Source organism: Marmota marmota, unplaced genomic scaffold (genome assembly GCF_001458135.2).
Source record: "Marmota marmota marmota unplaced genomic scaffold, marMar, whole genome shotgun sequence".
Taxonomy (NCBI): Eukaryota; Metazoa; Chordata; class Mammalia; order Rodentia; family Sciuridae; genus Marmota; species Marmota marmota.
This window is the reverse complement of record NW_026000174.1, coordinates 58,124,712-58,187,671: the sequence shown is the minus strand read 5'-3', so window position 1 is coordinate 58,187,671 and position 62,960 is coordinate 58,124,712. Positions and strand designations below refer to the sequence as shown.

The window sequence follows — 62,960 nt, the reverse complement described above, 5'->3', positions numbered from 1 at the left end:
TTCACGTTACTTTCCAGCTCTATTTGATTGCTGTGTTTCTGCTCTCTTCTATAGATTTGTTTTGGTTTTGTATATCTCTGTTGTCTCTCCTTTGTGTTGGTAGACTATGCCTGCTAAAGTGGATTCCACTGGGAAGGAATTCCGACGGCCGAGCTCCAGTGATGTCACCTCTCTGCTATGGCAGGCCCCAGGCTCCTTGCCAGGGTGTCTGAATGTGGGGGTGGGACTGGACTGTCTCTGGTTGGTTTCAGCTCCTGGTCGCCAGTGGGCAGGCGGTCTCCAGCCGCCCAGTCATGAAGGCAGCGGGCGGGTGATTGGTCGCCGGCAGGCATGCGGTCTTCAGCCACCCAGTCGCACAGGCAATGGGCTGGCTGTCGTCGGCGGGCGGACTCCAGCTGCCCAGTTGCTGGCGGGCGGGCAGCGGCTGGGCTGTCGCTGGCGGGAGTGGGGTCTTCAGCTGCCCAGTCGTGAGGGCCTGACCTCTAGTCCCCTGGTTTCTCCTGCTAGTCCTGATTTCTCCTGCTAGACCAGATTTCCCCTGAGTGATGCCTCTCAGCAGTTCAAACTGTACTCTGGGCCTGCCATTTGTTGGGTGTGGAGGGTGGCTATTGGAAACCTTGGTTCTCTATTGTTTTGATTTTTTTCGTTTGCCCCTCCCCGAGCGCTGGCGAGACAGGTTTCCTTTTTGCCGCTGATGGGAGGGGGAGTTGGAGGTCAGGTGTCTCTAGTTTTCCCCGCCTCTTTATGCAGGCTTGCTCTGATAATCCCTCACCCGGAGAGCCTAGGAGAGATTTTATGCGAATTCCCTGCTGTATGGGAGATGAGCTGAGTAACACACACCTGTTTTATTGTTGCAATCTGTTGGAGAGTGGCAGTGGTTACTTCAGCTCTCCAAGATGGTGGCCGCTGGTTTCCTCAGTGGAGTTTCTGTTGTTGGGGATAGAACTGTACCGCCTCCTTCCCTGTCTGAAATCCCGAACTCAGCCTGGGGCTCAGTGAGGGTTCAGCCGGCAGGATTCCACAGAATCCGCAGCCACGCTTCTCCCTGCTTGCTAATCGCTTCTGGGCGGCGCCCCGCTGTGTGCAGCCATGGGCTGGGCCACGTGGATCAGTCAGCCTGGATCTCCAATCGCACAGTTGGCTCGTGTTTGAGACTCAATTACTGGACCTCGGTGCTGGAAACCCTTCCTCTAGGTTTCGGTGCACCCCCATTTTGCTGTAAGTTGCTAACAAGGTAGTTTTTTGTTGTTCTAACTCGTTATTCACCTGCTCAGGGGCGCGGTACACGGGGTGTGATGCACTCTATCCGCGGCATCTTGCTTCTCAACATAATGCTTTTTTAAAGTTATGCCCAACAGCTTCTGTTTCACAGCATGTCAAAATTGTAGTTCAGCTTCTCCTCTGTTCAATCTTCCTCCTTTACTTTGTATCAAGTGTTGATCTTGAAGGTACTCTCCAACAATTTTTGAGCATACACATCTATATATCAGAGTCTGTCTCATGGTATGTGACCCTGATAGTACCAGGAACCTAGTTGGCCTACAGCTGAATTTAGGCCAGATCTCTGAGTGGCTCCTGACTCAAAAATGCAGTAACCTTGTGTGAGAGGGGTTAAGGCCAAAGTGGAGAAATAGAGTTCAAGCTCGGCTGCATTCCAGGATGAGGAGCTTGAAGAGACCAGCATTTTATTTTCATCTTTACAAGTGTCAGCTGTTTTTAATTGGGGGTAGCTAGCAAGTATAATTATAAATAAAATAAATATAAATTCAAGTATAAATATTTGCTTGGAAGCACTTTGACTGCATGACCCACATCAACACATTTGGTCTGGTATATGAGTGCAAATCACACCAGAGGTTAGTCACTAAAAATAATTCTAAATCAAAACAAATAATCACTTTAAAACAAAATACTGAGAATCAAATCCTTTCATTTTCCTTTTTCTATTATTCTTATATCTTACTATGGCTAACAAACTAAACTAAAAAAAATGATGGAAGCCCAAAGCCATGTGTGCCTAGGAGCAATTGTGCAATTAGTTCTACCTTTTAAAAACTATTCATTCTTAATATTATTAAGTCGGCAAAAGGTACATATTCTTTTCAAAATAGCATTCAGGTTTTGTTTAAGGAATCTGTGTACCAGATACTAACAGTTTTATCATCTCATACATAGTCTCATTAGATTTTTAAGGCATTATTTTCAATTGTGTTCCTATACTCCATGACAAATCAGCTAAAAGAGAAATCAGGAAGGCATCCTGTTTACCATAGCCTTAAAAAAAGAAAGAAAGAAAAGAAGAGAAAAGAGGGAATGAATCTAACAAATGAGGTGAAAGGCTTGTACAGTGAAAATTACAGAACACAAAAGAAAGAAATTGAGGAGACCTAAGAAGATAGAAAGACCTCCCATATTCTTGGATAGGCAGAACAAATATTGTCTATATGGACATATAACCAAAACCATGTTACATAATTAATGCAATTCCCATCAAAATTTCAATTATGTTCTTTATGGAAGTGGAAAAATCACCCATTAAATTTATCTGGAAAAACAAGAGGTGCAGAATAGCCAAAGCAATCTTTAGTAAAAATAAATAAATAAATAAATAAATGAAACAAAGCAGAAGGCATTGCAAACAGACCTAATATTATAATATAGAGCTATGGGAATAAAATCAGCAGCATGTATTGGAACCAAAACAGGGAAGAAAACAAATGGAACAGAATAGAAGACAAAGAGTTTAAAACACAAAAACTGCTGACTCATACTAGATAGAAGCCAATAACATACTATAGAAAAAAGATAACCTCTTTAACAAATGGTACAAGGAAAACTATAAATCCATATGTAGTGGAATGAAATTATACCCCTATCCCTCACCTTGCACAAATCTCAGCTCAGAGTTGATCAAATATTTAGGTATTAGAGCAGAAATACCCAATACTTCAGTATATTGAAACAGAAACTGACTTCCTTAATAACAGCGCCAAAACTAAAAAAAAAAAAATTCAATAAACAATAAATGGGATAGCATCAAACTCAGAATTTTCTTCACATCAAAGCAAACACTCAAGAATATGAAGAGAGAGCATAACAGAAGGGGAGACAATCTTTGTTACATACCCCTCAAATAGAGCATTAATTTTCAGGATATATAATTAATTCAAAAAACCTAACTCTAGACCAATACCAAACAATGTCATTAATAAATGGGCAAAGAAACTGAAGAGGCACTTCACAGAAGAAGAAATGCAAATGGTCAACAAATATGTGAAAAAGTGTTCAACATCTCTAGGAATTAGAGAAATGCAAATTAAAACTATGCTGAGATTTCATTCCACTGCAGGCAAAATTGCATTATCAAGAATACAAGTGGCAATGAATATTGGTGAGGATGTGAGGATAAGGCTACACTCATACATTGCTGGGATGAGTGCAAATTGGTGCAATCACTCTGGAAAGCAGTATGGAGGTGCCTCAAAAAACTAGGAATGAAATCACCACTTGACCCAGTTATCCCCCTCCTTGATAGGCACCCAAAGGATTTAAAAACATCATGTCACATTTATGTTTATAGCAGTCATTTTATAGTAGCTAACTTATGAAGCAAACCTATGTGTCCTTCAAGAGATGAACAGATAAAGAAAATTGGTAGATATACACAAATCTTACTCAGTGATAAACAAGAATCACTTTATGATATTTGCCATCAAATTGATAGATGTGGAGACTATTATGCTAAGTGAAGTAAGCCAGTCCCAAAAAACTAAAAATCAATTGTTTCCTCTGATAGGTGGAAGGTAACCCACAATAATGGGCATGGAAGTAAATGAGGGGAAGAACAGGAGTGCAATAGATTAGATAAAGGGGAATGGAGGGACTAGAGGGGGAATAAGAAAAGGAAAATAGTGAAAGGAATCTAAAATAGTTTTCCCAGGTACATATATGAAAACAATACAGTGAATCCCAGCAGCACGTATATCCATAAGAATGGAACTCTAACTAGAATAAGATATATTCCATGATTTTACAATTATAACAAAATGGATTCTGGGGCCATATATAACCAAAAATAACCAATAAAAAACATGATTTTTTTACAATAACAAGATAGTATTCTTAGTTTTAATTTTGTCAGTCATTGAAGTAAAAACAGTATAGTTCTGAATACTTGTAGAAATATATGTATAAATGTTAAGATGAGAGAGAAGAGTAAAATAATATTTGTTTTTTCCTCAAGGTATATGATATTTTACAGATAAAAATACAAATAATTTTGAAATAAAATGAAAAAGAGGAAAAATAGATAAAATTTTGCAATGTTCTTAAATTCAAAATAAAACAAAATTGCACTTTTTCATAATAACAAGATAAATGACATACTTAAGAAAATACTCTTTATAATAATATTGAATATACCCAATATCCAAAAAGGGCCAAGTACTCTAAACATAATTTTCAAAAATGTTTTAAGAGGATTTAACATAGACCTTACAAACTTGTACTATATTTATATATTGGACCTTACAAACTTGTACTATATTTATATATTGGAAAAAAATAATTATGTTTATTCTTATAAAATAAATCATATTCTGTTCAATTTGAATACAATGTAAACATCTCATCGTCATTATTATTATCATTATCCTCATCATGCTTTCCATTTTCATTTCTTTTGTACTTTGTGGTAACAGTTCAGTAATTTTTCTTCTATTCCTGATTAAGTTAAAGTATGTTTTATTTTGTTTTCCCATGAACAAGTGTAGGTTAATTTTGCTTATCGACTGACTATGCCATTGCTATGCCCAACATTATTATTGGTATTTCCTGTGAGGATATTTTTAAATGAGATTAACACTTTAATAAGTAATCTGAATGAAGCAGATCCTCAGTTAAATGCCTAGGTTTTACTAAAATAGCTACTCCTCTTCTGAGTAATCAGTTCTCTTCTGACTTGATGTCTTAGGACAAGGACACTGGATTTTTCTGTTCTACAGACTCAAACTTAGAAACTGGCTTCTCCTGGATCTCAGACCTTCTGAAACATGAGTTGGATCTGTGTCCTGGGCCTTTCAACACCCACTGGTGCTTGAGCATTAGCTTTCACGGCTTCCTTCGGCTGTAGATCTTGTTATCTGTCAAGTTTAATGAGGACATGAACTGATCTTTTAAGTTCCTCATATACACAGATTCTGATAGTACAAAAGATATAGGTTTACATGTAAACATTGCTGGTTCTGTTTATCTGTAAAAATTGATCAAACATATTTATTATGCAGATTGAAATAAATCTGTGAGGTCCCCTTATTATGCCAATGTAATAGGTCATTAATGAATTTAAATGTAATGGCAACCTTATATTCCTAGAATAAATACATGTTGGATTATATATATTTTTGAAATTTAATTGTGCACTCTATTATTAGTGTTTCCACAAATATATTTAGGTTATTGGCTATAAAACTAAACATTACCTCCAAATTAATACACCATTTGGCTTTGCTTAAATCACTGGTCATGGCTTCTTTATTTGTTACCCTTATAATTTTTTTTCTTGTATTTCAGGTATGTGATCTCAAGTTTCATGGAAACTGCAAGATACACTTAAGATTGCATATTCTATACACTAAGGGTACAAAGACCAGGAAATCCTGACCGTTGAATCAAATGTTCCTTAATACATTTCTAAGTGAACTGTGCACTGTGCGTATGCTTTTTTAGTGACTTTCATCCTATGGTTTTTGGAAAAAAGAGGGAACCCAAGTAATATTGACTCCTTTGTTTAAGCAACTGAGTGGGTACATAAGGCAATTTAATGATAAAATACATACAGAAGAGATGAGTTTATTGTTAGAATGTATGAACAAAGGTACAATTTCAAAACAATCATGTCATTTCCCACAAAACAGGGTACAAGTATTGTTAGAGGTAAGTATAAATTTTTATTGCACTCAGCATTATCTCAATGCATTTCATTGAACTCCAATATATTACACTGGAACTCAGACAACAAGGGATGCATAAAAGTAGTAGCTCTTATTTTTAATACCTATTTGCAGAAGTCAGTCAATAGTTCTCATAATAAAACCAAGGGTTATCATTGTACTTAATCTATTAAGGTGAAACAAAAAGTGATGCTTTATAAAACTGGTGGGTCAACACAGTGAGTTCTAAACATTTGAGTATGAATCTGGTAAAGGCACCTTTCATTTGTATTTGAACCACTCAAATATTAACCACAAGGTAAATTCAGGTTGTAGCACAAGAAATGAATTCTAAATATGGACTACTAGCTCCTCATTCTGACTTCTGTGGTGTTCAGTGGGGAAGTTTAGAAGCATATTACCTTCTGAAATTCTTCAGGAGAAATCTACAAAAGCAGCATATATGCAATGAAACAGAAATTTATAAAGTGCCCTAAACATTTAAGAGCATATTGTATTCAATATTGGATGGATGCAAGAGTATTTCATATTCAATAATGGTTGGAAGGTCATAGGTCATCACTAAAAACATGAGTATTTGCATAATCACACATAATCAAATATATGGTTCAAACAAGTTCCATCAAGAATATTTTTTTAAATTAAGTATGGTTAAGATATACAAAACATATTTATCTGAATTTTATTTGGAGAGAATGCAGTTTGGAATTGATCAGCCTCCTGACTGTCTCTTTCACATCTTTGTTCCTGAGGCTGTAGATGAGGGGATTCAGCATGGGGATCATGACTGAGTAAAGTGCAGTCTCCACTTTGACCAAGAGCCAGGAGTTTTTGTCATGGGGCACACAGTAGAGAAGGAGGATGACCCCATGGAAGATGGTGAGGGCCATCAGGTGAGAGGCACAGGTGAAGAAGGCTTTGCGGAGGCCACCCTTAGAAGGCATCCTGCTGACAGTGGCGATGATGAAGACATAGGAGGCAAGGGTGATCAGGATGCTACACATTTCACTGAATACAGAAATGATGAAACAGGCCATCTGACTGAAAGTAGCGTCAGAGCAGGACAAAGAGACGATGACAGAGTACTCACAGGCAAAATGATTCATGACGTTAGACCCACAAGTAGGACATTACTGCCAGAGAATATGTGAGTATCAATGAGCAGAGGACACCCCACATGTAAGATCCACCCACCAGGAGGGCACAGAGGTTGTGAGACATAGCAACTGTGTAGAGAAGGGGGTTACACACAGTCACAACCCTGTCGTAGGCCATCACTGCCAACATGAACATTTCTGTAAGCACACAAGAACAGCCAAAGAAAAGCTGTGTCAAACATCCACTGAAGGAGATACTTCTATCTTCCACAACCAAGATTTCTAACAACTTGGGTGTAATCATACTGGAGTAGCAAACATCTAGAAATGATAGGTGGCTGAGGAAAAAAGTACATGGGTGTATGAAGCTTGGGATTGATCCTTGTCACTATGATTATGCCCACGTTCCCCACCACAGTGACTGTGTAGATGGTGAGGAATAGCAGGAAGATAGGAGCCTGGAGCTGTGGGAATTCTGAGAACCCCCCCAGGATGAATTTAATTACAGTGCTCTGGTTTCTGACTTCATGTACCACGATTCTTCTTTAAAGAAAAAACATGAGGAAAGAAATAAAATTGGAGCAGCAGAACTTGACATGGTGTAATGGCAGAGACTTAGGTGATGTTCAGTGTGGCTCAGTGAGGAAGAGAGCTGTCAGTTTTTCTGTGGTGAGTCCTCTGCTTACCTTTGCATTCTTACTTGACCCATTACCTGGTCCTTGATAAAGAGGAAGTTACTGTTTTCTTCAGGACTGTACTTTTTTTATCTGAATAAAAAAGTTGTAGTGATCATCATTATTTTATGTATATAAATGTGTATAAGTGTATCTGAGGCATGGAAGGCTTCATGTGAAACTATATTATGACAAGCACGGATATATGTAGAAATGTCAGAAAATCATTGAGCTAATCATATATTTTACATGATCACATCACAGAATCCTTGGGAATAGAAAATATTTCTAAATGCAAATACAAAGAAAAGAATAAAAATTTGAGGGACAGATTATGCCTTATCAAACTTTTATAGGTCTTTATCAACATAATTAATTATTCCATGTTCAAGACATATTCTATTATCTTTTTCTTTTTTTTGTCCTTCCTTTTTTCTATTTCTTTTCATGTTTCTTTTTTTTTTGTTTTTTTAGTTGTTTGTTTACAGAGTCCTTGCATGTAATACCACTGAACTGCATCTCCAGTTGTTTTGGGGGATGGGGTCTCACTAATTTCCTTAGATTTTGGCCTAGCTCCTCTAGCTGTCCTAGAAGTGCAATTATCCTTCCTCCGCTTCCCAAGTATCTGGGATTGCAGGTGTGCCTTGACCTAACAAACCCTATTTTCAATTTATCATGAAGCATCTACTGAAGAGAACTTTTAAGTATATCATCAACCCTTCTACTGATAAATAGAGTCTTGCAGTTATATACAAAACTGTATAGTCATTTAGAAGGTTGACAATGCTAAATATTTACACTGATGTGCTGAGTGTGTATTTTGGAAATTTTCTTAAAAGTTTCACATGGATTATCTTCCATCTGTGCATTGTCTAGAACATATTATATGAATTACAAAGAAACAACCCATTATCAGCAGTTAAATAGAGTAATAAAAATAGTAATTTTTCATTCCAAGTATCCAAAATCCTTGCTTTATGAGGTCATTTTAGGAGTGCTGACCAAAGAGAACTAAAAGCATATGTAACACCAAATAATAAAAACATCCAATTTTTTAATCCACACAATGTCCAATTGAATAGAGAGATCAAAAAACTGTGATGTTAACACATCTGAGAACCGGGACAAAATTTTTTGCTAATGTGCTTCAAGTGACAGGATCTGTGAAACCTACCACTATAGTCAAATCCCAGAGCACTGCTGTACCTTGCAAACTTGACATGGTGCAATGGCAGACTTAGGTGAGCTGATGACCTCTGCAAACAGTCACACATAGGGTTACTGGTGAACCACAAACCCCATATTTATGCCCTTAGGATCTTGAAAAACTAGCCCTAGACATTTACTTTCTAAATTCTTTTTGTTTTCATATTCACATTGTTTTTTGAATTCCAGTGCCCATGTACTTCCACCATGCGACCAGCGCACTGGTTTCATTAAAGAGGTTCTTGGCATAAAAGTTAGCTAGTGAGATAGAAATAAACACACAGACTCAGTTACCTTTTTCTATGACCAGGTCCGAGATGGCTCTCCCTCTGACTCACACCTCGAACCACCTGGTAGGGCAGCAGGGGTTACTCAGGGCTAGCAGGAGAGAGAGCATGCCAGGGAGTGGCCTTTTATTGGGGAACAAGAAATTCAGGGGAGAATTCCATCCAATGAAGTTTGAGGAGGGCAGCACTCCAAGATCAGTGATTGGCCCCAGGGTCAGTGGTCAAATCACAACCCCACGCGGACAGGCTCTCGCACCAGGAGAGGGTCGGGAAAGCTCCGACACAGTTTAGCCAGAGTGCCTCACACCCAAACCCGGAGTTGCCCAATCACATGTGAGAATGGCTCCCCACATATTCACCCTTTCTTTTCTTAAAAATGAGGCAGCGGTTCACTCTTTGGAGTTTCTGTATTCTTGTTCCGAAGACTCGCCATCCTATAATTACAACACAAAAGAGAATTAACAGCAAAGAGAATAATCCAATAATGTACCAGGCCGAGTGTTTAAGAATATTTCAAGGGTTGAATCCATTCAACTCCTTCAATATTTGGTTAGCCAAAGAAGAAGGATCCGAAAAATCAGCTCTATTATTTTGAATGTCTTGGATATGGTGATGAAGTTCCAGAATATCCAAGCTATTATTACTATTTTGCCAAATATCTAACAAATGGTTTTTAACCTTCTCCCAATCCCAGAGAGAAGCATTGTACTTGGCAGCTGTAACACACACATATTTATAATTTGCATGGCATTTAAGCCTTTCTTTAAATTTTAAAGCTGAAAGTTCATTACCTATGTCTATAACAGTTGCCTCTAAGGCGTTTAATTTAGTTTCAATCCTCTCGTCAATATTTACTTGATTACACAGAGCCTTGGAAGTATTTTGAGCTAAATTATCAAGAAATTTTGCATGCTGAGTATTTTGAGACAATGTTAGAGACACAGAGACAGTGGAGGCAATAAAAGAGACTAGCGCCAAAACACCAACAATTATAATTCCAATAGCACATTTGGGTCTTGCTAGCTAGGCATGAATTTGCTGCAAGACTTGTAAACCAGTATCAGCATACCATGGCTCTGAAATTTTAGCAGGTAATAAAATAACAGAGGGCTGATGAAGTATCAGCACTCCTTTTCCTCCATTATACCTAATAATACAATTGGTTAGGTTACATTTGTTACAAGTAACAATATATCTGTCATCTATCCATTTAACTTTTACATTTCCAATAATTAAAACATAGGAGATTGGACACAGGCTCATAAGCCATAGCAAGATCCCTCCTTACAGTTCTTGCCAACACATTTTTGTAAAGGCTTGTCTGTAAAATGTAAGAATTCTGAGGCAGCAATTAAGCGCCAAACATCCTTTTGAATACCACCTTCACTATAAGTCAAAATATTACTAACAAATCCTGCAGGTGTCATAGCAGAATTGTTTCGTAATCGTCTCTTATCAATTTTTGGAGATGAGTCTAAAACATACCCACTATCTTTAGACACCTTGTGTTGTACAGGAAAAGTATTTATACAATCCATCCATCTAGGAAAGGTGCCAATCTCAATTGTAGAACTATTTGGACAGTGGGGTATCCGTGGAGGTTTTGTAGAAATGACAGGCTTGTTATGGGAAAGTCCCATCTTAATTATTGATCTAGTATAAGGTTTAAAGTCTCCATAAATAGAATTATTTGTCAGTCTAGGTCTACCAATCGCTGTCTTTTCCTCGAATGATACTTTCAGACAGCCAGAATGTTTATCGTGGGACCAACACAAAGGTAATTGGGCACTGTAGCCAGAATAATTAAATCTAGTCACATGATTGGGAGTAATATGAGTATCTGTAAATCCTCCCATCATGAATGAGTCATTAGTAAATACTGGAATAGATTCTTCAGTCCACACAGCTGGGTGTACCAGGGGTGGATCTGGGAAATATGTACAGTAAGTGTCTATCTGATTCCCCTTTACCTGACAGCCCAGCAGGGCAATTACTGTTGCTACCATCATCACTGGGGTCCTGTTCTTTCCTAGGAGTCGAAGTATTCGGGAAGCCTGTGTTGTTAGCTTCTTCACATCTTCCAATGAAATCAGCTTTTTGGCTGGGTCAATCTGGTTTTTCTTCATCTTTTTCTGATATCTCTTCCTTTTGGATAGGGGCTCCTCTGGATCGATCTTTAGTCACTTGAATCTGGGTTCTATTTCTTCCATGTCTGATAGCGTGTTCAGGAACCCAAATAGGATGAAAAGAACCTTCTGGAAACATACAAGCATGACCTCTGCCACACATAAGCACTGGGTCTGGGCCTTTCCATTGACTAGTCTGTAAATCTTTCCACAAAACTCTGCCTAAAGGGCCTGTTACTGAGGGAGACATTTGCCTCTCAGCAGCAGTGTGACCTTCTGTGTCACAGTTTAAAAAATTTAAAACAAACAAAGCATAATTGAGGCTATTTTGGGGAGTCATAACCCTATTCCCCCCCTTTAATTTTTGTAATTGAAGCTTAATAGATAAATGAGCTCGTTCCACAGTGGATTGACCTTGGGGGTTATAAGGAATTCCTGTTTTATGATTAATTTGAAACTCTTGGCAAAATTGTTGAAAAGAAGAGCTTATGTAAGCTGGAGCATTATCTGTTTTAATCTGAATAGGGAACCCTAACACAGAAAAATCTGCTAGGCAATGAGAAATTACATGTTTAGTATTTTCCTTAGTATGTGCTGTGGCAAAAATAAATCTGAAATAAGTGTTCACTATGACATGCACATAACATTGCTTACCAAATTGAGGAATATGAGTTACATCCATTTGCCATATTTGATTTGGTTTTAATCCACAGGGATTTACCCCTGATGGCAGAGATGGAGTGTGAATAACACACTTAGGGCATTAGCTTACAATTTGACGAGCTTGTTCTCTGGTAATATTAAATTTTTTACATAAGCTAGAAGCATTTTGATGATGTAAGGAATGGGAAGCTTGTGCACAGTCATATGAAGACATCTGTTGACAAAAAGTTACTAATTTATCAATTCTGTCATTACCTGAAACTAAGGGTCCTGGAAGATTAGTATGAGCTCCTGTGTGTTCTATGAAACGTGGGTACTTTCACATTAGCACTGCCTTCTGTAAATTATGAAATAATTCAAATAACTCTTGTGATGAAGTATACCCAATAACTGAAGTTTCAATATTTTTGGTAACTCTGACTGCATATAAGCTGTCAGAATAAATATTAATAGGCTCATTTGAAAAGTAATTTAAGGCACAAATCAGATCTTGAACTCTGCTCTTTGGGAAGAAGTATAAGAACTTTACATTACCTCTGTGTGAACATGACTATAAAAACCTGCTTTACCTGAGCTTGAACCATCAGTGAACACCGATAAAGCTTCATCTACAGGACGTGCAAGTACAATATTTGGAAAAATAAGTGAAATTAATGATGCAAATTGTATAATCTTATCATGAGGGTAATGGCTATCTATATGGCCAGGAAAATAAGCAAAGGCTATCTGCCATAAGCTAGAAGTTTGAAAAAGCCAATTAGTCTGTTGAACAGAAAATGGAATAATTATGATATTAGGCTCAGATCCAATTAATTGTAAAATCCTAGTTCTGCCATTAATTACTAATTGAGCTATGGAATCATGAAAAGGAATTAATGTTTTTTGAGGGGAGTGGGATAAATCCACTCAACAACTCCTAATCTTTGCCATATGGCTCCTGTTGGGGTACACTCAGTTGGAAATATTAATAAATACACTATTTCTTTAGGATCAACTCTAGTAAGCTGTGCATTTTTAATTGCATTTTCAACCTTTTTTAAAGCTATTTTAGCTTCTAAGGTTAGCTGACGTGGAGAGGTTGGAGAAGGATTCCCTTGTAATATCTTAAATAAAGGACTTAACTCAGAAGTAGTTAGTTTTAAGGATGGCCTCAACCAATTAATATCTCCTAATAGCTTTTGAAAATCATTAAGGGTATGTAACTCCTTAACTCTTATCTGAAGATTTTGAGGACGGATTGTACGTCCTTGAATTATCTGATCTAAATATTGAAAAGGAGGCACCTTTTGAATTTTTTGAGGAGCAATGCATAAACCCATTGCTGTAAGGAAGCCTTTAACTGAGTAAAAATTTCTGAAAGTACCTCTGGATTAGCATGAGCCAATAATATATCATCCATAAAATGAATAATACACACATCAGGAAAGCTATTTCTTATGGGATCTATCACCTGGTCGACATATTTTTGGCACAGGGTAGGACTATTATGCATTCCCTGGGGGAGTACTTTCCAGCAATATCTTTTGACAGGTTCCTTAAAATTAATTGCTGGGACAGTGAAAGCAAATCTTTCACAATCTCCAGGATGTAACCTTATAGAGAAAAAACAGTCTTTTAAATCTATTACCATCAAGCTATAGTCTAAAGGGTTGGCAGTGGGGGAGAGAAGTCCTGGCTGTAATGATCCCATAGGCCAAATTGCATGATTTATCGTCCTTAAATCCTGTAGCAATCTCCAATTTCCTGACTTTTTCTTAATAACAAAAAAATAGGTGTGTTCCAAGGACTAAGTGTTAGTTCTATATGACCAGCCTGAAGTTGTTCCTCAACTAACCTATGAATTATTTTAAGTTTTTCCCCTGAGATGGGCCACTGAGAAATCCATATAGGCTCCTCTGTGAACCAGGTGATTTTTTCAGCTGTCTTAGGGATCAGGGAAGTACTCAGGGCCCCTAGTAAAAATTTTGGCTTGGAGCATTTACTAATCTTTGTCGTGGAGACTGGTTTGTAAACAGATACTCTTCCTGAAGGGTCTCCTTATCATCTCCAGGAAAATACCTCTGATTAACTTCCTCAACTGACCTTATAGAATTTGGAGTAACTAATAACAATCCCATTTGGGCTAAAATATCCCTTCCCCATAGGTTAGCTGGGGGACATAAGGCTTAAAGACTTAACACATAAGGCTTAAAGACTCCACTGTTCCCATCAGAATCTTCCCAACGGAGAGAGTTGGCACTTTGAGCGGGCTGTGAAATCTGTCCTATTCCCTCTAGGTTAGCTGGTGCTACATGTAAGGGCCAATTCCTAGGCCAGATTGTACTAGAAAAGACCGAGATGTCAGCTCCTGTGTCTAGGATCCCTAGGAACCTTTTATTATTAATTTTAAGTTCTAATAAAGGGCACTCTTGTCGCACTAACTGCGACCAGTACACTCTGTCCGGCGGTTTAAAAACTGAATTTACTGGTAGGTGTCTCTCCGAATCACAGGGCAATAAAATTAATTGGGCAAATGTATCCTTTGGAGTGAGCCTTAGGGCATAATTGGACCTTAGAGTAACATTTAATTGTCCTTTAAAATTTGAATCTATCACACCAGGTATCACCTCAATGGCTCCCTTTAAATTATTACATCCCAAAATTAAACCTATAGTATTATCAGGAAGCGTCCCGAAAATCCTAGTAGGGATTTGTTTTGGCCCTGATTCAGGATTCAATTCAACTGTTGTTGAGGGTCCTAAGAAAACTGTCTGCGACTATGTTCCGGTAAAAATCGCAGGCCGTCCTGGTCGGTGCCAGTGACATCACACTATGCGACCTCTCCTCAAATTCCCTGTATTGTTGCTCGGCCCAGGGAGGGGCCGACCGAAAGTTTTTTGTCCTCCCTCTAGGAGGAAATGACGGCGAGAAGGCCGGCTGATCCGCGCCATCCTGATCCGCCACGTGGGATTGAGTCCTACAATATCTATTATCACCAGTAAATGGAGCCCTGAACTTAAAATTGCACATGCGACATTCGCGCGCAAAATGGTTATTTTTCCCGAAAACATAGTATCTCCCGCGGGGCTTTCGTACTAATTCTTGCGGCTTTAATGTTTCCTTTAGTGCCGCAGCTAGGGCTACTGTCTGCAAATGGGTAGAGTCTATCTCAGAACACAAACGGATAAACTCAGAAACTGTCCCTTTTTTACAGTGCGGCCTAAGAACGTCCTGACAATATTTATTTGCATTTTCAAATGCCAATTGCTTAACAATAAACTCGCATGCCCCCGGGTCCCTGATCAACCTGTTTGCAGTCTGGTACAATCGGGCTATGAAATCTGAGTACGGCTCACTCACACCCTGCCTGATTTTGGTAAGAACTAAATTGGATTGGTCTTTAGAGATTATCTGCTTCCAGGCACGTTTTGCACAATCAGTTATTTGATCATATACTACAAATTCATAATTTAACTGTCTTTCTAAATCAGCAAATTCACCTGTTCCTAAAAACGTTTCTACTGGAGTCTGTAAATTCTGTCTTCTATTTCCTTCTGCCTGTTCAGTACACAAATCAGTCCAATAAGAACGCCAAAGTAAGAAATCTCCACTCAAACAAGATCTAGCTAATGAAATCCAATCACTAGGAGGGAGGGGCTGCGAGCAGATATTATCTATTAGGCTCTGTACAAAAGGCGTATTCGGACCATACGTCTTGCATGCACTTTTTAGTTCCTTAATGGTTTTAAATGGGATTACAGCATAAACTCTAACTTTCTGATCTTGCTCATTAATCTGTTCAAAAACTGGAAAAAGTTGAAAACCGCTAGTATCTTCTCCAGCTTCCTGTGCTTTCTTAATACCTTGCTGGAACGGGGTAAGAAAAGTCATTGTTAATTCAGAGTACCTATTAAATTTTGTCCTTTTAGCAGGTAATGGCCGAATTCGAATAGCCTGGGCAGGCGGTGTTAAACGCAGCCTGTTAAAATTTCTCTGTAAGTCCTGAATTTCAACGTCTGATTCTTCTCTCTCAGACTGCGAGTCGTGGATAAAATCTGCACTGTTGCCATTTTGAAATTGGGTTTCTAAGCCATGTGGTGGAGAAGGACTCTGTGCCTCTCTAAGAATCTCTTCCGGATTTTCTTCCCCAGGAAGATCTTCTACCTCTTCTGGAGGACTTTCTAGGACTGCAGAGGTTTCTTCTCTATGATCTTCCTCTCTATAATCTCCCTGCAGGCTAGTCTGATCATGCAACTTTAAAGTCACATTCCTAACTTTCGGTTTAGACCCTAGAGCCTTTGTTTTTAAAAGGCTCAAGGGAAAGGGAATTAACTTAGCCTCAGGCGGATTTTCCATTTGAATAGACCTAATAGCTCTCTGAATGCCTTTTAATAGATCTTCATGGGGCCACAAACTCTGTCCCATATATTCAAAAAGACAAATTTCCAGAGCCGTCCAAGTTTTCTGAATGTTTTCTATACCTCCAGGTAATTCATTAGAAAGACAAACTTTTTGTTACTTCCTTCCTAGTTTCTCCCAAGTAAGTAAATTTGGGGACTCTTGTTCACAAAACCAAGGGCAATATTTGCCTACAATCTTTCAGAATTGTAATAACTGAGCTTTCTTTATCTGTTTTCCTTTCTGATTAATTATAGTGTCTAAAATAGTCAGATAGATTTCCTTATCCTTAGAAATTAAATTTCCCATTTTAATTAATTTAATGTCTCTTTCCTTCAATATCTCCAGTTACTTTTGTGACCCTAAATTGTCACCAATTTCTTTATCTTTATCTTTATAGCGCTCTCCCACTCAATCTAGCTAATCTAGAATGCCCCCCTTGTGGGCGCCAAATTCTACCATGCGACCAGCGCACTGGTTTCATTAAAGAGGTTCTTGGCATAAAAGTTAGCTAGTGAGATCAAAATAAACACACAGACTCAGTTACATTTTTCTATGACCAGGTCCGAGATGGCTCTCCCTCTGACTCACACCTCGAACCACCGGGTAGGGAAACAGGGATTACTCAGGGCTAGCAGGAGAGAGAGAGAGAGCATGCCAAGGAGTGGCCTTTTATTGGGGAACAAGAAATTCAGGGGAGAATTCCATCCACTGAAGGTTGAGGGGGGCAGCACTCCAAGGTCAGGGTCAGTGATTGGCCCCAGGGTCAGTGGTCAAGTCACACCCCCATGCGGACAGGCTCTCGCACCAGGAGAGGGTCAGGAAAGCTCAGAGCACCTCACACCCAAACCGGGAGTTGCCCAATCATGTGTGAGAATGGCTCCCAACAATGGACTCCTCCCCCAGTGCTTAGATAATGCTTACTTTGCATTGCTCCCCAACCACTGCCTGGTGATTTTTGCCTTTGCTTATCCTTTCAGATGCTCAGGTTGGGGCTATTGTAAAATCAGGCACGGTTAATGAAAAATGAGGAAACATCAAGCTGTCTCTCATTCTTCACTCCTACTCTTGCCAGCAGGCATTTCAACAGAACATTGCTTGCTATCTAATAAAAACTACTCTCCAACTAACTCTTGAATACAATCATTGAAGTTTTTGACTCCACTGTCTTTCAAAGTGCATAAATGGAAGCTATGAATTTTGATGACATTTCCTTAATACCTCAACAAGCAATTCTGTCCATCCATACAGGTATCTTAAAATTGCATAGTCTGAAAATGTTTATTTCTTCTAATCCATTGCATTGACTCCATTCCTCCACTTGTGTTTTAACCTTGTTTTATCACAATTTCCCTGTATATCTCTTTCACGAATATGTCTATGGTTATCCAAATGTGAGTTTTTCTCATGCTATATATTCTTTGCACTTAAATTACCAGAAAATTTATGAAAGCATAAGAGATTTGCTATTTTATGTTTGCATTCAGGTGTGCTCTCTATTTTACTAAATTCAATAAATTTAATGAAAACAAAAACTTACTTTTGACAGTTCACTTAAATCCTCTAGTGTGACATAGAATTCAGAACAAAGTTTCAAACTCAGTCAAATTATCCTAGGAGTCATGAAAACAGAATTTAGTATATTGAATATGCACCATTCACTGAACTAAGGAGACATTCCTCTATCTCAGACCCCACAGATTTTTTTTTCTCAATTTCTGGATTTCAAAACACCTCTTGGAAGAATGCAAAGATTCCCAACATTGAAACAACTCACCAAAGGACATATTCTCCTGATATGCATTTTTAATTGTGTACTTCCTTGCCATTATGCACACACTTCATGCACATTCTCCCTCATGATTAAAATGTTCTTATACATTTCACATCCCTTTCAAGGCAGTGACTCTTCCAAAACAGAATTCAATAAAGGAGGGAGTTAATATTGTTTCAACTGTCAACAGCATAATGATGCTCTGAGGAAGTTATAGCTCATGAACATATATCCCATGATAATGCTCTTTGTTTTACATATAGCTGTTTAACACTAGAGACACAGACCCTGCAGAATCCTGATTATTTTGAAGAAGTATAAACAACAGAGAAAATCACTCTTCTGTTACTTGGAGTAGAGTTTCTTCTAAATTGGCAATATATTGATAGACATGTCTTAAAAATACCTGACTTCTATATGGAGGTTCACTCTGAAAATCACAAAAACATCAATGAAAGAACAAGACCATATTTATTTCAATCACGCCAATGTTATTATATGCTGTAAGCATTTTTTGTCTTGTTTGATTTGTTTGCATAACATTCTGCAAAATCATAGATAAAGTTTGTTCAAAATAAAGATGTCAAATAGTCTGAGTGATGAAATAATGAAAAGATTGATATGATTTTATATTTTTTTTCATGTACCAACCTAGGTACATGTATTTAGACAGAACTCTACTCTACACTATACTATATATTCTGAATATGCCTTCAGCTAGGGAGTTCAGAAAACTGGCATATTTTAAGTATATGGCTTTCAATATAGACCTAGCTATATTCTTCAGAACAGTCCTATAGATTATAGCACTGGTATTTTTCATTCATCTATTATACCTGCTATATTTACACTTGTGGGTTGTAGGTCAGGGTTAAAAAAATAGTGGTGTCAAACACTTACAATAAAAATAATACCCAGATTCTTGACTAACTATGAAGTCTTGAGAAATGCACAGAGGCACTGACATTTAAAAATGGTAACTACTAAGGTTTTGTTTGTTTGTTTGTTTCAACAAAGGATTGAACATTCTGGTGCAGTTACACTGGAGAAGTTGGGGAAATAGGTTGGGAAAAATGAAGCAGCATTTTATGTTCATCTTTACAAGTATCAACTGTTTTAAATTGGGGATAGCTTGCAGAATAAATATTTTTGCTTGGAAGAACTTTGGGTGGCTGACCCATATCAGTGTATTTGGTCTAGTATATTAGTTGAAGTTACAGCAGAGATTAATCACTAAAAATACTTTAAAATCAAAGCAAATGATCACTTTAAAACAGAACACTGAGAACCAAAATCATTTCATTTTCCCACTCTATTCTACTTTCATTTCACTATGGCATGTAAAAAAAAATAAAAGCAAAGAATAAAAGACTCTCAAAGCAATGTGTGCACTATACCAATTGTGCAATAAGTTCTATATTTTAAAAAGTATTAATTCTTTATCACATTAAGTGACAAAAGGTACATATGCGTTCCAAAACAACATGCAGATTTTGGTTTCGGAATCTGTGTCTCTGATATTGATTGTTTTATCATCTGATTTGTAGTATCATTAGATTTTTAAAGAATTATTTTCATGAGCTCTAGACATGCTTTTTTGATCTAGAAACTAAACCGTTGTTGTATCAACCAAGAAGAGATATTTGCAATATAGAAATAGATAAGAATTGTATATCTTTATTGTGATGATGTGTAACCTTGAATTAAAATACAGAAGTATCCCAATAACATTCTGCAAAATTACAAATAATGTTTGTTCAAAAAAGATGTCAAATATTCTTTCATGAAATAATGAATGAAAAAATGGATATGGTTTTATAATTTTTTCACTTTTTCTAATACAGCTCAAAGAGGATCGAGAATCTAGGTATTAGACCAAAAATCTTGCATATACTAGAAGAAAACATAGGCCCAACACTTCAATATATTGGAACAGGACCTGACTTCCTTAATAAGAGACCCAAATATCAAAAATTAAAATCAATAAACAATAAATGGAATGGCATCAAACTAAAAAGCTTCTTCACATCAAAGAAAACACTCAATAATGTAAAGAGAGAATGTACTGAATGGGAGAAAATCTTTGCCACTTGCCCCCAAGATAGAGCATTAATTTCCAGGATGAATATCAAAGAACCCCAAAAACTTAACACCAAAAGAAAACCAAATAGCCCAATCAATAAATGGGCAAAGGAACATAAAAGGCAAGTCATAGAAGAAGAAATACAAATGGTCAATATGAAAAACTCTTCTCTAGGAAGTAGAGAAATGTAAATTTTTTTTTTAATTTTTTATTGTTGGCTGTTCAAAACATTACATAGTTCTTGATATATCATATTTCACACTTTGATTCAAGTGGGTTATGAGCTCCCATTTTTACCCCATATACAGATTGCAGAATCACATCAGTTACACNTACATGAAAAAATGCTCACCATCTCTAGCAGTCAGAGAAATGCAAATCAAAACCACCCTAAGATACCATCTCACTCCAGTTAGATTGGCAGCCATTATGAAGTCAAACAACAACAAGTGCTGGCGAGGATGTGGGGAAAAGGGTACACTTGTACATTGCTGGTGGGACTGCAAATTGGTGCAGCCAATTTGGAAAGCAGTATGGAGATTTCTTGAGAAATGTAAATTAAAACTACACAGAGGTTTCATCTCATTGACACTGGAATGGCATTATCAAGAGTACAAGTAGCAATAAATTTTGGGTGATAATGTGGGGATAAATCTACATTGATACGTTGATGGGATGAGTGCAAATTGGTCCAATCACTCTGGAAAGCAGTATAGAGATGACTCAAAAAACCAGGAGTGGAACCACCACTTGACCCAGATATCCCACTCCTGGGTAAGTACCCATAGGTACTCACTGGAACTCAGACAACAAGGGATACATAAAAGTAGTAGCTCTTATTTTTAATACCTACTTGCTGAAGTATGTCAATAGTTGTCATAATATAACCAAGGGTTCTCATTGTACTTACTCTATTAAGGTGAAACAAAAAGTGATGCTTTGTAGAACTGCTGGGTCAACACAGTGAGTTCTAAAGACTCACATATGAATCTGCTGCAGTCACTTTTCATTTTTGTTTCTGGCACCTCTAGTAAGCACAAGGAAAAGCTAGGCTGTAGCACAAGGAGTGAGTTCTAGATATGGACTTCTAACTCCTTAATCTGACTTCTGTAGTGTTCACTGGGGACGTATAGAGAATACTACCTTCTGAAATTCTTCACAAGAAATATACAAAAGCAGCATTTTTTAAATCAAACTGAAAATCATAAAGTACTCTGAACATTTAAGATCATTTCATATTCAATATTTCATGAATGTAAACATATTAAAATATTCAGTTGAAACAAGTTTCATATAAATATTTTTTTTAAGAATTGTGCATGGTTCAGTTATACAAAAACATATTTATCTGAATTTTACATAGAGAGAATGCAGTTTGGTATAGAAGAGCCCCCTGACTGTCTCTTTCACATCTTTGTTCCTGAGGCTGTAGATGAGGGGATTCAGCATGGGGATCATGACTGAGTAAAGTGCAGTCTCCACTTTGACCAAGAGCCAGGAGCTTTTGTCATGGGGCACACAGTAGAGAAGGAGGATGACCCCATGGAAGATGCTGATGGCAGTCAGGTGAGAGGCACAGGTGGAGAAGGCTTTGTGGAGGCCACCCTTAGAAGGCATCCTGCTGACAGTAGCAATGATGAAGACATAGGAGGCAAGGATGATCAGGAGGCTACACACTTCATTGAATATAGAAATGATGAAACATGCCATCTGACTGAAAGTACTGTCATAGCAGGACAAAGAAAGGATGGCAGAGTACTCACAGACAAAATGATTCATGATATTAGACCCACAGTAGGACAGTCTTACCAGAGAATATGTGATTATTAAGGAGCAGAGGCCACCCCACATGTAAGTTCCAGCCACCAGGAGGGCACAGAGCTTGTAAGACATGGCAACTGTGTAGAGAAGTGGGTTACACACAGCCACAAACCGGTCATAGGCCATCACTGCCAACCTGAACATTTCTGTAATCACACATGCACAGCCAAAGAAAAACTGTGTCATGCATCCATTGAAGGAGATACTTCTATCTTCCACAACCAAGATCTCTAACAGCTTGGGTGTAATCATACTGGAGTAGCAAATATCCAGAAATGAAAGGTGGCTGAGGAAAAAATACATGGGTGTATGAAGCTTGGGATTGATCCTTCTCACTATGATTATGCCCACGTTCCCCACCACAGTGACTGTGTAGATGGTGAGGAACAGCAGGAAGATAGGTGCCTGGAGCTGTGGTAATTCTGAGAACCCCACCAGGATGAATTTAGTTACGGTGCTCTGGTTTCTGGCTTCATGTACCATGATTCTTCTTTAAAGAAAAAACATGAGGAAATAAATAAAATTGGAACATCAGAACATGACATGATGTAATGGCAGAGACTTAGGTGATGTTCAGTGTGGCCCAGTGAGGAAGAGAGCTGTCAGTTTTTCTGTGCTGAGTCCTCTGCTTACCTTTGCATTCTTACTTGACCCATTACCTGTTCCTTGATAAAGAGGAAGTTACTGTTTTCTTCAGGACTGTACTTTTTTTTTTATCTGAATAAAAAAGTTGTAGTGATCATCATTATTTTATGTATATAAATGTGTATAAATGTATCTGATGCATGGAAGGCTTCATGTGAAACTATTTTATGACATGCACGGAGACATGTAGAAATGTCGGAAAATCATTGAGCTAATTATATATTTTATATGACACATCAAGAGAATCCTTGGGAATAGGAAATAGTTCTAAATGCAAATACAAAGAAATGAATAAAAATTTGAGGAACAGAATATACTTCCTCAAACTTTTACAGTTCTTTATCAATATAATTAATTTTTCCATGTTCAAGACATATTCTAGTATCTTTTTTCTTTTTTCTTTCCTTCCTTTTTTCTATTTCTTTTCATGTTTTTTTTTTTATTTGTTTGATTGGTTGTTTGGTTACAGAGTCCTATTATGTAATACCACTGAACTGCATCTCCGGTTGTTTTTTGGGACAGGGTCTCACTAATTTCCTTAGATTTTTGGGATAGCTACTCAGGCTGTCCTAGAAGTACAATTATTCTTCCTCAGGTTCCCAAGTATCTGGGATTGCAGGTGTGCCTTGACCTACCAAACCTTATTTTCAGTTAATCATGAAGCATCTACTGAAGAGGACTTTTAAGTATATCATCAACCCTTGCACTGATAAATACATTCTTGCAGTTATATAAAAAACTGCATGGTCATTTAGAAGGTTGACAATGCTAAATATTTACAGCGATGTGCTGAGTGTGTATTTTGCAAATTTTTGTAACAGTTTCACATGGATTACCTTCCATCTGTGCATTTTGTAGCACATATTTTATTAAACACAAAGAAACAACCCATTATCAGCACTTAAACAGACTACTAAACATAGTAATTTTTCATTCAAAATATCTATCACCCTTGCTTCATGAGGTCATTTTAGGAGTGCTGACCAAAGAGAACTAAAAGCATATGTAAGACTGAATAATAAAAACATCTTATTTTTGTAATCCACACAATGTCCCAGTGAATAGAGAGATAAAAAAAAAAAATTAAAAAAAAAAATAAAACAACTCTGATGTTAACACATCTGAGAACTGGGACAAATTTTTTGCTAATGTATTTCAAGTGACAGGCTGTGTGAAACCTACCACTATAGTCCCAGCACAGAGCACTGCTGTACCTTGCAAACTTGACATGGTGCAATGGCAGAGACTTAGGTGAGCTGGTGACCTTTGCAAACAGTCACACATAAGGTTACTGGTAAACCACAAACCCCATATTTATACCCTTAGAAATCTTGAACAACTCGACCTAGACATTTATGTTCTAACATTTTTTTGTTTTCAAATTCACATTCCTTTTTGAATTCCAGTGCCCATGGACTCCTTCCCCAGTGCTTAGATAATGCTCACTTTGCATTGCTCCCCAACCACTGCCTGGTGATTTTTGCCTTTGCTTATTCTTTCAGATGCTCAGGTTGGGGCTATTGTAAAATCAGGCACAGTTAATGAAAAATGAGGAAATATCAAGCTGTCTCTCATTCTTCACTCCTACTCTTGCCAGCAGGCATTTCAACAGAACATTGCTTGCTATCTAATAAAATCTATTCTCCAACTAACCCTTGATTACAATCAGTGATGTTTTGACTCCACTGTCTTTCAAAGTGCATAAATGGAAGCTATGAATTTTGATGACATTTCCTTAATACCTCAACAAGCAATTCTGTCCATCCATACAGGTATCTTAAAATTGCATAGTCTGAAAATGTTTATTTCTTCTAATCTATTGTATTGACTCCATTCCTCCACTTGTGTTTTAATCTTGTTTAATCACAATTTCCCTGTATATCTCTTCCAAAAAATGTATATGGTTATCCAAATCTGAGTTTTTCTCATGCTATACATTCTTTGCACTTATATTATCAGAAAATTTATGAAAGCATAAGAGATTTGCTATTTTATGTTTGCATTCAGGTGTGTTCTCTATTTTACTAAATTCAATAATTAATGAAAACAAAAACTTACCATTGACAGTTCACTTAAATCCTCTAGTGTGATATAGAATTCAGAACAAAGTTTTAAACTCAGTCAAATTATCCTTGGAGTCATGAAAACTGAATTTAGTGTATTGAATATGCACCATTCACTGAACTAAGGAGACATTCCTCTATCTCAGACTCCACAGTTTTTTTTTGTTTTTGTTTCTCTCCAAGCCATTTCTGGATTTCAACACACCTCTTGGAAGTGAAAAGATGCCCAGCATTGAAGCAACTCACCAAAGGACATATTCTCCTGAAATACATTTTTAATTGTGTACTTCCTTGCCATTATTGTACACACTTCATGCACATTCTCCCTCATGATTAAAATGTTCTTATACATTTCACATCCCTTTCAAGGCAGTGACTCTTCCAAAATAGAATTCAATAAAGGAGGGAGTTAACATTGTTCCAACTTTCAAAAGCATAGTGAAGCTGTGATAAAATACAGCTCGTGAACATGTATCCCATGATAATGCTCTTGGTTTTACATCTAGGTATTTAACACTAGGGACATAGACCCTGGAGAATCCTGGTTATTTTGAAGAAGTATAAACAACAGAATTAGAGAAATTCACTCATCTGTTGCTTGGAGAATAGTTTCTTCTAAATTGGCAATATATTGATAGACTTGTCTTAAAAATGCCTGACTTCTATATGGAGGTTACACTCTGAAAAATCACAAAAACGTCAAAGTAAGAACAGGACCATATTTATTTCAATCATGCCAATATAATTATATGTTATAAGCATTTTAGTCTTGTTTGATTTGTTTGCATAACATTCTGCCTAATCATAGATAATGTTTGTTCAAAATAAAAATGTCAAATAATCTTAGTCTTGAAATAATGAAAAGATGGATATGGTTTTATAATTTTTTCATGTACCAACCTAGGTACATGTACTTAGACAGAACTCTACACTGTGGTATATTTTCTAAATATGCCTTCAGCTAGGGAGTTCAGAAAACTTGCATATGTTAAGTATCTGGCTTTCACTATAGACCTAGCTATATTCTTCAGAACAGCCCTATAGATTATAGCACTGGTATTTTTCATTCATCTATCATACCTGCTACATTTACTCTTGTAGGGTGCAGGTCATTGTAAAAACAATAGTGGTATCAAACACTTACCACAAAAATAATACCCAGTTTCATGACTATGAAGTCTTGAGAAATGCACAGAGGCACTGGCATTTGAAAATAATAAATACCAAGTTATTTTTGTGGTTGTTGTTGGTTGGTTGGTTGGTTTTTACAGGGGATTGGAAATTCTGACACAGTTACACTGGAGGAATTGGGAAATAGGTAGGAAAAAATGAAGCAGCATTTTATGTTCATCTTTACAAGTATCAACTGTTTTCAATTGGGGATAGCTTGCAGTATAAATATTTTTGCTTGGAAGCACTTTAGCTGGTTTACCCACATCAGTGTATTAGCTTAAGTTACAGCAGAGATTAATCAGTAAAAATACTTTTAAGTCCAAGCAAATAAGCGCTTTAAAACAGAACACTGAGAACCAAAATCATTTCATTTTCCCTCTCTATTCTACTTTCATTTCACTATGGCATGTAAAAAAAATAAAAGAATAAAAGAATCCCAAAACCATGTGTGCACTATAGCAATTGTGCAATTATTTCTATGTTTTAAAAACTACTAATTCTTTATTATATTAAGTGACAAAAGGTACATATGCTTTCCAAACAACGTGAAGATTTTGGTTTAGGCATCTGTGTATCTGATATTGACTGTTTTATCATCTGATTGGTAGTCTCATTAGATTTGTAAAGAATTATTTTAATGAGCTGTGGACATGATTTTTGATCTAGGAACTAAACTCTGGCTGTATCAACCAAGAAGAGATATTTGCAATATAGAAACAGATAAGAATTTCATATCTTCATTGTGATGATGTTTATCCTTGAGTTAAAATACAGAAGTATCCCAATAACATTCTGCATAATCATAGATAAAATATGTTAAAAAATGATGTCAAATATTCTCAGTCATAAAATAATGAATGAAAAGATGGATACGGTTTTATAATTTTTTCACTTTTACTAACATAACAATTATAGTGAAAAGCAACAAGAAAATTTAAAAAGACCCAAACAAACAAACAATAACAACCCTGAATGACTGGTTAATGTATCAGAACATATCTTTAAAGAACATATGCTGTGATCCAAAATGTGAAAATTTCATATGTGTTTAGGGGACTCATGCTTATGAAAGCTCTAAGCAACATAAATATTTAGATAAATGATCAATGATATTATTAATTAGAAATTGAGTAGTGTTATTTTCAACACATTCAAACACAGTTGATTTTAAGGGTGAACTCATGTAATGATGAAAACATTAAGAACTATTTATTTTAAATTTTAATATCAACAAATATACATATTCTTTACCCAAGGAAATGAAAAGGGATCTACTTGATAAGGGGGATTCACATAAAAATTCCAGAAGGAACTTGTAATATTGTTTACAATTTACATACTCAATGCAATTCTCATCAAAATTTCAATTACATTATTCATGGGAGTGGAAGAAGCACTCACCAGAATACCCAAAGCAATTGTTAGCAAAAGTAAATGGATAAATAAATAATAAATAAAAAGCCAAAATGAAGCAGGAGGCATCACAATATCAGACTTATACTAAAAAGCTATAGGAATAGAACTAGTATTGGCTGCAAAACAGGGAAGAAGACCTATGGAATAGAATAGAAGACACAGAAATAAAAACACAAAAACACAGCTAACTCATCCTAGACAAAGGAGCCAATAACTTACACTAGGGAAAAGACAGCCTCCTCAACAAATTGAGCTCAGAAAACTGTAAATGCATATGGAGTAGAATGAAATTTTACCCCTCTTTCTCACCCTGCACAAAACTCAGCTCACAGTGCATTGAGAATCTAGGTATTAGAGCAGAAATCTTGCATATACTAGAAGAAAACATAGGCCCAACACTTCAATATATTGGAACAGGACCTGACTTCCTTAATAAGAGACCCAAATATCAAAAATTAAAATCAATAAACAATAAATGGAATGGCATCAAACTAAAAAGCTTCTTCACATCAAAGAAAACCCTATAGAATGTAAAGAGAAAGTGTACTGAATGGGAGAAAATCTTTGCCACTTGCCCTCAAGCTAGAGCATTAATTTCCAGGATAAATATCAAGAACCCAAAAAACTTAACACCAAAAGAAAACCAAATAACTCAATCAATAAATGAGCAAAGGAACTTAAAAGGCAAGTCATAGAAGAAGAAATACAAATGGTCAAAATATATGTATGAAAAAGTCTTCTCTAGGAATTAGTGAAATGCAATTTAAATCCACACAGAGATTTCATCTCATTGATGTCAGAATGGCATTATCAAGAATACAAGTAGCAATACATTTTTGATGAGGATGTGGGGATAACTCTATACTCATACATTGCTGGGGTGAGCACAAATTGGTGCAATCAGTCTGGAAAGCAGTATTTAGATACCTCAAAAAACTAGGAATGGAACCACCACTTGACCCAGATATCCCACTCCTGGATAAGTACCCATAGGATTTAAAATCATCATACTACAGTGAAGGAGCTCCATTAATGTTTATAGCAGTCATTTTACAGTAGCTAAGTATGGAGCCAACCTAGGTGTCCTTCAGGAGATGAATAAAGAAAATGTGGTATAGATGCACAATGGAGCCTTACTCAGTCATAAAGAAAAATTACCTATGACATTTGTGCTGACAAGTGGATAGATCTGGAGACTGTCAAGCTAAGTGAAGTAAGCAAGTCCCAAGAAACCACAGGTCACATGCTTTCTCTGATACTCAGAAGAAAGGTAACTCACAATAAAGTGCAGGGGCAGGGAATGAGGGGAAAATAGAGGTGCACTAGATTAGATAATGAGGAATGGAATGAAGGGAGGAAGGATAAGATACACATGAGATTGCATATTCCATATATTTAGGGTTCAGAGACCAGGAAACTCTGACTCTTAAATCAGACGTCCTGAAATACATTTCCCAACCAACTGTTTAATACTTTTCTTTCTTAGTGATTGTCATTCTATAAATTTTAGAAGAAAAGGAAAGATAAACATTGATTCCTTTGTTTAAGCAACTGAGTGGGTACATAAGGCAATTTACTGATAAAATATTTACAGAAGAGATGAGTTGATTATTAGAATGCCTGATCAAAGGCACAATTTCAAAACAATTGTGTCATATCCCTCAAAACAGGGTACAAGTATTGTTAGAGGTAAGTATAAATTTTTTATTGCACTCCGCATTATCTCAATACATTTCATTGAACTCTAATATATTACACTGGAACTCAGACAACAAGGGATGCATAAAAGTAGTAGCTCTTATTTTTAATACCTACTTGCTGAAGTCAGTCAATAGTTCTCATCATATAAATAAGGGTTCTCATTGTACTTACTCTATTAAGGTGAAACAAAAAGTGATGCTTTATAGAACTGCTGGGTCAACACAGTGAGATCTAAAGACTCGCATATGAATCTGCTGCAGTCACTGTTCATTTTTGTTTCTGGCACCTCTAGTAAGCACAAGGAAAAGCTAGGCTGTAGCACAAGGAGTGAGTTCTAGATATGGACTTCTAACTCCTTATTCTGACTTCTGTAGTGTTCACTGGGGAAGTTTAGAAGCATACTACCTTTTGAAATTTTTTAGAAGAAATACACAAAAGCAACATATTTTTAAAAAAAAAAACTGAAAATTATAAAGTACTCTGAATATTTATGATCATTTCATATTCAATATTTCATGAATGTAAACATGTTAAAAACATTCGGTTGAAACAAGTTTCATATAATTTTTTTAAGAATCATGCATGTTTAAGTTATACAAAAACATATTTATCTGAATTTTACGTAGAGAGAATGCAGTTTGGTGTAGATTAGCCTCCTGATTGTGTCTTTCACATCTTTGTTCCTGAGACTATAGATCAGGGGATTCAGCATGGGGATCATGACAGTGAAAAGAATAGTGTCTACTTTGACCAGGAGCCAGGAGTTTTGGGCATGGGGAACACAGTAGAGGAGAAGAATTATCCCATGGAAGATGCTGATGGCAGTCAGGTGAGAGGCACAGGTGGAGAAGGCTTTGCGGAGGCCACCCTTAGAAGGCATCCTGCTGACAGTGGCTATAATGAAGCCATAGGAGGCAAGGATGATCAGGAGGCTACACACTTCATTGAATGTAGAAATGACAAAACATGCCATCTGACTGAAAGAAGTGTCAGAGCAGGACAAAGAGAGGATGGCAGAGTACTCACAGGCAAAATTATTTATGGTGTTAAATCCACAATAGGACAGTCTTACCAGAGAATATGTGAGTATCAATGAGCAGAGGACACCCCACATGTAAGTTCCAGCCACCAGGAGGGCACAGAGCTTGCGAGACATGGCTACTGTGTAGAGAAGGGGTTTACACACAGCCACAAACCGGTCATAGGCCATCACTGCCAACATGAACATTTCTGCAATCACACATGCACAGCCAAAGAAAAACTGTGTCATGCATCCATTGAAGGACATAGTTCTGTCTTCCACAACCAAGATCTCTAACAGCTTGGGTGTAAATACACTGGAGTAGCAAATATCCAGAAATGAGAGGTGGCTGAGGAAAAAGTACATGGGTGTATGCAGCTTGGGATTGATCCTTCTCACTATAATTATGCCCACGTTCCCCACCACAGTGACTGTGTAGATGGTGAGGAACAGCAGGAAGATAGGTGTCTGGAGCTGTGGTAATTCTGAGAACCCCACCAGGATCAATCTGTCTATAGTGCTCTTGTTTCTGACTTCATGATCCATGATTCTTCTTTAAAGAAAAAATATGAGGAAGAAAATTAAATGGAGCAGCAGTAATTGACATATTAGAGAGGCAGAGACTTAGGTGATGTTCAGTGTGGCCCAGTGAGGACAAAAGCAGCCAGTTTACAGTGGTGAGTCTTCTGCTTCCTCTTGGGTTGTTACTCAATAACTTGTTGCCCATTGATCCAGAGCAATTAGCTGTGTTCATAGGACTGTAGTTTTCTTATCTGGAATGAAAAGTGGTAGTGATCATCATTATTTTTTAATGTAAATTGTCTATAAATGTATCAGATACATGGAAGACTTTACATTAAAATATTTTATGACAACCAAGGAGACCTGTTCAAATGTCAGACCATCATTGAAATGATCTTATTACTCATATGATAATGTCATGAGAGTCATTGGAAATAGTAAACACTTTCAATATGCAAATAAAAAAAGAATAAAAATGAGGGGGCAGAATATATCTTGTCATACATTCACTTTTCTTTATCAATATAAAGAACTTATACATATTCTATTCACATCCTATTTTCCTTTACCTACTTTTCTTTTTTACTGTGGAATGAATCCATGTGTGCTTTACCACTAAACTCCATCTACAGTTGTTTTGATTTTGGGGGACAGAGTCTCACTAAGTTATTGAGGGTCTGCCTAAGGTCTTGGGGCTAGCCTAGAACTCACAATTATTCATCCTCAGCCTCTCAAGTAGCTTGAATTACAGGTGTGCCCCACTGTCCCTTGCCCAACAAACCCTATTTTCAAATGATGATGAAACACCTACTGAAAAGGACTTTTAAGTGGTCCCATGAACAATTCTACTGAAAAGCATTTTCTTTCTGTTATATATCAAATGTATAGTAATTTATAAGGTTTACAATGCTGAATAATAAAAATGATTTCTGTATGGGTATTTGGAAAATTTCTTAAAGGTTTCACATTAATTACTTTCTTCCACGTATGCATTTTGTAGTACATATTAAACACGAAAAACAACCCATTATCACAGTTTTGAGTAAGAAAAATGTAATTTTTCATTCCAAGTAATCCAAAACACTTTAGTCATGAGGTCATTTTTGAGTGCTGACCCAGGAGGAATGAAGGAACATGGAAGACTGAATAATTAAAAAATATAATTAAAATTATATTTGTAATCCACAAGGATTCAAAGTATTAGAAATTTCTCACAGCTACACCTGAGGAAAAGATTGACTCTGAAATCCAACAACTGGTGATGTGGCATTTTAACACATACAAGAACTGGAGCAACTTTTTATGCTCATGTGTCTCCTGTTCCAGTCTTCCATGAAAGCCACCACTATTAGTCCCGGAACAGAGCAACAGCTGTACTATTGCACTTTTCATTGCACAGGAGAGCCAGGGACCTTTGTGAACAGCATTCAGCTGGTCACACATGTTGATGAAAATGTGTTGTTTTGATATTCAGGAATTTAGCTTACTTTATTAAGCTAAAACTGCACTGGTCAAAATTTTTGCAGTGCCATCTCCTGCTCATAAAACGAAGCCTGATGAAACCATCATCTCAGTGAAGGTTCTACAAGTTGGCTTAAATGATGAATTTCTTGGTGGTTAGTATGGATTCTGCTGAATGGTTAATGCATACTAAGTGCCCTTCCTGAGAGTCTCTAAACCAAGATCTGAACACCTTTTAGACCAAGCACCGTTTAGAAGTTGAGAATTCTCTTTTCACAAGCTCTCTTCAATGTCCATTAAAAATTGTTTTAATGATCATTTTAATAATAAAATTCGAGTTCATATTTAAGACTTCTCTTCAAACCTTGTCATGAAAAGAAACTAAGACACTAGTCACCATAGTCAATTCTATATTTAATTATGTACCTTATCATATTCTTTATTAGTATTGACTTTTATATTTTTTTTGGTCACCATTACATAAGCCTCTCATTCTGGGAATCAAAGAAAATAAAGCTGATTCTCACAATATAGACTTTCAAATATTTTAAGACACTTTATGCAGTCTTCTTCCTTTGTCTGCATAAACAACTTTATTTAGCATTTATTTACTTTCTTATACAGAGAATATATTTGAGAGTGTCAGATCAATATTCTTATCATAACATTAACCTTGTTTATCCAACACTAAAGTACTAACACAATTTCACTATCTCAAGAAAATCTATCAAGGCCAAGAAGGAAGAAACTCAGGAAACTTATTATTTCCATACTTGTAAAAAGGCACACTTTGTAGTTAGCTATTTGAAATGAGCCTGGTTAATTCACTACCTTGTCAAATTTTGTCCATGGGTTACTGGTGAACAACAAACCTGACACTTATACTTTAGGATCTTGAAAAACTAGTCCTAGACATTCATATTCTGACTCATTTTGGTTTTCAAAATTCACATTCCCTTTTGAATTCCAGTGCCCGTGGACTCCTCCCACAGTGCTTAGATCATCCTCATTTCACATTGTTTTCCCAAGACTGCTTGGTGCCTTTGGCTTTTGCTTATCCTTTCAAAAGCTCAGGTTGGGGCTGTTGTAAAATCAGGCAGAGTTAATGAAAACTAAGGAAATGTCAAGCTGTCCTTCATTCTTTACTCCTACTGTTGCCCCAGGCATTTCAACAGCACATACTTTGCTGTCTAAAAAACAACAAAAAAGAAAACTATCATCCAACTAACCCTTGAATACATTCATTAAAGTTTTGACTCCACTCTTTCAAAGTGAACAAACAATTCTGTCAATTCACACGGGTATCTTAAAATTTTATTATGAAAATATTTATTTCTTCTAACCTACCGAATTGACTCTATTTCTCCACTTTTGTTTTAATCTATCTTATTTAATCACAATCTCCCTACATAGATTTTCCAAGAAAACTTTTATAGTTATCCAAATATTATTATTTTTCTCATGCTATAGTTTCCTTGCACTTATAATTCACATTTATTAAAAATACAACTTTTTAAAAAATTATATTTATAAAAATACGCATATTTTTATATGTGTGCCTGTGCTTTACATTATTTTCCTGAATTCACAAAATTTTATGAGGAAAAAAACCATACTTTTAACCCCTTGCATATGCGACATAAGGGCAAACTTTCAATCTCAGCAAAATTATCCCAGGAACAATGAAAATAGAGTTTAGCACTTTGAATATGTACCACTAGCTGAACTAAATAAACATTACTCTCCTTCAACCCCACTGGGTGTTTTCCTCCCCAAACAATTTCTGGATATCACATATCACAACACCAATCTCACATATGAATGAAAAAATGCCCAACATTAAAGCCACTCACCAAAAGACAGATTCTCTTCATATACATTTTTAATTGTGGCCTGTCTTGCCATTAGTAACCACTACATGCACATTCTCTCTTACAATTAAAATGTTTTATATGTTTTCACATTCCTTTAAAGGTAGTGACTCTTCCAGAATATAATTCAATAAAGAATGGAACTAATAGCACTTTTCCAATTGTCAAATATTTTGGTGAGAGTATAGCGATGCCCTGAGGAAGAGACAGATCTTTATAATCCATGACCGTGCTTTTTGTTTATGTCTCTCTGCTTAACTCTAGGGACACCAACCCTGGAGAATCCTGACTAGTGTGAAGAACTAAAACTAAAAACAGAATAATTAGAGAAAATTCCTCTTCTGTTACTTGGAGTACAATTTCCACCAAATAAGTAATATGTTGATTGACATGTCTTAAAAATACCTGACTGTTGTATGGAGATGAAACTCTGAAAATTCACAAAAACACCAATGTAAAAACAAGAACATATTTATTGCACTAATCCCAATACCATTATATACTATAAGCACTTTTAGGCTTATTGTATTTGTTTGCATGTGTGTACAAGTATTTAGACAGAATTTGACTCTACATTGTATTATACATCTTTTCATATGCAACCAAAGTGTGGATTTAATATTGTTTTCTGAATATGCCTTCAGTAAGGGGGTTTACAGAATTGCCATGTGTTAAATATCAGGTCTTTCACTATAGACCTAGCTATATTTTTTAGAACAACCCTATAAATCATACCACTGGATATTTTAATCCATCTATTGTAACTGCTCAATTTACTCTTGTAAGGTGCATGTCAGGGTAAAAAAAAAAAGATAATTATATCCAAGACTTACCCATAAAAATACCACCCACACTGCTGACTATGAATTCTTAGAAATGCACATCTGCATTGGCATTTGAAAACAAAAACTACCAAGATTTTCTCAAGATATTGAAAAGTCTCGTACAGTTATAATTGGAAGACTTGGAGAAGTTGGTAGGAAAAAAAAGGAGCAGCATTTTATGTTCATCTTTACAAGTGTCAGCTCTTTTGAATTGGGGATAGCTTGCAAAATAAATATGTTTGCTTGGAAGCACTGTGGCAGGTTGACCCACATCAACACATTTAGTCTAGTATATCAGTTGAAGTCGCAGCAGAGATTAATCACTAAAAATACATCTAAATCAAAACAAATGATCACTTTAAAATAGAATGCTGAGAACCATAAAGCCTTTTGTTTTTCTTCCCTTTTTTACTTATATCTCAGTACGACATATAAAGCAAAACTAAAAGAATAAAGACACCCAAAGCCATGTATGCATGGGAGCAATTGTGCAATTAGTTTACCTTTTAAAAACTATTAGTTCTCTATATTATTAAGTTGACAAGGGTACATATGCTTTCCAAAACAGCCTGTAGGTTTTGGTTAAGGGTCTGTGTATTAGATACTTTTTTTTTAATCATCTTATATGTAGTCTCATTAGACTTTTAAAGCATTATTTTCCTGAGCTCTGGACATGTTATGGCTATATTAACAAAGAAGTGATATTTGAAATATATAAACAGATAAGAAGCACACATTTTCATTGTGGTAACGTGTATCCTTGAGTTAAAATACAGAAGTATCTCAATAAGATTCTTCATAATCAAAGATAAAGTTTGTCAAAAGAAAGGTTTCAAATACTCTCAGTTGTGCTGGGGTTGTGGCTTAGTGGTAGAGCATGTGGCTAGCACATGTGAGGCACTGGATTCAATCCTCAGCACCACATAAATAAATAAATAAATAAATAAATAAATAAATAAATAAAGTTTAAAAAAAATTAAGAAAAATATTCTCAGTTGTGTAAAAATGAAAAGATGGATATAGCTTTATATATATTTATTTCAATTTTACTACCACAGCAAATATAGTGAGATACAATGAGAAATTAAAAACAAATAAATCCTGAGTTGACTAGTTAAAGTATTGGAACATATTTTTAAAGATAATATGCTGTGATCCAAATTGGGAAAGTTTCAATTTTGTTCAGGATATGAGACTTGACTGTATTTGAAGGGAGTTGATAGGATGTAAAAAGGAATCATCAAGACAGACTGGAATGGAAGAGCCAAGGGACATAGACTTAAGAAAGGTCAAAGCAGTGTAAACTTTTAGATAACTGTTCCATGAGAGCAATAACTAGTAATCAACTAGTGGTAGTTTTAACACTTCCAAACACTAGTTAATTTTAAGAGAGAACTAATGTAATAATGTAAACATTTTTTCAAGAACTATTTATTTTAAAATTTATTATCAATGCATGTACATATTCTTTACTCAAGAAAATCAAACGTGATTAACTTTATTGACTGGGGTTCACATAACAACTACAGAAGGAAGATACATAATGTGAAAAAAAAACCATTTTTTTTAACTATAACAATATAGTATTCTCAGATTTTATTAGGAAGTCATTGAACTAGTACCAGTATAGTTCTAAATACTTGCATATATACAAGTATAAATGTTAAGATGAGGGCAACAAACAAAATGATACCTGTTATTTTTTGTCAAAATATGATATTTGACAGATAAAAATACACAACAATGTTGAAATGAAATATATGGGAGCAAAATAGTTAGTTTTTGCCATACTCTTAAATTCAAAATGAATAAACAAGAATCGATTGCATGTTTCTATAATAATAGCATGTTAAATGATGTATTTAGAAATTATTACTTATAATAGTATCAAATATACCAAATATCTAAAAGGAGGCAGATTACTCTAAACACAATTTTTTAAAATGTATTAAAAGGATTTAGTGTAGTCCATGCAAACCTGTAGTATATACACAGATTGGAAACAAATAAATATTATAATCATGTCAATTTTGATCAATTCCAATGAAATGTTATGACTATTATTGTTATTTCTCTTGAACTGTGGGATAATAGTTCAAAATTTTTTCTTATATTCTTTGTTTTCTTAAAAAAATGTTTTTGTTATTGCTTTATCATTGGTAGGTGAACTTTAATTTTGCATATAAATTGACTGTGTCATGGGTTGTACACATATTTGGGCAAACATTATTCGATTGATGTCTGTGAGGATGTTTTTCCTGCTGCTCACTGTCCTGCAGATCTTGGGACTTGTCAAATTTCATGATGACATGAATTTATTCTTTAAATTTAATTCCTCTTATAGACAGATTCTGATAGATACAGTGATATAAGTATGCACTACCAGTTCTGTTTATCAGTACAAACTGATCAAAATATTTACTATTTATATTGAAATAAATCTGTGATTTTTCCTTATTTTCACAATGCAATAGATTTATTAATGAATTTTAAATGGCATGTCAATTTCTAATTCCTAAAATAAATATATATCATATTTTATATATATTGTTAAAATTTATTTTAGAACTTTATTATTTGTATCAATGTAAATATACTTATGAGTTTGGGGATATAAAACTCAGTTACAAAATCAATCTTTAATTTTGCTTCTCTCAAATCCACAAATAAAGCCTTGCTTATTCATCACAGTTACAAGTTTTCTGTGTTCTGAGTGCATGAGTTCAAGTTTCATGGAAACTACAAGATATACTTAATATTACTTTTTCTATAAACTTGGTGTGCAGAGACCAGGAAATATTGACTCTTTAGTATAATGTTCCTCAATATATTTATCACTGGATGTATCCTCAACAAATATTCTGCACATCTCTTCAGGTTAAAAATCATCTTCATATCTAGTAGATCCCATAGTTTAAAAGTTGTGTGTGTGTGTGTGTGTGTGTACTATCCATAATCACCACTTAAAACAAGAATTAGCAAAATAACATATAGAATGTAAAATACATGTATTTTCACAGTTAAAAATGTCTTCTCCCAGACTGAAAACACAATTTACTATTTTTTTAAAAGGCACATTACATTTCTGTCAATACATATCCCATCAGGAGTATTTGAAAAATGTTTATAGCAACTCAATTCACAATAGGTAAGTTGTGGATCCAACCTATGTGCCCTTCAACAGATGAATGGGTAGAGAAAAAATGTGGTATATATAAATAAGCAAATATTCCTTAGCCATAAAGAAGAATGAAATCATAGTATTTGCCTCTAAATGGATGGAAAAGAAGACTTTCATGTTAAGTGAAATAAGCCAATCCCCCAAAACCAAAATTCAAATGTTCTGATATGCAGAAGCTAACACATAATATGGGGGTGGGAGAGGAAGAATAGAAGGGCTTTGGATCAGACAAATGGGAATGGAGAGAAGGGAGAGGAATGGGAACAGGAAAGACAGTAGAATGAATTGAACATAACTTTCCTATGTCCATATACATACAACCAGTGTAACTCCACATCATGTACAATAAAAAGAATGGGAAGTTATACTCCATATATGTATAATATGTCAAAATACATTCTACTGTCATATTTAACTAAATAACAAAAAATTAAAAATATATACTATTTTGATTGAATTTACAACTATTTTTGTATTTGCTTAATTTCCCACTATTAAAAAACTCATTAGATTTCCATGTTTAAAGGTAAAAACATCAAAATAAATATGTAAATATAACATTCCAACTTATAACCTAGTAACTTTATTTATTATACAAGTGTTCCATGGTGCATACTCAAACTTCTTAAATCTTTTTTTTATAAGAAGCATCATTATTGAACTGCAAACATGCTTCTTCACACACATTCCTACATATAGAGAAACTGGAATGGAACATTTAATGATTTCCCTCCTTTATTAATCAACAACTAGAATTAAAGTAGCATATTAAAATGACTATTTAGCATGCTCGAGTTTGATCTAACCCATGAATGCAAGAATAGCAAGAAGAGTATTAGCGTGACATACAACATCAACAGAATGTAGGATGAAAACCATATGGCCATCTCAATAAATGCAGAAAGGACATTTTAAGATTCAACAACCATTTATGTTAAGTAGTATGGATCAAATTAGGTGAAGAAGGAATACACAATTACATAATAAAAGTCTTGTTTAACAGCTGACATTGTTCAGAATGGGGAAAGCTGAAATCCTTTTCTCTCTCTGATTTGGAAAAAGCAGGTAATATTTTCACCCTTGAATTTGTGGATTAGCTATGTAATTTACTCTGAGTCAAAAGATATTAACATATGATAACCAGGAAAGCTCCAGGTATCTTTAATGGATAGTAAATTCAGTTGTGACTCAAGAAGTCCAAGAAAATAACAGACATATAGGCTTAAGGGCTGAAGGTTCATTAGACAAGTTAATTCATTCTTGCAGCCAAAAGAATTCAAACTATATCAGCAGAAATATTTTAGTCAAGTCATTGATACAACTGTTTAGTGAATATGACTGCAGGGTATGCTTGCTTTTATATTATCAGCAAGTAACTGATGCCTGAACAGTATCTGTTTGCTACATCAATATCAGTGTCATATATTGTACTTTAATGGAGGAAATTGGAGAAAAACAAAATGAATTTAAAATCACCTCTGAAATATTTAACAACAAATAATTAATGAAAAAAACACATCAACATAAAGTGCCAGTCTAGAATGATGGTTCTATATTTGAAAATTATATCACTTCCTTTTGCAAATGCATAATGTATATATATATATATATATATATATATATATATATATATATATAGCCAAATAAAATTTTTATACACTATATTCTAGCCTTTGTAAGAATTTGTGTAATTTATTTTTTTTTTATTTTGGTTGCTTACAAATTATCCAATGTCAAAATGACTCATTTTTATATAATTTTATTTTGAATAGCTGTTTAGGTATAAATTTTGAATGATGAGATTAGCTCCCTCATTGTAAAGTAAAATTCTTCAAATCATCTTAAAATATCACACTTTATAAGACAAAAATTGAACTGAAAGATTTCCTGAACAATCACATGGAAAAATAGGTTAAAACAAATATTTTTATTTAAGTATGATAATATTGTAATGGTCTAAATTTTCAATTCTAATAATATTCAAATTTTAAAATTCACTTTATTAGAATAAACAGATGTTGAAATATTAGGTGAAGAAAGATACATTTAAACATATGTAATTTGTTAATATTTGATTTGTTAGTAAAATAGAACAGGAGTACTCAAAAAAAAGCTTCTGAAATCACATTTTATGACAAAATAATTGGGTGTTGATTAGCTTCATAACTGTCTCCTGCACATCTTTGTTCCTGAGGCTGTAGATCAAGGGGTTAAGCATAGGGATGACCACTGTATAGAAGACAGAAGCAACCTTGACCATGATCCATGAACTTTTGTTGTTGGGAACACAGTAGAGAAAAAGGATGGTACCATGGAATATAGTAATGGCGGTCAGATGGGACGCACATGTGGAGAAGGCTTTGTAGCGCCCCCCAGTTGAAGGCATTTTCATGACAGTGACAAAAATGAAAACATAGGAGGTAAGAACAATCACCAGGCTGCTTATTTCATTGAATGTGGCAAAAGCAAAAATGATTTTCTGGCTAATAGAGGGATCAGAGCAGGACACAGCAACAATTGCAGCATGTTCACAGACAAAATTATTTATAAACTTAGTCCCACAAAAAGATAAGGTCAACAAAAAGTATGTGAATGTTAAAGAGCAGACTATACTCCAAGAGTATGATGCAGCCACCAACAAAGAACACAGTTTCTGGGACATTGCAACCATGTAGAGAAGAGGGTTACAGACAGCCACAAATCGGTCATAGGCCATCACTGCCAACATGAATGTCTCTGTCACCACAAATATGCATGCAAAGAAAAACTGCATGATGCAGCCTGTGAAGGAGATGGTTCTGTCTTCCACCACCAAATTTTCTAATAGTTTGGGAGTAACCACAGTCGAGTAGCAGAAATCGATGAAGGACAAGTGACTAAGGAAAAAGTACATGGGGGTGTGGAGTTTGGGGTTGACCCTGATGACCAGGATCATGCCTGTGTTCCCCAGCACAGTGACTGTGTAGATGGTCAGGAACACCAGGAACAGGGGCACCTGGAGCTCTGGGAATTCTGAGAAGCCCAGGAGGATGAATGTTATTCCAGCAGTCTGGTTTCCTTGGATCCTATGGATAAAATCGAAAAGAAGTGAGAATCAATAATTACAATAGTAAAGGTTAGGAAGAAATGTGGAGAGGTATAGTTAGTCTCAATTAAAAAGTGTTGCTGAAAATATTGGGTTAATGCTACTGCATTATTTTAAAAATTATTGTTTATTTACATCATATCTGCTTGGCAAATAATTTTGAAATCCAAATAATTGAACAAAGACAAGAAGAACAAAAATAGAATATATTCTGCTATGTTCGAAAAATAAGTTTCACTATTTAAACAGAAGTTTCCTGAGAAGAGCTTCTATATTTTTGCCTGAATCTGTTAGTAAATATAATTCTGTAGGAAGAACACATACAGCAGATTTCTGTAGCTTCTTCACTGCCTTTCCTCTCGAGTTCTGATGGAATTAGCTCAGAACCATTCAAAAACTTGTAAAGTGTTAACCTACCTGTAAAATAATGAATTTAGAATTTTATTAGTTCTTTTGTTTTCCTTTTCACTGTCTTTTATCACTCCATATTCCAACACATTTTGGAGTTGTGCTATGGCAATACTAAACATTTCCCTTTATATTGAACTAGTCTTGAAAATTTTAACAATATCTCCTTCCCAGAATTTTATATTACTCAGTAAAATGTGATCACAGCAAAATGTAAAATGTGCTGGGATAAAATAGTGAAAGCTATAATTAATCAAATCTATTCATTTTCTAATATGGCAAATTTCAGAAGATGAGTAAACGAGAAACAATAGAAACTGTGAAAATACTAGAAATTCTTATGTTTTTTTAAGTCATGAAAAAAATACATTCTTTTTTGACTCAAGTTTAAAGCCTTGTCAAAAACAAGTATCAGAATACAGACCCATTGCCAACAGGACATCATGATATTCCTCAATGCCAAAGTCATTTCAACGACAGTCAAATGAGGATCTTAAAAATATAAAATTTAAACCACTAGTTAGAAACCTCTGTAATAAATTTAAAGCATAAGCAACATGGTGTGATTCACAGTAGATGTGCAGCACTATATTCGTTACAACATGAGAAGGTAGCATGGTTTAAAAACTGTATATACTTGGGAAAGTCAGTCCCAAGCAGCAGCAACTATCCACAGGTAGGCACTTGGGAATACAGTGTAGAATTATATTTTTGTCCCTGAACCTACACAACAGAAGCACTGCAGGATTTCAGTTGGGCAGTTAATCTAAGACCACGTCACTCTTCCTAGAGCCCTATGTAATAGCTATCACACACTCTTCACTTGCACAGGCTTTGTTCTGTAGGAAAGATGTATCACACAGAGACTGGTTGCTCATCAAATAATCTTTATCTCTCTTTGCAACACAATGCTAGTCTAATGGCTGTACTTCCCTGATACCTTTCTACCAATCTAATTATTCTATGGAGCACTATGAGAATAACTTTCCATAATCATTTTAAACTGACATTAGTGGCTTAAAGGATTAAAATATATTTATCAATGAAAGCATGAAATTTTCAGTGTTCTGTCTTCTTTATCTAAAGTGGTCCAGATCTAGATATCCAATTTCATAACCACTAGCCTAACACATTCTTTTCTAGATGCTATATTTATCAACCAGCTACATAGCACATGTTCATTTGCACAAAGTATATTTTCCTGTTCTATTCTCACTTGTATAATGCATTATTTTTCCACTTTCAATGTAAACTATATTCACTTTTCTTTCTCTCTTGTGTACAGGTAACGAGTAAAGTTTACAATTGACAGTTATCAATAGCTGCAGCCTATCATTTATATAGTTGTTACTCTTACCTCCTCAGAGATTGTGGGTATTGTAAAGGTGATTTTTTTTATTACTCTCTACTTACAAAAATGTTGTTTTTATTCATGTACAAATTGTGGATATTCAGTGAGAAAACCAGAAGAACTCAAAAGTCTCCCTTAGTGAAATGAATTGGATCTGGGTGTATTGGGACTGATACATCAATTTGTCACCTGTGAATACTATTATAACTTGAAGTTTTCCCACTAAAGGGAAATAACAGAAGAACTGAATGAACTCACCTAAATCCAGAAGCTCTTGAGTGCTGCATTTACTGAAGAACTTTTTCCTGAGATCAATGCAATCCCCAAATCCTCTGTATTTAATAGAACAGACCCCAAATAGTAGAGTCCAGGGTGTATTTCATTGAATGTTTCAAATGTTGCTTTATGTCCCCACCTTTGAAGGAAACTGAGAGATATTACACCAAATACTTTATCCTAGTACCCAAAGTGTCACAAATATTTATCATCAAACCTTGGGGACATGGAATTAGAGAATATCACTGAAGTGTTGCCAAAGAGGCTCCAATTTGAGCAATTAGATGTAACATTCACGGTCCCCTGTGGTATCTTGATTATATATTACTTTTTTAAACCTCTGGGGTGTTTTTGATATAAACTTTACTCATTAAACAACATAATGAATACCTTTGACTTTATTTGGATATAAAATAAAGACATGTGCAATGGAAATATCTCTAAAATAAGTCAGTTGTAACTATTAGTAATTCATATTGAATTTCTTCTTCTCTCTCTCTCTCTTTTAATATTCTCTCTTTTATCACAAAGGTCTACTTATATAAACTCTGTGTCTGAATGTAGATTTCCCAACATAATGACTTTTGTTGTTAAGGCTTCATTAGTTAGTTAACAGTTATTATATATATATATATATATATATATATATATATATCTCCACATCATTCATTTTCTTAATAGAAAATAATTTGTTGCCAAAGATGTTTAGGTATATTATTATATCTGAAAATATTGATTTCTGTATTTCAAAAAATACAGAAAAATTTTTATATAAAGGATAATACACTCATTAGTAGACTTTAAATATACTGAATTTTATTGCCAGCTCTGAGTTATTGATGGAGTCTTCACCTTTAGTATATATAAGATCATGTTATTTCTACACAGGAATATTTCACTTTCTCAACATTTTGAATGCATGTTAATTCTTTCTGTAATTTCTCTGGATAGGAGCTATTTTGAACAAGAGTATTACAAGTAGACATCCTTCACTTTTTTTTATCTTGGGAAAAATGTTTTCAACTTTTTCCTGTTCAGTAATATGTGGTTCTCATATAAGAAGACATGAATTGTTGTGAACATTCTTGATATATAAAGATATTAAAAAATATGCTCTATATGTGTAATAAGAATTGTAATGCATTCTGCTATTGTGTATTTAAAAAAATAAAATCAATTTAAAAAAGTAATATGTGGTTCTGTTATACAAAAACCAGTATCAAGATATGTTCCTCTTATACATAATCTCTTAAGAATTTTTATAATGAAGGTATGTTGAATATTATTGAATGCTTTTTATGCACCTATTAAGTTATTTATGTGGATTTTGTCCTCATAATGTTGAAGTTATGTGTTTTAAGTATTTACTTGCATATATTGAACTATTCTTGATTCCCTGGGATAATTCCCACTTGATCAAGACAGATGATTGTAGTTAACTATTGTATTCAGGTTTCCAGCATTATGTGGAGAAATTTTGCCTTTATATTTACAGGGGTTACCTGTCTGTAGTTTTGTCATTATTGTTGTACTGCTATTGATTTTGGTAACAGTATAATAATGTTTCATAAAATTAGTCTTTAGAGTTTTGATGAGTTAAGCAGTGAAGTCACCCAATATTTTTAATGGTGTAATTTTGACTACTCACTGAATTTTTTACTCATTATTGGTTCAATTAGCTTTTATATTTCTTCAGAATTCAATGATAGTAGGTTGTAAGTGCCATGAATTTATCAGTTTCTTCTAGGTTTTCTAATTGGTTGCTATATAGTTGTTTATAAGACTTCCTAACAACCCTTTGTATTTCTATGGTATCAGTTATGTCACTTTCTCTATTTTTGTTAATGCCAACATTTTTTTAGGTCTTCTCTATTTTTTGTTTTAATCTAGCCAAAGTCATTTTAGTTTAACTTTTCAAACATAAACCCTATGTACTATTGGACAACCTAAGGCAGGCACAGTCCCTAAGCCACATGCTTGTTGTTTAAACAGAGAGAGGGAGATGTTGAGAGCCACAGCCAAAGGGGCCCCAGCAAACTTCCAACTGCCAGCAAACTTCCAGCTGCCGGCTGATGATTGGCTCACAGCGGCCCCAGCAATAGATAGCTGATTGGCTCCTCTGCGGTGATGCTCATTGGAGATGCTCATTGAGCTGTTTCCCTGCCCTTTCAGACTGACAGCTGATGATTGGCTCACAGCAGCCCCAGCAACATCTAGCTGATTGGCTCCTCTGCGGTAATGCTCATTGGACTGTTTCCCTGCCCTTTCAGACCACGGAGCTGCTCCTTGGGGGACTTTTTTGGCTCCGCCCACGCGACCCAGCCAATCGGCCTCAAGAGGAGGAGGCTGGGGGTTGAGGGAGAGGCTTGTGGGAAGCCGGTGGTGGCTGTTGGGCTCTGAGGGTTTTTCCTGAGGAGCTGTTTTGTTTGGTGTGGGTGGTTCTAAAAATAAAGTTCCTTTCTTTTGACAAGTGACTCCTGAATTGTGCCCAGCCAGACTGCAGCACCCTACACTTCAATTACAACAATATGTATAACTTTGTTAATCATTATGTGTATTTTCAGAAAATGTTCTGACACACATCTTCAAAGGAAAAAAAACCTCTCACATTTATCCATCCTATACCCAAAAGTTTTATAGAATAATATCAAACAAAGACATTTGTAATAAAAATAGCCTGTAGCCATCACTTAATCCAACGTTAATGATGTAAATTATATTACTTCAAATGCATTGGGCTTTACAGTTAAAATGTTTACTCTCAAATTAAAAGGAGAATCTGAGAAATTTCTGGGGAAAACGTTTCGTTTCTGTAAATAAGTTGCTCATTCACAAACATTTACCAAAATGAAAGTACATTATACTTTAAAGGAGTTTTAATGTGTAGTTTGCAGCTACATATTTTTTCTTACGTGCTTTTATTTCCCACTAAAAGACAGAAAAATAACTGGATTGCCAAATCACAAATTATCTAATATAAACATCAATATAAAATTCCAATTTTTATTCTAGAGACCCTATTGAACGTACCAAATATTCTATGATCCATGGTCAACATTTCTGAATACTTTTAGTGTTTATAAACATCTCATTGAGATGTTCTGATGGCAGAGCCAGATGGCAGTGTAGGTCTCTCCAACCTATCCCTCCACAGAAACATTACTTTGAAAAGAGTATTAATGTAAAAAAAAAAAAAAAAAACTTTTAAATTATCTAAAGATCCCAAAATAGAAATGCTATCTTCTTTTAGCAGAATACTATAGGGGAAAAATGCATTGAAGAGATCTTGAAGTGCAGTCTCACATTGCTTCCAGTCTTCTCCCCCAATCCCAGATACTGTGGTATGGAAAAAGGCACAGTATAATTTAGGGAAGTAAAGGGAGTGTATGAGTGTTAGAGTCTGTAAACAAGTCAAAATAACACCTGGCATTTTGCCAGGGGAATGTTAGAGTTCGTAAACAAGTCTGGATGGTGCCTGGCAAAATGCCAGAGGGAGTGGTTTGAGAAGTAACAAAAGTGAGCCATTAAGTGTGGAGATTCCTGATTGGTTGACTGATGTATCTAGTTTATGCTAATTAAATAAGCTGTGTGGAATGTATAAATACTGCTCCTGTCCTGCAATAAACGGCTCCCACTCCTGCTGTATCAACGCACACAAGTTATTCGTCACCCCCCTGATTATTCTGCTACAGCCGGACTGCGGCATATGAGGTACTTTACTTTTGACCTCAGCACCAGGTCCAGCTTAAAACTTAGAAGTGGTCAGAAGTCCATGTTTTCTGACTCCAGGCTACTCTCTCAGGATAGAACCTGTAAACCTGCTATGGTGGCCAGCTGGAATCTGTCACCCCTACCTGGAATCCCAGAAGGCACATCAAGGAGAGAGAAGTATATCCTTGGGGGAAGGAGAGTAAAGTGAGTGGAGGTCTTTTCTTTGTAATCAAGTACTGTGCCCACTTTAGTAAAAACTAATGGTTGAGGAAAACTCTGTGACACTCATCTCTGGCTGCAATCTATCAGTGGCACTCTCTTAGACCTTTCCCAGCATCAGATGGAAATATGAAACTCTGGTGGGATAGATTTGTGTTCTGATGTATACAACCCCTGGGTAACTACAGACATCTCGGGCCCCAAATGGACCTTGGTGGTAGGCAGGCTGTAGTGATTGTAGGTCTACTAATGGGTACAGGATGCTACTCAAGGTGTATAGCCTTTTCCTTTCAGGTGAAAAACAAAGTAGTTTGGAAATAGGCAGAGGTATGAATTTCACAACACAATATATCAAAAACACTGAATTTTCCACATTAAAATAATTTATTGTAGGCTATAGGATTTTCACTTCAAAAAAAGATGATGACATTTGCTCCTGTTAATGACTAAGCCTGAAGTGAAATTTTATATTTATTTGATGTGTTGTACATTTATCATAAATATCATTCCTCCACTAAGTGACTACTAATTCTGTGTGTTCACCCTTTAGTCTGGTGAATATTTTCACCAGGTTTCTTGTCATAGGCTGTGGAAACAAAACCAAAAATGTGCACCTATCCAGATCACTGAGAATTTGAGATAAGTAATTGATACCCAGAAATAGATAACCCATCAAAATTACTTTTTAGAACACACAAGGAAATCACATATATTTGAAAAGTCACATTCTTTGTTATTTAAAATGTATATATGCAATTTTAAATGATAATCTCTAATTTCTTGAAGAATTCTGTCACATTTGTAGAATCAAATATCCATTCATTCATTGGCATTTTCAAAATTAAACAATCTAGAGATTGTAACTCTCCAGGTATTTTTCTTTAGAGTTTTATTTTCTCCAGCATGACAAAAGGCTTAATAGAGTTCTTAAATTATAATTTACCATATAACTATCACCTGTATTTTTAAAAAATTTAAGATTTTAAACATAAGAACTTAAGCAATATGTCAAACATAGTTTATTTTATATTATGTTCACACTCCACAGGTACATTTGTTCCTCTGTATTCAAAATGATTTTATTAATATTGCGCAATATTGGTTAGAACATTTAATGTATTGTGTATGACATCAGATTGACAGACCTGTGAAAGATAAGTTATATAATCCTATAGTTTGTTGACATGTTGTAAATGTTATGTATTGCTTATTGGATAAGTAGGTTAGGTTATGCAGTTTACTAGTAAAGCTTTAAAGTAAAGAAATTTCTATTTTTTATTTGAAAATGAAAGGCTCACAATTTAGGAGACATCAGGAAACTATTTTACAGGCTGCTGTTAGATTGGAATCATGTAATATAAAAAATTCTTCCAAGACTTTGACTTTCCTATGGAAAATCAACCATGATCAGCATGTGACTAAGACAGTCATTTATTTTCACTAAATCAACGGTTCATCAATTTATGGAAAACATTTATAGACCTAGCACAACTATATTTTTCTGGAACACAGAAAGATATTTTTTCCATTGAAAAGTTATCAATAACTTAGATATATTGAAATATTGAGCACAATTCTTTTGTCTTCCTCCATATACACTATGCCACATAACCTTTCAATTTCATAATAGGTAGATACACTTGCTCCTGTTAATGACTCAACTATTCATTTTTGGCTCAACTATGATTTCCATTGGTTAATAGCATGTCAGCAAACATGGCAGAAGGAGACTCATGCTAGCTTTTGTTTTAGTACCTCTTTGTGATTGACACTGGAAGAAAATACTCATACTACTCCAGTGATTCACAAACACTCAGAAGAGTTACCCAGTCACTGTGCAGATCTGCAGAGGAGAGACAAGTTGCCCAGTCAGACCAGATAAAAACAGGTTAATCAAGAAAAGGTCTGACTGATATAAGCAGGGCTACCTAATCAATCAATCAAAAGTGTGTTATTTATCACTGAAATTCTTTTATTTTGTTATGTAGGTATATAACATATAAATAAATATTCACATGAATGACTAATTCAGATTTAGAAATATCTAATTATGAAGGGTATGGTTGTTTTAATTTTTGATGTGTTATATACAATTACCAAATAACATTTATGCTAACGCTTACCATACAATGTAACAAAATTAAAATCTTCACTTTGGGGGGCAGAGATATGCCTTATGCTTTTATAGTGTACCAATGTTCCCTATATGACAATGAATAAAATATTTCTTATAATTTTTTTATCTGTGTGTCTACGAACTCTTAGATTACTCTATTACACTTGATTTTTCTCTTTCATGGTAAGGCATAAAATTGCAAAAACTCTATAAATTCATTTCTCAAAAATGACTAAAAAAGAATAGAAGATCTATTTTAGAGTAAAGTGGTAACTAAATTTTTTTTCATGACATACCAGATTAGAAATTTTACTTAAATAGATAAAGACTTATTATTTTATTTTTTAGAATTTCATGGCTTATTTTCCAAACTTCCATTTAAACAGACATTGAATTATGGATCTGCTGGTGATTATGTTAAACATGTTCTGGTTGCTTTTTGAAAACTGAACTTTCAAATTGATGATAATTCTACGATATCTTGGACCATTCTGCATGATATATTTTTTTAACAAACTTTTTGTGTGTGTGTGTGGTGCTGGGGATTGAACCCATTGCCTTGTGCATGTGAGGCAGGCAGTCTACCAACTGAGCTATATCCCCAGCCCCTGCATGGTATTCTTAAACAGACATTACAATATGTGACATAATTTGGTGTTCATTAATTTCCTGACTGTCTCCTTCACATCTTTGTTCCTGAGACTATAGATAAGGGGGTTCAACATGGGGATGACCACTCTATAGAAGACAGAGGCAACCTTAACCATGAGCCATGAATTTTTGGTGATTGGAACACAATAGAGGAAAAGAATGGTTCCATGGAAAATGGTAATGGCGGTCAGATGAGAGGCACATGTGGAGAAAGCTTTGTGACGACCCCCAGTTGAAGGCATCTTCATGATTGTGATAAAAATGAAAACATAGGAAGCAAGAATGATCACTAAACTGCTTATTTCATTAAATGTAGCAGACACTAAAATTATCTTCTGGTTAATATAGGGATCTGAGTGTGATACAGCAACAATGGCAGCATGCTCACAAATAAAGTTATTTATGATATTATTTCCTTGGAATGATAATTTCAGTAAAAAGTAAGTAAGAGTCAAGGAACAGACTAGCCCCCAAGAGTAGGATGCACCAACTAACAAGTAACACAGCTTCTGGGACATTGCAACCATGTAGAGAAGAGGGTTACAGACTGCCACAAATCGGTCATAGGCCATCACTGCCAACATGAATGTCTCTGTCACCACAAATATGCAGGCAAAGAAGAACTGCATGATGCAGCCTGTGAAGGAGATGGTTCTGTCTTCCACCACCAAATTTTCTAATAGTTTGGGAGTAACCACAGTCGAGTAGCAGAAATCGATGAAGGACAAGTGACTAAGGAAAAAGTACATGGGGGTGTGGAGTTTGGGGTTGACCCTGATGACCAGGATCATGCCTGTGTTCCCCAGCACAGTGACTGTGTAGATGGTCAGGAACACCAGGAACAGGGGCACCTGGAGCTCTGGGTATTCTGAGAAGCCCAGGAGGATGAATGTCACTCCAGCAGTCTGGTTTCCTTGGTTCCTGAGATAAAATAGGCAAGTTGATTCAGAAAAAAAGTAGACCACTTTGGGTGAGGCAGAATGAAATGAGCAAATACTCAGAGACCTACTGGTTATCAATAAAGATCATCCTGGAAAATACATTTGGCAGTTACATTAATTCATAAGCAAGCCTTCATTCACTCCACATATAATAGAGTATGAAATTTGTACAGATGGCATAATAAGCAAGTGTAGAGGGGGAGAACACAACTGCTATTAGCTCTTAAATATTTCCAAATAGCAAAATTAGCATCACCAGAGAGCACTTACCTGATGGGAAGGACCAGGTTAGATTTTTTGCATGAAATATAGTTTAATGAGGTACTTATTTTCAAGGAAATCGTCATCATGGGTTTCATGAATTTCTTCCCTGCCTCACCTGCCTCTCTGAGAATTTAAAACTCTAAAAATGAATGACTCATCAAATTGATCAAGTTATTTTTTTTCTGTTGTTTCATAGCTATTTCTGAATTTCCTATTCCAGTGTCCTTCCCATGCTCCGACATACCATTCTCTTCACACATTTTCTATAAAGGAATAATTCATAATTATTGAAAAGTATAAATGCTGTTACCTCCTCTTGGTATTTACTGCAATTTGAGGTTGAAACAAACTTAAGTACAATATGTCCTGATTATTTTTGTTATTTTTAAATATTTCTATCACGTCATTCTCAGGTGGTCAATTTAGTCTACCTCAAAACCTCCAAAGATGAGACATTGCTTCCTGAGGAATTATAGTGGTTTTTATTTGCTTCCGATTTTTTTTTTTTGAAATTCATTGGTTTTGATGGCTGCATAGTTCTTTCAATGCTCTCTTCTACTGATTGTTTATAGGTTACTCTCCTAATCTCTGGAGAAACAACATTTTTTTTTTCACTTGAGTCATTCCCCTTATCCTCCTTATTGGTCTTTATGAATAATGGCAAACCCTAAAATTTCATTGAGTATCTATAACATAACAGATACTTCACTTACTTTCTTACCATTTATCATTGTGTTATTGTCTGTTTCACTTTAAAGTGAAATCCACGCAGATGGAACACTAGAACATAGCAGATCCTCCATAACGTTTATTGAATAAGTAGATGCATGGATGTGTAAATGAATGAATTCTACACTCTAGGCACATATTATACATGTATTTGGGTAAAAGCTTATAATACTACTAAGAAGTTAAAATTGCCTATTGAATTAGGACTGCACTGTAAACACACAAGGGTCTGAGGCACATCTTGTACAAGTAGTTACAGTGAAACTCCATGGGATCTAAGCATGCTAAATTAGTATGAAGCAAGAACAGTTATGGAATAAAAAGAAGGATCATTGTACTATTTTTATATGTTCTGCAATCCCTCAAATTCCTTCCACTATGCTTTTCTTAATGTAATGCAATTATTCACAGAACCACATTATAACTACTTTATGAAACCTAAAATAGAAATAGGCATGAAGGGAAGAACATTTCACATAGAACACTTTGAGTCACATGCCTTATGAGAGGACATTAAATATGCCTATATTATTATTATTATTATTATTATTATTATTATCATCATCTTTATTATTCAAGACAATACACACAGTTTGTGTTTTATGAATAAGAACATACCATATGTAACATATCCCTGCAGATTTCTTTTGATTCAGTATCCATAATTTAACCTGCTACAATACTGATTATTTTATCAATGTATTTTTAATATAGTACTAATCACATTGAATCAAAAGTCCATGACTATACACTTTTTCACTTTTTCAAATGTTTTATAAAAATCTATTTTTTCTTTAAATCTGTTTTCACATATTCTGAGCGGCACAAAGTTGAAAGCAAAATCATTGCCATCAAAGACAAATATATGCTAATATTCATATATTCAGCTGATTCCTACCCTCACATCTTTTCCACACATGTAGCTTTAACTCACCTCCTACATTCTGCACCAGTACTTATGGACTTGAGGCTTCAGGCTAAGGTTCACAGTCTCATGTTTAGCTTCAGGAACTATCACAATATTCAACAAACTGAAGATTCAAGGTGCAAATTCTTTCCTTCCTTTCTAGTGACACACACCCTAGCTTATTTCTTATGTAATTGCCTTGCACCCTTCACTGTATGAGCATTTTAAATAATAGAATTATAAAATATAAGCCTTTTCCTCTAACATGTTTCTTCTGAGATTCATCTGAGGAATAATATATGTAATTGCAAATTATGCAATATATCTCAGGATTTGTATCACTTATTAAAACTAAAGGTCTTTTGCATTAAAGAAGTTGTTTGTGATAAAAAATAAAATAAAGTATTTCCTGGTAACATAGTCCAGTCAATTAGAGTAAATATAGTGAAATAAAGAAAACAAATATTTCTAGCCTGCTGAACTGTGTGGTTGTCATGGCAGCTAGATTTATGTCTGTTTGCCTCTTGCAAAGATTATAGGAACATATTCTTCTGCTTCTAAAGTAACATAAAGAAAGAATTGAATCAACCCACCTCAATGCAGAAGAATTTGACTGAATCATTTATTAAAAGTTCTTTACAAAAATTAATAGACTCCTTCAGAAAGAAAGGCTTTTTCTGCTTTTTTTTTTATTTTTCAAAATAAACTCAGTGATGACAGAATGAAAGGAAGATGAAAGGCTGAATCCTAGCTCCAAAGGGTGCCACACATATATTCCACCAAGACCTTAGGGATTTTGACCCTAGAGAGTATAAGTAAAGGACTGCCTCAGAAGCCACACAGGGAGCAATTAGATGAAACAAAGCCCCAGGTGATAATTGGTTGGAATGTAATTTCTTCCAAATATTGAGGAATACTTTCATTATCAATTAATTTCCATAATCCTACCTTAAATCTGTTTTCAGGCATAACACATTTTGATTTATTTATCTATTAATTTTTAAATTTACAAAAGGAAAACAGCTATTGAACAACTATCTAGAGATTACTACTCTTAAACATTTTTTTTTCCTGAACACCAATGTGGGTATATATGTATCCCTCTATATCCAGATACAAAACTTGTATAAAAAGATGAATGGATAAAGAAATTGTGGCATATCTAAACAATGGTATATTACTCAGCCACAAACAAGAATAAAGTTATGACATTCACGAGTAAAAGAATGGATCTGGAGACAATCATGCTAAATGAAATAAGCCAAACCTCCATAAAGAATGGTTGAGTTTTTCTCTAACAAGTAGCCAAACAATCTAGAAAAAGAACAAATTTGGATTTTTGACACTTTCTCATTTCAAACTTACTAAAAGTTATCATAATCCAAACAACTAGATACTGGTATAAAAACAGATATATGATTCATAGACTAATGGAATAGAATAGAAATCTGAGAAATAAATGCACACACACACACCCATATACATGCAAACACACATATATATTCAATATATATCAGAAAAGGACCAAGATTCTTTAATGTCAACAGGGCAATCTTTTTAATGTATGATGTTCAGAAAGCTGGATACCTCATGCAAATAAATTTTAGATTTGTAATGTATTAAAAATAGTTAAAATGAATCAATGACTTAAAAAGTTGTAAAACTTATAAAAAAATCTTAGAAGACAAATTTTATGACTTAGTATTTGTAAATGATTTCCTGGATATCATATCAAAACAATAGAAAAAAATTTTAAAAATAGAAGAAAATAAGGAAGAAAAGAAAAATGGAAAAATGACAAATATTGGGAAGGATGTGAAGAAATTAGGCCCTTTAGTTACACATGGGAATGTACAATATTGATGTCTCGATGGAGGTTTGTGTGGTGGATCCTCAAATAACTAAATATGGAAATACTATAAGATGCAGTAATTCCACTTTGAATAAATATCAAACTAATTAAAAGTAGATTCTCTTGCAGATATTTGTTACTGGTTTTCTTAGAAGCATTATTTACAGTAGCCAAAGGATGGAAAAAACCCAAATGTCCATCAACAAATGCCATATGTCAATATAGATGAAACATGAAAACATCAAGCTATATGAAATAAGACACAGAAGGTAAATTTTATATGAATAAACGTAGATGAGATACTTTTAAGAGCAAAATTCATATTGACAAAAATCAGAAAAAAGAAATTAAAGAAATACAATATGGATAAAAGAAATAAAACATAAAAATAGAAGAAATTGAAGAGGACTTTAGAAGATGGAAAAACCACCCATATTCTTAGATAAGCAGAATTAATAGAGTCAAAATGGTCATAGTTTGGACAAAACTTTCCTATGTTCATATATATCATCAGTGTAACTTCACATCATGTTCAGCCACAAGAATGGGATTCTAATCAGAATAAAATCATACTACATGTATGTATGATATGTCTAGATAAACTCTCCTGTCTAAAAAGAACAAAAAAAAAAAGAGAGAGAGCAAAAGATTGTCATACTACCAAAAGCAATATTTAGTTTTAATACAATTCCTACACAAATACCAATAACATTCATCAAAGAACTGAAAAAAAATCCATTTTTAAAATTTATTTGGAAGAATAAGAGACAGATAGTCAAAACAATCCTGATCAAGAAGAGTAACACGGTTGTGATGGAAACAACAACAGACCTCAAATCATACTGTAGAGCTATAGCAACCAAAAGAGCATGGTATTAGCACCAAAGCAGTCTTGAAGACCAAGTCATCAAATGCTTGAAAAAGGTGCCAGAAACATATGTTGGAGAAAAGATAGTCTTTCAAACAAATGATGCTGGGAAACTGGATATCAATATGTAGAAGAATGAAACTAGATTCCCATTTCTCACCCTGCACAAAAGTCAACTCAAAGTGGATCAAAGCCCAAGAAATTAGACCAGAAACTCTGCAACTGCTAGAAGAAAATGTAGATTCAACACTCTAACAAATTGGCCCTGGCAACAATTTCATTAACAAGATCCATTTGGTGTAACAAATAAAACCAAGTATCAATAAGTAGGACAACATCAGATTAAAAAGCTCCGCACAACAGAGGAAAAAATGTTGTGCTTCAGGAGAAAGATTACAGAATGAGAGAAGGTCTTTGCCACCTGCTCCTCAGAGCACTAAAGTCAGAATATTATAAAGAACTCAAAACACTTAACTCAAAATAAACAACCAGATTAATAAATGGGTCAAAGACATTTCTTAAAAGAAGAAATATAAATGACCAAAAAGTACATAAAATAATTCAACATCCCTAGCAATTAAGGAAATGTAAATCAAAACAAGGCACTAATTAAAAAAAAAAACTATAAAATAATAGAAGAAAGATAAGTAGAGCAGAGGAAAGGAAAAAGGTATAGAGAGAAGGAGAAAAAACAGAGAGGTCCTGGGTACTGAATTAGAGCAAATTATATTCCATCCATGTGTAAATTGCATCAAAATGAAGTTTAATGTTATATGCAACTAATACAAATCAATTAAAATGCAAAAAAAAGAAAGAAAGGAAGGAAGGAAGGAAGGAAGAGTTAAATTGATACAGACACAAACTAGAAAACATTTACTGGTAAATGGGGAGAGGGAAATGAAGAGTCATTTTTTTTAATGGGTATAGATTTTAAGTTTGTGATGTTGGAAAAGTTCTTGAGATAGTGGTTATGATTGTTCACCAGTGTAAGAGCATTTATTGCCACTAATTTGTACACTCAAAAGTATTTAATGTGGTCAATTTTTATGTTATGGAAAATTTAAAATTAAAGCAAAAATTAATACTAAAAGCTCAGTGATGTAAAAATCATACTAAAATGGGCAATTTTTTACAGAGCTAGACTGTATGGATGGTCAATGATCACTGAAAGACACTCAGAATTAGTGAGCATCATAGAAATTCAAATTAAAATCCTAACAAGATAGCTCTACTCAAATTGTAGGTGAGTAATGATATCCCATTAAGATTTTATATTAAACAATATATTTTAAATTAAAAAAAAAATACCAATTTCTGATAAGGACATAAAAAAAACTGTAGCACTCATTTACCTGATAGGAGGGTAAAGCATTTAAAATATCCTATAACTCATGGAAGTAAAGTCTTAAAAATTTGAACAAAAGCTGTACATATTTTTATTTCAATTTTTAAAAATATGTAATGAGTGTAGTATTCCTGGATTTAATTGGGAATTTTAGAGTGTCAATGTGAAGGTGGTCCAGTTATTAAAGGATCCTTCTTACCCAATGTTAATAGAGAACTGAAATCTTTAATAGTGGTACCTAAAAGCAATTCTAGAACAATCCTCTGTATGTTCCACATTTATAAGAGAAAGCTTAATTTAATTTAGCTGTATTTAATAATTTAAATACAGATAGACAATTGATGGATTATAGATAGGTAAATGATAGCTACAGATATACAGAAATAAAGGAAAGCCAGAAACATGGAGTTTATATATATAAAAACTACATATATATTTACATAGCTATAGCAATCATATGCTTTTTGCATTTTATACTTCACATTTTGCAAAACTGCTCTTTATAAGACAGTCTCAAACTTTTAGGCTATATAATTAAAAACAATGTCTAAATGTAATAGTTTTTTTCCAAATATTGCAAATGATAAAAACAAAATTTGAACATCTGAATGTTTTTTTCAGGAAAACATAACTAATTATATTAGGAAATGACAAATAAAACCTAGATTTCCAAAGTCTCAGTTCATTATTCTTTCTTGTTTCACAGGAAATTTTGTCTTTCAACTTTATTTTAGTTTGAACTAATAATAATCAACTATTGGTATTAATTTCCACACATATTATCAAGTTGACTCATATTTGTTATCTTATACTCAGGGATATAATATGGAAATTGGTAAAATTTGTTTTCATATACTCCAGTAGTAGTACAAAATACATCTACAAAAGACTGGGTGAGAAAACTTTTTTTTTTTTTTTTAACTTTCAAGTGTTAAAAATAGAATGTCCACTAGGTGGCAGAGCAATACCATCATATAAATCAACATTAAACTTTTTTTTTTTTTTTCAAAGTACTAATTTGAAAAGTTTGAAATATTCAGATGAAACATTATACTAACCCATTTCTAATACTTTAAGGACATAGAAAATTTTAAGAAGCAGATTTATCAAGGCCTGCTTAAGCAACAGAAACAGACAACTTTCAGAAAAAGTTGAATTTCATTTTTGTTTTTGTTTTTATTTTGTTTTGTTTTGGTTTAGGTTCGTAGTATTTTGTTGTTGTTGTTGTTTGTTGCTTTTATGTTTCTGATTCACAAGAAATAAATCTGTTCTGTGAAGTTTCAGGGTATATACATATTATTTTGTCATTTCCAACACAGTAGCTAGTAGAAAAACAGACAACTTGGTATTGTACATAGACTTTGGCTTGAAAAGTATGAATAGGAGAAAAGAATAAACAAAATAAATTAATGGTAAGTTAAAATTCAATTTTATTCTATTTTTTACATAAACTTTGACTCTGGAGAAAAGCGGTTTAAATGCTCCAGTGGTGGGCAGGGGAATTTGTTCCGTCCATTGTACCATTTCTTTCCAGCTTGGCATCCTTGTTTCCTGGTGTTCACCTGATAGAAATTGGTGCACACTACAAATCAAGGCTTCCTCTGACCTGGAAAGTTGGTTGTTAAACTCTTGCTACCACACCTCTGAATGTACCTACTTAATTTTATTGTTGAAATCAAATAATTCCTCTGGACGTCAATGTGTTTAAATTGTGAACAGAAACAAATAGGAAACAATGTCATTTGTCTGTCTGAAAATACTTGAAAGTTCATCCCCTTCTGTTTTACAAGTGAGAGACCAAATGTCCAAATATGGTAAAATGACATAATAGCATTTAAATATACATATTTGACAAAATTTATTTTTGTTTTTGTCACTATTAATTTTGACTTGTAACTTATTGATTCCTGGTCATTTACAGCATCACCAATTAAAAAACAATTATTCAGAATTGCTTATCAAATAAAAATTATAAATACCTATGAAGACTTAAACTGAGTCTATAATATTTCCATTTAATATATTTAGATGTCCCCAAGGTTGGCTGAAAGAATCAATTACATTCATTCAGCCAAAGCATTTTGCATAATTGCAATGTGCGGAATGTTAAATAGTGAATCAAACCTAATTCATTCCCTTACAAATCTCACCTCTTAGTGATAAAGAAGCAATACCACGTGGGCAGTTGTAATACAACGTAATGTGTTTAATGACAGTGGTGTATAAGCAGGTAGTGGGATCGCTTGAAAGTAATAACTCCTGGAGTCGGTGGAACTAAAATTTATTTACAGTATATTTTAATCTATTTAGCTGACAGTATGCAAATAAAAAGATGATGAAAATATGCATAAATATTAGCATAAAGGTAAAAATCCTTATGAAAATACAAATGTTTTAAAAGCATGGAGCTAACGAACCAAACTAAATGTTGAAAAGCTATGCACCTATTTATGTGGCATACACATGCATATACTGTAAAATAATAATTTATATGAAAAAATGTTACACAGGTAAAACAAAAAATATGTGGATTATATTAATACATTTAATGGCAATATTAAATTAAACAGGGAGATATATATGTGTGTACACACACACACACATATATGTAGGGTTTATACATATATGAAGAATTCATAAACAAAAGATTCAGTAAAGTTAAAATTACACTGCTAGCAGAGAAAATATTCTCAATTGTTGAATGCTTTTGAAATATGCTATGACTTTATACATAATCCAGCAAATGATCAATGTTGGTAACTTTTCTATAGAAACTACAAATATGTATGCATTGCTTTTGTTGGGTGTCATATAAGTTAATTAGGACAAATGTGTTAACATGTCATTTAAAACTTCTATAAAATTGAATGGTGTTATTTGTTTTATTCATCAATGGAAGAAATATGTTAAAGTTTCATATATCCATAGAAAGCTTGTGTATTTCTGGTTGTTTTTTCGTTTATCTTTTTGAAAGGTCTTTTAATAGGTGCATGGAAGTTTGAGTTGCAGTCTCCTCCTTGTAGGTAGGCTTTTTCATCATTTTCAAATAATCAATTTTGCTTTCAATATTTCTTTCCTAGTCGTGCCAAATGATTAGAGCTGAATGATATTTCTAGTAAAGTTTGATTTGTGTGTATATATATATATATATATATTTTTTTTTTTTAAACTTATCTCCAATAGATATAAACATACATATAGCTGAGAAATTTTACTCAAGATTTTTACCCCATAAAAAATACTTAAGTTTGTTTTCCAAAATATATGGCCCAAAGATTTCATAATGGGACCTGCAAATCAACGAGGCTTGAGAGACATTAAATAAATAAAGCCTTAAAGAACTCTCAAAAATTTTTTATAGAAACAATATAATTTATTCAGGCAGTGAATCATAAGCAATAAGAATGAGTGAAAACTGAAGGAGCAGATGAAAAAATGCCATACACACAATACTGAACAATCAACCCGAGTACAAAAAAAAAAGTATTCTCTATAATTGATTTTATATAAAATTCAAAGCAGGCAAATATAGCAATGCTTAAATTGAGATAGTAATTTCAATTCCATGAGGGAAGGCTGGCAATTAACAGATCAATAGTGTGCTTCTGCATTTTGATGTCCCACTGTTGACTTGTATGCTGGTTATACAGCTGATCTCTGGCTGTGAAAACTCATGGAACTGACTGTGCATATTTCTCTAGGCATATTAATTTTAGTTAAGTTAACATTGTATCAACATATTTGATGAAGGCAAATATCAAAACATAAGATGAGAAAATTGTGACCTACAAAAACGAAAAATGCAGACCATAAAGATACAAATGTATTAAAATCAACAAATATTTTACATTACAAAGAATATCATTCATAATGAAGTTATGACAGTTTCAATGTTTATGCAGCCAAGGACATAGAAAAATTTTCATAAAGTAGAAAATATAGGAGATAAAATGAGAAATAAGCATATGCCCTTAATTCAAGACAAAAGAAAACAAACATTTGCTAACTAGGAATACAATCCTAATCAATGCATGATGCATAACACAACTTAATCCTAATAAGGAATACAGTTTTTTTAATAAAATGCATATGAGCACTCATAAAAATTGACTGTACTTTGTGGTGAGCCGCTTCTGCCGTTTATGCAAATTATGGTCACCATTACAAGATGGCGCTGGCTCCGCTGTGGTCTGTGACAAACAACTCCTTATTTGGGAGAGTTGGCGCATGACTTTTCATCACCCTATGAGAAAGCTCCACGTGGCTGCTTTGCATTGGGGCCTGAGATGCTTTATGAAGGCTGGGAGGGGCATCCGAGAGAGAGATGAAGAACTATCAAGGGCCTGAAATAAACTACTGAAAGAAGATTCCTGAGTGTTGCGTCTTCCTTGCGGGCAAGAAGTCGCGACAGTACTTCAGTATTATATATTCAAACCTATAGGTGGTCTATATGCATCTAACCATCTGTACAAAAATTATAAATTCAGCAAAAATGATAGATATGTAATTTCCCTGATCACTATTCATCAAAACTATGAATTAATAGCAATGTCTTGTTAAACAATAAAGCATTCCATTTAAAAAATGTAAAACATTCTCATTAAAAAAACAATAAAGAAATAATATAGTTTACAAAGCAAAATTAAAATGGGAGATAGGATATGAATCAGAAGACATTCTATGTCCATGTGCTAAAAATGAAACATAAACATTCCACATAAGTAGCCTTAAAATCATGATAACAATTAAGACATAATTTCTGTGTTATCTATCCTCCAGAAAACCTTTTAAACAAATGAAAACAATAAATGAATCCAAGTTTTTACATCCTATGAAGGGACCTATGAAGGGAAGACTTGCCTATAAGTAAATAAATATTTGTAAAAAATGTAAAGAAGTGAATCTTACATAGAACTACCATAATTTGAAGAGTAAAGGGTACAGAAGTCTGTTGAGACAGTTCAGTAACAAAGAAATTGGAGATCTTCTAGTGATACTAAATGATAAAATTGATAAGAAAGCATTACTTATTTACAAAAAAAAATTAAAACAACTTCAGAGACTGTTGGAACACAGCTTTACATAGACAAGAAAACTAGCAGTTGCTGGAATGACAGTGAAAAACTTGGGGAAATTCTTTCAAGGGGAAGGAGAAAGGGAGAAAGAAGATGGTGCCCTCCAGAGTTGCAATGTCAAGAGAAGGATGAGGAGATTAGGTTGCTCTAAAAACAAGGTGGAAGTAACATAGATACTAAGTAAATTAAGCCCTACAACAAGTTTGGATTGATGTGTCCATTTATTTGGGTATAAATATTAAACATACCTGCAGATACAGTTATAAACTGTAGACACAGATATATGTAGATATACATGTAGGTATATGCAAACCTACAGGTGCTCTATATGCATCTAACCATCTGTATTGATGCTTATAACCAGGTAGGCAGGCTTCATTCTCCTGTACCTTGTGCAGGACTAGATACTTTTCTAGAACTCAAATTATTATTCTCAGCTCCTATTACTCAGCAAACCCCCACTTCCCATTCCTATTTTAAAGAATAGAGTTGTAAAGGTTCTGTGTTTGGGATCAGGGTCTCTCTGATGGCTTTATGACTATGGCATGTTTGGTGGCTAGGAATTTTCTGTGCAAAGACACAGAATGCCTGGCTGCTAGAAAAACTTTGGTGCAAAGATGGGATTCCTGGCTGTTGTAACAATGCTCTGCATGAGGAAGCTCTGTGCTAGTCTTATCAGCCTTGACCTTGGTCTAAGGCACACAGCTCCTGGGAAAGAAACTCTCTTGTTAGACAACTACAATGTTTCACCCAGCTCTGTTGTGCCTGAATCTCTCCACCTAAAAGTGACTCTAAACAATAGACTTTCCTGAGATCTATGCAAAACTCCTAACATTTCACATTGCAACTATAGTATGTAACTGAGGAATAATATACATAAAGTTGCTAACCTTGCAACCTGCCTAATGACACAATGAGCAATAATATACTACTGATGCCAATGACCTAATGTAACCTATTGATATAAATAAAATTGGCAGCTTGGCCATTCTGCCTCTACATTTATTCTCGGTGTCTCTTTTTATTTTTCTTACATAGAGGAACAAAATTGTTTTCATTACAATTAACATCTTAAATATTTTATATATTCTTATGTCTATCTTCATATATTTAAAATATTTAAAATAATTTGATTCCCTTAATATTTCAAATTTATTTGTTGTAGTTACCCATAGTAATATATATTTTTTCATTTTTGTAGGAATTTTTTTTAGGTTTTTGCATT

General features: G+C 34.6%; 4 protein-coding genes and 1 pseudogene across 4 annotated transcripts; all 5 read right to left on the bottom strand.

Annotated features, from left to right (window-relative positions):
* Positions 1 to 5,927: 5,927 nt before the first annotated feature.
* On the bottom strand, positions 5,928 to 11,341 carry LOC107135159 (annotated as a pseudogene).
* Positions 11,342 to 21,477: 10,136 nt separating this feature from the next.
* On the bottom strand, positions 21,478 to 22,542 carry LOC107159143 (olfactory receptor 5D18-like). The gene is made up of 2 exons (XM_015505682.1): positions 21,632 to 22,542; positions 21,478 to 21,529 (listed from the first exon to the last, which is right to left on the bottom strand). Exons 1-2 carry the CDS (start codon positions 22,540 to 22,542, stop codon positions 21,478 to 21,480), a joined length of 963 nt encoding a protein of 320 aa, XP_015361168.1.
* A 7,122-nt stretch (positions 22,543 to 29,664) lies between these two features.
* Positions 29,665 to 30,624, bottom strand: LOC107159132 (olfactory receptor 5D18-like). Its single transcript, XM_015505674.1, has one exon. The coding sequence runs from the start codon at positions 30,622 to 30,624 to the stop codon at positions 29,665 to 29,667; it is 960 nt and encodes a 319-aa protein (XP_015361160.1).
* Positions 30,625 to 40,059: 9,435 nt separating this feature from the next.
* LOC107159121 (olfactory receptor 5D13-like) lies at positions 40,060 to 43,068 on the bottom strand. The gene is made up of 2 exons (XM_015505663.1): positions 43,040 to 43,068; positions 40,060 to 41,002 (listed from the first exon to the last, which is right to left on the bottom strand). The coding sequence occupies exons 1-2, from the start codon at positions 43,066 to 43,068 to the stop codon at positions 40,060 to 40,062; spliced, it is 972 nt and encodes a 323-aa protein (XP_015361149.1).
* A 6,667-nt stretch (positions 43,069 to 49,735) lies between these two features.
* On the bottom strand, positions 49,736 to 51,042 carry LOC107159110 (olfactory receptor 5D13-like). Its single transcript, XM_015505652.1, has 2 exons — positions 50,966 to 51,042; positions 49,736 to 50,675 (listed from the first exon to the last, which is right to left on the bottom strand). Exons 1-2 carry the CDS (start codon positions 51,040 to 51,042, stop codon positions 49,736 to 49,738), a joined length of 1,017 nt encoding a protein of 338 aa, XP_015361138.1.
* Between the last annotated feature and the right edge of the window lie 11,918 nt (positions 51,043 to 62,960).

Coding starts and splice junctions, on each gene's coding strand:
- LOC107159143 (XM_015505682.1), bottom strand. CDS start 22,542: ATGGTACATGAAGCCAGAAACCAGAGCACCGTAACTAAATTCATCCTG. Junction 21,530..21,631: donor GATGTGAAAGAGACAGTCAG/GGGGCTCTTCTA, acceptor AAATATTTATAT/GAAACTTGTTTCAACTGAAT.
- LOC107159132 (XM_015505674.1), bottom strand. CDS start 30,624: ATGGATCATGAAGTCAGAAACAAGAGCACTATAGACAGATTGATCCTG.
- LOC107159121 (XM_015505663.1), bottom strand. CDS start 43,068: ATGCAGCACTCAAGAGCTTCTGGATTTAG. Junction 41,003..43,039: donor TCAAGAGCTTCTGGATTTAG/GTGAGTTCATTC, acceptor TTTTATCCATAG/GATCCAAGGAAACCAGACTG.
- LOC107159110 (XM_015505652.1), bottom strand. CDS start 51,042: ATGACGATTTCCTTGAAAATAAGTACCTCATTAAACTATATTTCATGC. Junction 50,676..50,965: donor AACCTGGTCCTTCCCATCAG/GTAAGTGCTCTC, acceptor ATTTTATCTCAG/GAACCAAGGAAACCAGACTG.